Below are 72,089 nucleotides of genomic sequence, written 5' to 3' on the forward strand. Positions count from 1 at the left end.
AATCAAAAGTATGGTTTAACTCTGTTAGCTGAATGCTCAGATCAGAAAGAATTTTCACAGAATGCTACTGTGTAGTTTATATTTGAATATATTCCTTTTTCCACTATTACCCTCTTAGCGCTCCGAATGTCCACTTGCATTTTCTACAGAAAGAGTGTTCAGAACTGCGCAATCAAAAGTATGGTTTAACTCTGTTAGCTTAATGAACATATCAGAAATAAGTTTCACACAATGCTTCTGTGTAGTTTTTATTTGAAGATATTATTTTTCCCAATAGAGGCCTCTTAGCGCTCAGAATGTCCAGTTGCAGTTTCTACAGAAAGAGTGTTTCAGAAAGGCTCAATCAAAAGTAAGGTTCAACTCTGTTAGTTGAATGCACAGAACAGGAAGAAGTTTCATACAATGCTTCTGTGTAGTTTATATTTGAACATATTCTTTTTTCCACTATTACCCACTTAGCGCTACGAATGTCAAGTTGCATTTTCTACAGACAGAGTGTTTCAAAATTGCTCAATCAAAAGTATCGTTTAACTCTGTTAGCTGAATGCTCAGATCAGAAAGAAGTTTCACAGAATGCTTCTGTGTAGTTTATATTTGAATATATTCCTTTTTCCACTACTACGCTCTTAGCGCTCCAAATGTCCAGTTGCATTTTCTACAGAAAGAGTGTTCAGATCTGCTCAATCAAAAGTATGGTTTAACTCTGTTAGCTGAATGCACAGATCAGAGAGAAGTTTCACCGAATGATTCTGTGTAGTTTATATTTGAAGACATTCCTTTTTCCACTATTACCCTCTTAGCGCTCCGAATCTCCACTTGCATTTTCTACAAAAAGAGTGTTTCATAACTGCTCAATCAAAAACATGTTTTATCTCTGTTAACTGAATTTACAGATCAGAAATAAGTTTCACAGAATGCATCTGTGTAGTTTTTATTTGAAGATATTCTTTTTCCCAATGTAGGCCTCTTAGCGCTTAGCATGTCCAATTGCAGTTTCTACAGAAAGAGTGTTTCAGAACGGCTCAATCAAAAGTAAGGTTCAACTCTGTTAGTTGAATGCACAGAACAGAAAGAATTTTCACAGAATGCTACTGTGTAGTTTATATTTGAATATATTCCTTTTTCCACTATTACACTCTTAGCGCTCCGAATGTCCACTTGCATTTTCTACATAAAGAGTGTTCATAACTGCGCAATCAAAAGTATGGTTTAACTCTGTTAGATTAATGAACATATCAGAAATAAGTTTCACAAAATGCTTCTGAGTAGTTTTTATTTGAAGATATTATTTTTCCCAATAGAGGCCTCTTAGCGCTCAGAATGTCCAATTGCAGTTTCTACAGAAAGAGTGTTTCAGAAAGGCTCAATCAAAAGTAAGGTTGAACTCTGTTAGTTGAATGCACAGAACAGAAAGTAGTTTCATACAATGCTTCTGTGTAGTTTATATTTGAACATATTCTTTTTTCCACTATTACCCACTTAGCGCTACGAATGTCCAGTTGCATTTTCTACAGACAGAGTGTTTCAAAACTGCTCAATCAAAAGTATGGTTTAACTCTGTTAGCTGAATGCTCAGATCAGAAAGAAGTTTCACAGAATGCTTCTGTGTAGTTTATATTTGAATATATTCCTTTTTCCACTACTACTCTCTTAGCGCTCCAAATGTCCAGTTGCATTTTCTACAGAAAGAGTGTTCAGATCTGCTCAATCAAAAGTATGGTTTAACTCTGTTAGCTGAATGCACAGATCAGAAAGAAGTTTCACAGAATGATTCTGTGTAGTTTATATTTGGAGACATTCCTTTTTCCACTATTACCCTCTTAGCGCTCCGAATCTCCACTTGCATTTTCTACAGAAAGAGTGTTTCAGAACGGCTCAATCAAAACTAAGGTTCAACTCTTTTAGTTGAACAAACAGAACAGAAAGAAGTTTCACACAATTCTTCTGTGTAGTTTTTATTTATAGACATTCTTTTTCCCAATATAGGCCTCTTAGCGCTCAGAATGTCCAATTGCAGTTTCTACAGAAAGAGTTTTTCAGAACGGCTCAATCAAAAGTAAGGTTCAACTCTGTTAGTTGAATGCACAGAACAGAAAGAAGTTTCATACAATGCTTCTGTGTAGTTTATATTTGAACATATTCTTTTTTCCACTATTACCCACTTAGCGCTACGTATGTCCAGTTGCATTTTCTACAGACAGAGTGTTTCAAAACTGCTCAATCAAAAGTATGGTTTAACTCTGTTAGCTGAATGCTCAGATCAGAAAGAAGTTTCACAGAATGCTTCTGTGTAGTTTATATTTGAATATATTCCTTTTTCCACTACTACGCTCTTAGCGCTCCAAATGTCCAGTTGCATTTTCTACAGAAAGAGTGTTCAGATCTGCTCAATCAAAAGTATGGTTTAACTCTGTTAGCTGAATGCACAGATCAGAAAGAAGTTTCACCGAATGATTCTGTGTAGTTTATATTTGAAGACATTCCTTTTTCCACTATTACCCTCTTAGCGCTCAGAATCTCCACTTGTATTTTCTACAAAAAGAGTGTTTCATAACTGCTCAATCAAAAATATGTTTTATCTCTGTTAACTGAATTTACAGATCAGAAATAAGTTTCACAGAATGCATCTGTGTAGTTTTTATTTGAAGATATTCTTTTTCCCAAAGTAGGCCTCTTAGCGCTTAGCATGTCCAATTGCAGTTTCTACAGAAAGAGTGTTTCAGAACGGCTCAATCAAAAGTAAGGTTCAACTCTGTTAGTTGAATGCACAGAACAGAAAGAATTTTCACAGAATGCTACTGTGTAGTTTATATTTGAATATAGTCCTTTTTCCAGTATTACCCTCTTAGCGCTCCGAATGTCCACTTGCATTTTCTACAGAAAGAGGGTTCAGCACTGCGCAATCAAAAGTATGGTTTAACTCTGTTAGCTTAATGAACATATCAGAAATAAGTTTCACACAATGCTTCTGTGTAGTTTTTATTTGAAGATATTATTTTTCCCAATAGAGGCCTCTTAGCGCTCAGAATGTCCAATTGCAGTTTCTACAGAAAGAGTGTTTCAGAACGGCTCAATCAAAAGCAAGGTTCAACTCTGTTAGTTGAATGCACAGAACAGAAAGGAGTTTCATACAGTGCTTCTGTGTAGTTTATATTTGAACATATTCTTTTTTCCACTATTACCCACTTAGCGCTACGAATGTCCAGTTGCATTTTCTACAGACAGAGTGTTTCAAAACTGCTCAATCAAAAGTATGGTTTAACTCTGTTAGCTGAATGCTCAGATCAGAAAGAAGTTTCACAGAATGCTTCTGTGTAGTTTATATTTGAATATATTCCTTTTTCCACTACTACTCTCTTAGCGCTCCAAATGTCCAGTTGCATTTTCTACAGAAAGAGTGTTCAGATCTGCTCAATCAAAAGTATGGTTTAACTCTGTTAGCTGAATGCACAGATCAGAAACAAGTTTCACAGAATGATTCTGTGTAGTTTATATTTGGAGACATTCCTTTTTCCACTATTACCCTCTTAGCGCTCCGAATCTCCACTTGCATTTTCTACAGAAAGAGTGTTTCAGAACGGCTCAATCAAAAGTAAGGTTCAACTCTGTTAGTTGAATGCACAGAACAGAAAGAATTTTCACAGAATGCTACTGTGTAGTTTATATTTGAATATATTCCTTTTTCCACTATTACACTCTTAGCGCTCCGAATGTCCACTTGCATTTTCTACATAAAGAGTGTTCATAACTGCGCAATCAAAAGTATGGTTTAACTCTGTTAGATTAATGAACATATCAGAAATAAGTTTCACAAAATGCTTCTGAGTAGTTTTTATTTGAAGATATTATTTTTCCCAATAGAGGCCTCTTAGCGCTCAGAATGTCCAATTGCAGTTTCTACAGAAAGAGTGTTTCAGAAAGGCTCAATCAAAAGTAAGGTTGAACTCTGTTAGTTGAATGCACAGAACAGAAAGTAGTTTCATACAATGCTTCTGTGTAGTTTATATTTGAACATATTCTTTTTTCCACTATTACCCACTTAGCGCTACGAATGTCCAGTTGCATTTTCTACAGACAGAGTGTTTCAAAACTGCTCAATCAAAAGTATGGTTTAACTCTGTTAGCTGAATGCTCAGATCAGAAAGAAGTTTCACAGAATGCTTCTGTGTAGTTTATATTTGAATATATTCCTTTTTCCACTACTACTCTCTTAGCGCTCCAAATGTCCAGTTGCATTTTCTACAGAAAGAGTGTTCAGATCTGCTCAATCAAAAGTATGGTTTAACTCTGTTAGCTGAATGCACAGATCAGAAAGAAGTTTCACAGAATGATTCTGTGTAGTTTATATTTGGAGACATTCCTTTTTCCACTATTACCCTCTTAGCGCTCCGAATCTCCACTTGCATTTTCTACAGAAAGAGTGTTTCAGAACGGCTCAATCAAAACTAAGGTTCAACTCTTTTAGTTGAACAAACAGAACAGAAAGAAGTTTCACACAATTCTTCTGTGTAGTTTTTATTTATAGACATTCTTTTTCCCAATATAGGCCTCTTAGCGCTCAGAATGTCCAATTGCAGTTTCTACAGAAAGAGTTTTTCAGAACGGCTAAATCAAAAGTAAGGTTCAACTCTGTTAGTTGAATGCACAGAACAGAAAGAAGTTTCATACAATGCTTCTGTGTAGTTTATATTTGAACATATTCTTTTTTCCACTATTACCCACTTAGCGCTACGTATGTCCAGTTGCATTTTCTACAGACAGAGTGTTTCAAAACTGCTCAATCAAAAGTATGGTTTAACTCTGTTAGCTGAATGCTCAGATCAGAAAGAAGTTTCACAGAATGCTTCTGTGTAGTTTATATTTGAATATATTCCTTTTTCCACTACTACGCTCTTAGCGCTCCAAATGTCCAGTTGCATTTTCTACAGAAAGAGTGTTCAGATCTGCTCAATCAAAAGTATGGTTTAACTCTGTTAGCTGAATGCACAGATCAGAAAGAAGTTTCACCGAATGATTCTGTGTAGTTTATATTTGAAGACATTCCTTTTTCCACTATTACCCTCTTAGCGCTCAGAATCTCCACTTGTATTTTCTACAAAAAGAGTGTTTCATAACTGCTCAATCAAAAATATGTTTTATCTCTGTTAACTGAATTTACAGATCAGAAATAAGTTTCACAGAATGCATCTGTGTAGTTTTTATTTGAAGATATTCTTTTTCCCAAAGTAGGCCTCTTAGCGCTTAGCATGTCCAATTGCAGTTTCTACAGAAAGAGTGTTTCAGAACGGCTCAATCAAAAGTAAGGTTCAACTCTGTTAGTTGAATGCACAGAACAGAAAGAATTTTCACAGAATGCTACTGTGTAGTTTATATTTGAATATAGTCCTTTTTCCAGTATTACCCTCTTAGCGCTCCGAATGTCCACTTGCATTTTCTACAGAAAGAGGGTTCAGCACTGCGCAATCAAAAGTATGGTTTAACTCTGTTAGCTTAATGAACATATCAGAAATAAGTTTCACACAATGCTTCTGTGTAGTTTTTATTTGAAGATATTATTTTTCCCAATAGAGGCCTCTTAGCGCTCAGAATGTCCAATTGCAGTTTCTACAGAAAGAGTGTTTCAGAACGGCTCAATCAAAAGCAAGGTTCAACTCTGTTAGTTGAATGCACAGAACAGAAAGGAGTTTCATACAGTGCTTCTGTGTAGTTTATATTTGAACATATTCTTTTTTCCACTATTACCCACTTAGCGCTACGAATGTCCAGTTGCATTTTCTACAGACAGAGTGTTTCAAAACTGCTCAATCAAAAGTATGGTTTAACTCTGTTAGCTGAATGCTCAGATCAGAAAGAAGTTTCACAGAATGCTTCTGTGTAGTTTATATTTGAATATATTCCTTTTTCCACTACTACTCTCTTAGCGCTCCAAATGTCCAGTTGCATTTTCTACAGAAAGAGTGTTCAGATCTGCTCAATCAAAAGTATGGTTTAACTCTGTTAGCTGAATGCACAGATCAGAAACAAGTTTCACAGAATGATTCTGTGTAGTTTATATTTGGAGACATTCCTTTTTCCACTATTACCCTCTTAGCGCTCCGAATCTCCACTTGCATTTTCTACAGAAAGAGTGTTTCAGAACGGCTCAATCAAAACTAAAGTTCAACTCTTTTAGTTGAACAAACAGAACAGAAAGAAGTTTCACACAATTCTTCTGTGTAGTTTTTATTTGTAGACATTCTTTTTCCCAATATAGGCCTCTTAGCGCTCAGAATGTCCAATTGCAGTTTCTACAGAAGGAGTGTTTCAGAACGGCTCAATCAAAAGTAAGGTTCAACTCTGTTAGTTGAATGCACAGAACAGAAAGAAGTTTCATACAATGCTTCTGTGTAGTTTATATTTGAACATATTCTTTTTTCCACTATTACCCATTTAGCGCTACGAATGTCTAGTTGCATTTTCTACAGACAGAGTGTTTCAAAACTGCTCAATCAAATGTGTGGTTTAATTCTGTTAGCTGAATGCTCAGATCAGAAAGAAGTTTCACAGAATGCTTCTGTGTAGTTTATATTTGAATATATTCCTTTTTCCACTACTACGCTCTTAGCGCTCCAAATGTCCAGTTGCATTTTCTACAGAAAGAGTGGTCAGATCTGCTCAATCAAAAGTATGGTTTAACTCTGTTAGCTGAATGCACAGATCAGAAAGAAGTTTCACCGAATGATTCTGTGTAGTTTATATTTGGAGACATTCCTTTTTCCACTATTACCCTCTTAGCGCTCCGAATCTCCACTTGCATTTTCTACAAAAAGAGTGTTTCATAACTGCTCAATCAAAAATATATTTTATCTCTGTTAACTGAATTTACAGATCAGAAATAAGTTTCACAGAATGCATCTGTGTAGTTTTTATTTGAAGATATTCTTTTTCCCAATGTAGGCCTCTTAGCGCTTAGCATGTCCAATTGCAGTTTCTACAGAAAGAGTGTTTCAGAACGGCTCAATCAAAAGTAAGGTTCAACTCTGTTAGTTGAATGCACAGAACAGAAAGAACTTTCACAGAATGCTACTGTGTAGTTTATATTTGAATATATTCCTTTTTCCACTATTACCCTCTTAGCGCTCCGAATGTCCACTTGCATTTTCTACAGAAAGAGTGTTCAGAACTGCGCAATCAAAAGTATGGTTTAACTCTGTTAGCTTAATGAACATATCAGAAATAAGTTTCACACAATGCTTCTGTGTAGTTTTTATTTGAAGATATTATTTTTCCCAATAGAGGCCTCTTAGCGCTCAGAATGTCCAATTGCAGTTTCTACAGAAAGAGTGTTTCAGAAAGGCTCAATCAAAAGTAAGGTTCAACTCTTTTAGTTGAATGCACAGAACAGAAAGAAGTTTCATACAATGCTTCTGTGTAGTTTATATTTGAACATATTCTTTTTTCCACTATTACCCACTTAGCGCTACGAATGTCCAGTTGCATTTTCTACAGACAGAGTGTTTCAAAACTGCTCAATCAAAAGTATGGTTTAACTCTGTTAGCTGAATGCTCAGATCAGAAAGAAGTTTCACAGAATGCTTCTGTGTAGTTTATATTTGAATATATTCCTTTTTCCACTATTACCCTCTTAGCGCTCCGAAAGTCCACTTGCATTTTCTACAGAAAGAGGGTTCAGCACTGCGCAATCAAAAGTATGGTTTAACTCTGTTAGCTTAATGAACATATCAGAAATAAGTTTCACACAATGCTTCTGTGTAGTTTTTATTTGAAGATATTATTTTTCCCTATAGAGGCCTCTTAGTGCTCAGAATGTCCAATTGCAGTTTCTACAGAAAGAGTGTTTCAGAAAGGCTCAATCAAAAGTAAGGTTCAACTCTGTTAGTTGAATGCACAGAACAGAAAGAAGTTTCATACAATGCTTCTGTGTAGTTTATATTTGAACATATTCTTTTTTCCACTATTACCCACTTAGCCCTACGAATGTCCATTTGCATTTTCTACAGACAGAGTGTTTCAAAACTGCTCAATCAAAAGTATGGTTTAACTCTGTTAGCTCAATGCTCAGATCAGAAAGAAGTTTCACAGAATGCTTCTGTGTAGTTTATATTTGAATATATTACTTTTTCCACTACTACGCTCTTAGCGCTCCAAATGTCCAGTTGCATTTTCTACAGAAAGAGTGTTCAGATCTGCTCAATCAAAAGTATGGTTTAACTCTGTTAGCTGAATGCACAGATCAGAAAGAAGTTTCACCGAATCATTCTGTGTAGTTTATATTTGAAGACATTCCTTTTTCCACTATTACCCTCTTAGCGCTCCGAATCTCCACTTGCATTTTCTACAAAAAGAGTGTTTCATAACTGCTCAATCAAAAATATGTTTTATCTCTGTTAACTGAATTTACAGATCAGAAATAAGATTCACAGAATGCATCTGTGTAGTTTTTATTTGAAGATATTCTTTTTCCCAATGTAGGCCTCTTAGCGCTTAGCATGTCCAATTGCAGTTTCTACAGAAAGAGTGTTTCAGAACGGCTCAATCAAAAGTAAGGTTCAACTCTGTTAGTTGAATGCACAGAACAGAAAGAATTTTCACAGAATGCTACTGTGTAGTTTATATTTGAATATATTCCTTTTTCCACTATTACCCTCTTAGCGCTCCGAATGTCCACTTGCATTTTCTACAGAAAGAGTGTTCAGAACTGCGCAATCAAAAGTATGGTTTAACTCTGTTAGCTTAATGAACATATCAGAAATAAGTTTCACACAATGCTTCTGTGTAGTTTTTATTTGAAGATATTATTTTTCCCAATAGAGGCCTCTTAGCGCTCAGAATGTCCAATTGCAGTTTCTACAGAAAGAGTGTTTCAGAAAGGCTCAATCAAAAGTAAGGTTCAACTCTGTTAGTTGAATGCACAGAGCAGAAAGAAATTTCATACAATGCTTCTGTGTAGTTTATATTTGAACATATTCTTTTTTCCACTATTACCCACTTAGCGCTACGAATGTCCAGTTGCATTTTCTACAGACAGAGTGTTTCAAAACTGCTCAATCAAAAGTATGGTTTAACTCTGTTAGCTGAATGCTCAGATCAGAAAGAAGTTTCACAGAATGCTTCTGTGTAGTTTATATTTGAATATATTCCTTTTTCCACTACTACGCTCTTAGCGCTCCAAATGTCCAGTTGCATTTTCTACAGAAAGAGTGTTCAGATCTGCTCAATCAAAAGTATGGTTTAACTCTGTTAGCTGAATGCACAGATCAGAAAGAAGTTTCACCGAATGATTCTGTGTAGTTTATATTTGAAGACATTCCTTTTTCCACTATTACCCTCTTAGCGCTCGGAATCTCCACTTGCCTTTTCTACAAAAAGAGTGTTTCATAACTGCTCAATCAAAAATATGTTTTATCTCTGTTAACTGAATTTACAGATCAGAGATAAGTTTCACAGAATGCATCTGTGTAGTTTTTATTTGAAGAGATTCTTTTTCCCAATGTAGGCCTCTTAGCGCTTAGCATGTCCAATTGCAGTTTCTACAGAAAGAGTGTTTCAGAACGGCTCAATCAAAAGTAAGGTTCAACTCTGTTAGTTGAATGCACAGAACAGAAATAATTTTCACAGAATGCTACTGTGTAGTTTATATTTGAATATATTACTTTTTCCACTATTACCCTCTTAGCGCTCCGAATGTCCACTTGCATTTTCTACAGAAAGAGTGTTCAGAACTGCGCAATCAAAAGTATGGTTTAACTCTGTTAGCTTAATGAACATATCAGAAATAAATTTCACACAATGCTTCTGTGTAGTTTTATTTGAAGATATTATTTTTCCCAATAGAGGCCTCTTAGCGCTCAGAATGTCCAATTGCAGTTTCTACAGAAAGAGTGTTTCAGAAAGGCTCAATCAAAAGTAAGTTTCAACTCTGTTAGTTGAATGCACAGAACAGAAAGAAGTTTCATACAATGCTTCTGTGTAGTTTATATTTGAACATATTCTTTTTTCCACTATTACCCACTTAGCGCTACGAATGTCCAGTTGCATTTTCTACAGACAGAGTGTTTCAAAACTGCTCAATCAAAAGTATGGTTTAACTCTGTTAGCTGAATGCTCAGATCAGAAAGAAGTTTCACAGAATGCTTCTGTGTAGTTTATATTTGAATATATTCCTTTTTCCACTACTACGCTCTTAGCGCTCCAAATGTACAGTTGCATTTTCTACAGAAAGAGTGTTCAGATCTGCTCAATCAAAAGTATGGTTTAACTCTGTTAGCTGAATGCACAGATCAGAAAGAAGTTTCACCGAATGATTCTGTGTAGTTTATATTTGAAGACATTCCTTTTTCCACTATTACCCTCTTAGCGTGCGGAATCTCGACTTGCCTTTTCTACAACAAGAGTGTTTCATAACTGCTCAATCAAAAATATGTTTTATCTCTGTTAACTGAATTTACAGATCAGAGATAAGTTTCACAGAATGCATCTGTGTAGTTTTTATTTGAAGAGATTCTTTTTCCCAATGCAGGCCTCTTAGCGCTTAGCATGTCCAATTGCAGTTTCTACAGAAAGAGTGTTTCAGAACGGCTCAATCAAAAGTAAGGTTCAACTCTGTTAGTTGAATGCACAGAACAGAAAGAATTTTCACAGAATGCTACTGTGTAGTTTATATTTGAATATAGTCCTTTTTCCACTATTACCCTCTTAGCGCTCCGAATGTTCACTTGCATTTTCTACAGAAAGAGGGTTCTGCACTGCGCAATCAAAAGTATGGTTTAACTCTGTTAGCTTAATGAACATATCAGAAATAAGTTTCACACAATGCTTCTGTGTAGTTTTTATTTGAAGATATTATTTTTCCCTATAGAGGCCTCTTAGCGCTCAGAATGTCCAATTGCAGTTTCTACAGAAAGAGTGTTTCAGAAAGGCTCAATCAAAATTAAGGTTCAACTCTGTTAATTGAATGCACAGAACAGAAAGAAGTTTCATACAATGCTTCTGTGCAGTTTATATTTGAATATATTCTTTTTTCCACTATTACCCACTTAGCGCTACGAATGTCCAGTTGCATTTTCTACAGACAGAGTGTTTCAAAACTGCTCAATCAAAAGTATGGTTTAACTCTGTTAGCTCAATGCTCAGATCAGAAAGAAGTTTCACAGAATGCTTCTGTGTAGTTTATATTTGAATATATTCCTTTTTCCACTACTACTCTCTTAGCGCTCCAAATGTACAGTTGCATTTTCTACAGAAAGAGTGTTCAGATCTGCTCAATCAAAAGTATGGTTTAATTAGGTTAGCTGAATGCACAGATCGGAAAGAAGTTTCACAGAATGATTCTGTGTAGTTTATATTTGGAGACATTCCTTTTTCCACTATTACCCTCTTAGTGCTCCGAATCTCCACTTGCATTTTCTACAGAAAGAGTGTTTCAGAACGGCTCAATAAAAACTAAGGTTCAAATCTTTTAGTTGAACAAACAGAACAGAAAGAAGTTTCACACAATTCTTCTGTGTAGTTTTTATTTGTAGACATTCTTTTTCCCAATATAGGCCTCTTAGCGCTCAGAATGTCCAATTGCAGTTTCTACAGAAAGAGTGTTTCAGAACGGCTCAATCAAAAGTAAGGTTCAACTCTGTTAGTTGAATGCACAGAACAGAAAGAAGTTTTATACAATGCTTCTGTGTAGTTTATATTTGAATATATTCCTTTTTCCACTACTACGCGCTTAGCGCTCCAAATGTCCAGTTGCATTTTCTACAGAAAGAGTGTTCAGATCTGCTCAATCAAAAGTATGGTTTAACTCTGTTAGCTGAATGCACAGATCAGAAAGAAGTTTCACCGAATGATTCTGTGTAGTTTATATTTGAAGACATTCCTTTTTCCACTATTACCCTCTTAGCGCTCCGAATCTCCACTTGCATTTTCTACAAAAAGAGTGTTTCATAACTGCTCAATCAAAAATATGTTTTATCTCTCTTAACTGAATTTACAGATCAGAAATAAGTTTCACAGAATGCATCTGTGTAGTTTTTACTTGAAGATATTCTTTTTCCCAATGTAGGCCTCTTAGCGCTTAGCATGTACAATTGCAGTTTCTACAGAAAGAGTGTTTCAGAACGGCTCAATCAAAAGTAAGGTTCAACTCTGTTAGTTGAATGCACAGAACAGAAAGAATTTTCACAGAATGCTACTGTGTAGTTTATATTTGAATATAGTCCTTTTTCCAATCTTACCCTCTTAGCGCTCCGAATGTCCACTTGCATTTTCTACAGAAAGAGGGTTCAGCACTGCGCAATCAAAAGTATGGTTTAACTCTGTTAGCTTAATGAACATATCAGAAATAAGTTTCACACAATGCTTCTGTGTAGTTTTTATTTGAAGATATTATTTTTCCCAACAGAGGCCTCTTAGCGCTCAGAATTTCCAATTGCAGTTTCTACAGAAAGAGTGTTTCAGAAAGGCTCAATCAAAAGTAAGGTTCAACTCTGTTAGTTGAATGCACAGAACAGAAAGAAGTTTCATACAATGCTTCTGTGTAGTTTATATTTGAACATATTCTTTTTTCCACTATTACCCACTTAGCGCTACGAATGTCCAGTTGCATTTTCTACAGACAGAGTGTTTCAAAACTGCTCAATCAAAAGTATGGTTTAACTCTGTTAGCTGAATGCTCAGATCAGAAAGAAGTTTCACAGAATGCTTCTGTGTAGTTTATATTTGAATATATTCCTTTTTCCACTACTACTCTCTTAGCGCTCCAAATGTCCAGTTGCATTTTCTACAGAAAGAGTGTTCAGATCTGTTCAATCAAAAGTATGGTTTAACTCTGTTAGCTGAATGCACAGATCAGAAAGAAGTTTCACAGAATGTTTCTGTGTAGTTTATATTTGGAGACATTCCTTTTTCCACTATTACCCTCTTAGCGCTCCGAATCTCCACTTGCATTTTCTACAGAAAGAGTGTTTCAGAACGGCTCAATCAAAACTAAGGTTCAACTCTTTTAGTTGAACAAACAGAACAGAAAGAAGTTTCACACAATTCTTCTGTGTAGTTTTTATTTGTAGACATTCTTTTTCCCAATATAGGCCTCTTAGCGCTCAGAATGTCCAATTGCAGTTTCTACAGAAAGAGTGTTTCAGAACGGCTCAATCAAAAGTAAGGTTCAACTCTGTTAGTTGAATGCACAGAACAGAAAGAATTTTCACAGAATGCTACTGTGTAGTTTATATTTGAATATAGTCCTTTTTCCACTATTACCCTCTTAGCGCTCCGAATGTCCACTTGCATTTTCTACAGAAAGAGGGTTCAGAACTGCGCAATCAAAAGTATGGTTTAACTCTGTTAGCTTAATGAACATATCAGAAATAAGATTCACACAATGCTTCTGTGTAGTTTTTATTTGAAGATATTATTTTTCCCAATAGAGACCTCTTAGCGCTCAGAATTTCCAATTGCAGTTTCTACAGAAAGAGTGTTTCAGAAAGGCTCAATCAAAAGTAAGGTTCAACTCTGTTAGTTGAATGCACAGAACAGAAAGAAGTTTCATACAATGCTTCTGTGTAGTTTATATTTGAACATATTCTTTTTTCCACTATTACCCACTTAGCGCTACGAATGTCCAGTTGCATTTTCTACAGACAGAGTGTTTCAAAACTGCTCAATCAAAAGTATGGTTTAACTCTGTTAGCTGAATGCTCAGATCAGAAAGAAGTTTCACAGAATGTTTCTGTGTAGTTTATATTTGGAGACATTCCTTTTTCCACTATTACCCTCTTAGCGCTCCGAATCTCCACTTGCATTTTCTACAGAAAGAGTGTTTCAGAACGGCTCAATCAAAACTAAGGTTCAACTCTTTTAGTTGAACAAACAGAACAGAAAGAAGTTTCACACAATTCTTCTGTGTAGTTTTTATTTGTAGACATTCTTTTTCCCAATATAGGCCTCTTAGCGCTCAAAATGTCCAATTGCAGTTTCTACAGAAAGAGTGTTTCAGAACGGCTCAATCAAAAGTAAGGTTCAACTCTGTTAGTTGAATGCACAGAGGAGAAAGAAGTTTCATACAATGCTTCTGTGTAGTTTATATTTGAACATATTCTTTTTTCCACTATTACCCACTTAGCGCTACGAATGTCCAGTTGCATTTTCTACAGACAGAGTGTTTCAAAACTGCTCAATCAAAAGTATGGTTTAACTCTGTTAGCTGAATGCTCAGATCAGAAAGAAGTTTCACAGAATGCTTCTGTGTAGTTTATATTTGAATATATTCCTTTTTCCACTACTACGCTCTTAGCGCTCCAAATGTCCAGTTGCATTTTCTACAGAAAGAGTGTTCAGATCTGCTCAATCAAAAGTATGGTTTAACTCTGTTAGCTGAATGCACAGATCAGAAAGAAGTTTCACCGAATGATTCTGTGTAGTTTATATTTGAAGACATTCCTTTTTCCACTATTACCCTCTTAGCGCTCCGAATCTCCACTTCCATTTTCTACAAAAAGAGTGTTTCATAACTGCTCAATCAAAAATATGTTTTATCTCTGTTAACTGAATTTACAGATCAGAAATAAGTTTCACAGAATGCATCTGTGTAGTTTTTATTTGAAGATATTCTTTTTCCCAATGTAGGCCTCTTAGCGCTTAGCATGTCCAATTGCGGTTTCTACAGAAAGAGTGTTTCAGAACGGCTCAATCAAAAGTAAGGTTCAACTCTGTTAGTTGAATGCACAGAACAGAAAGAATTTTCACAGAATGCTACTGTGTAGTTTATATTTGAATATATTCCTTTTTCCACTATTACCCTCTTAGCGCTCCGAATGTCCACTTGCATTTTCTACAGAAAGTGTGTTCAGAACTGCGCAATCAAAAGTATGGTTTAACTCTGTTAGCTTAATGAACATATCAGAAATAAGTTTCACACAATGTTTCTCTGTAGTTTTTATTTGAAGATATTATTTTTCCCAATATAGGCCTCTTAGTGCTCAGAAGGTCCAATTGCAGTTTCTACAGAAGGAGTGTTTCAGAACGGCTCAATCAAAAGTTAGGTTCAACTCTGTTAGTTGAATGCACAGAACAGAAAGAAGTTTCATAGAATGCTTCTGTGTAGTTTATATTTGAACATATTCTTTTTTCCACTATTACCCACTTAGCGCTACGAATGTCCAGTTGCATTTTCTACAGACAGAGTGTTTCAAAACTGCTCAATCAAAAGTATGGTTTAACTCTGTTAGCTGAATGCTCAGATCAGAAAGAAGTTTCACAGAATGCTTCTGTGTAGTTTATATATGAATATATTACTTTTTCCACTACTACGCTCTTAGCGCTCCAAATGTCCAGTTGCATTTTCTACAGAAAGAGTGTTCAGATCTGCTCAATCAGAAGTATGGTTTAACTCTGTTAGCTGAATGCACAGATCACAAAGAAGTTTCACCGAATGATTCTGTGTAGTTTATATTTGAAGACATTCTTTCTCCACTATTACCCTCTTAGCGCTCCGAATCTCCACTTGCATTTTCTACAAAAAGAGTGTTTCATAACTGCTCAATCAAAAATATGTTTTATCTCTGTTAACTGAATTTACAGATCAGAAATAAGTTTCACAGAATGCATCTGTGTAGTTTTTATTTGAAGATATTCTTTTTCCCAATGTAGGCCTCTTAGCGCTTAGCATGTCCAATTGCAGTTTCTACAGAAAGAGTGTTTCAGAACGGCTCAATCAAAAGTAAGGCTCAACTCTGTTAGTTGAATGCACAGAACAGAAAGAATTTTCACAGAATGCTACTGTGTAGTTTATATTTGAATATATTCCTTTTTCCACTATTACCCTCTTAGCGCTCCGAATCTCCACTTGCATTTTCTACAGAAAGAGTGTTTCAGAACGGCTCAATCAAAACTAAGGTTCAACTCTTTTAGTTGAACAAACAGAACAGAAAGAAGTTTCACACAATTCTTCTGTGTAGTTTTTATTTGTAGACATTCTTTTTCCCAATATAGGCCTCTTAGCGCTCAGAATGTCCAATTTCAGTTTCTTCAGAAAGAGTGTTTCAGAACGGTTCAATCAAAAGTAAGGTTCAACTCTGTTAGTTGAATGCACAGAACAGAAAGAAATTTCATACAATGCTTCTGTGTAGTTTATATTTGAACATATTCTTTTTTCCACTATTACCCACTTAGCGTTACGAATGTCCGGTTGCATTTTCTACAGACAGAGTGTTTCAAAACTGCTCAATCAAAAGTATGGTTTAACTCTGTTAGCTGAATGCTCAGATCAGAAAGAAGTTTCACAGAATGCTTCTGTGTAGTTTATATTTGAATATATTACTTTTTCCACTAATACGCTCTTAGCGCTCCAAATGTCCAGTTGCATTTTCTACAGAAAGAGTGTTCAGAACTGCGCAATCAAAAGTATGGTTTAACTCTGTTAGCTTAATGAATATATCAGAAATAAGTTTCACACAATGCTTCTGTGTAGTTTTTATTTGAAGATATTATTTTTCCCAATATAGGCCTCTTAGTGCTCAGAATGTCCAATTGCAGTTTCTACAGAAAGAGTGTTTCAGAACGGCTCAATCAAAAGTAAGGTTCAACTCTGTTAGTTGAATGCACAGAACAGGAAGAAGTTTCATACAATGCTTCTGTGTAGTTTATATGTGAACATATTCTTTTTTCCACTATTACCCACTTAGCGCTACGAATGTCCAGTTCCATTTTCTACAGACAGAGTGTTTCAAAACTGCTCAATCAAAAGTATGGTTTAACTCTGTTAGCTGAATGCTCAGATCAGAAAGAAGTTTCACAGTATGCTTCTGTGTAGTTTATATTTGAATATATTCCTTTTTCCACTGCTACTCTCTTAGCGCTCCAAAAGTCCAGTTGCATTTTCTACAGAAAGAGTGTTCAGATCTGCTCAATCAAAAGTATGGTTTAACTCTTTTAGCTGAATGCACAGATCAGAAAGAAGTTTCACAAAATGATTCTGTGTAGTTTATATTTGGAGACATTCCTTTCTCCACTATTACCCTCTTAGCGCTCCGAATCTCCACTTGCATTTTCTACAGAAAGAGTGTTTCAGAACGGCTCAATCAAAACTAAGGTTCAACTCTTTTAGTTGAACAAACAGAACAGAAAGAAGTTTCACACAATTCTTCTGTGTAGTTTTTATTTGTAGACATTCTTTTTCCCAATATAGGCCTCTTAGCGCTCAGAATGTCCAATTGCAGTTTCTACAGAAAGAGTGTTTCAGAACGGCTCAATCAAAAGTAAGGTTCAACTCTGTTAGTTGAATGCACAGAACAGAAAGAAGTTTCATACAATGCTTCTGTGTAGTTTATATTTGAACATATTCTTTTTTCCACTATTACCCACTTAGCGCTACGAATGTCCAGTTGCATTTTCTACAGACAGAGTGTTTCAAAACTGCTCAATCAAAAGTATGGTTTAACTCTGTTAGCTGAATGCTCAGATCAGAAAGAAGTTTCACAGAATGCTTCTGTGTAGTTTATATTTGAATATATTCCTTTTTCCACTACTACGCTCTTAGCGCTCCAAATGTCCAGTTGCATTTTCTACAGAAAGAGTGTTCAGATCTGCTCAATCAAAAGTATGGTTTAACTCTGTTAGCTGAATGCACAGATCAGAAAGAAGTTTCACCGAATGATTCTGTGTAGTTTATATTTGAAGACATTCCTTTTTCCACTATTACCCTCTTAGCGCTCCGAATCTCCACTTGCATTTTCTACAAAAAGAGTGTTTCATAACTGCTCAATCAAAAATATGTTTTATCTCTGTTAACTGAATTTACAGATCAGAAATAAGTTTCACAGAATGCATCTGTGTAGTTTTTATTTGAAGATATTCTTTTTCCCAATGTAGGCCTCTTAGCGCTTAGCATGTCCAATTGCAGTTTCTACAGAAAGAGTGTTTCAGAACGGCTCAATCAAAAGTAAGGTTCAACTCTGTTAGTTGAATGCACAGAACAGAAAGAAGTTTCACAGAATGCTACTGTGTAGTTTATATTTGAATATATTCCTTTTTCCAATATTACCCTCTTAGCGCTCCGAATGTCCACTTGCATTTTCTGCAGAAAGAGTGTTCAGAACTGCGCAATCAAAAGTATGGTTTAACTCTGTTAGCTGAATGCTCAGATCAGAAAGAAGTTTCACAGAATGCTTCTGTGTAGTTTATATTTGAATATATTCCTTTTTCCACTACTACTCTCTTAGCGCTCCAAATGTCCAGTTGCATTTTCTACAGAAAGAGTGTTCAGATCTGCTCAATCAAAAGTATGGTTTAACTCTGTTAGCTGAATGCACAGATCAGAAAGAAGTTGCACAGAACGATTCTGTGTAGTTTATATTTGGAGACATTCCTTTTTCCACTATTACCCTCTTAGCGCCCTGAATCTCCACTTGCATTTTCTACAGAAAGAGTGTTTCAGAACGGCTCAATCAAAACTAAGGTTCAGCTCTTTTAGTTGAACAAACAGAACAGAAAGAAGTTTCACACAATTCTTCTGTGTAGTTTTTATTTGTAGACATTCTTTTTCCCAATATAGGCCTCTCAGCGCTCAGAATGTCCAATTGCAGTTTCTACAGAAAGAGTGTTTCAGAACGGCTCAATCAAAAGTAAGGTTCAACTCTGTTAGTTGAATGCACAGAACAGAAAGAAGTTTCATACAATGCTTCTGTGTAGTTTATATTTGAACATATTCTTTTTTCCACTATTACCCACTTAGCGCTACGAATGTCCAGTTGCATTTTCTACAGACAGAGTGTTTCAAAACTGCTCAATCAAAAGTATGGTTTAACTCTGTTAGCTGAATGCTCAGATCAGAAAGAAGTTTCACAGAATGCTTCTGTGTAGTTTATATTTGAATATATTCCTTTTTCCACTACTACGCTCTTAGCGCTCCAAATGTCCAGTTGCATTTTCTACAGAAAGAGTGTTCAGATCTGCTCAATCAAAAGTATGGTTTAACTCTGTTAGCTGAATGCACAGATCAGAAAGAAGTTTCACCGAATGATTCTGTGTAGTTTATATTTGAAGACATTCCTTTTTCCACTATTACCCTCTAGCGTTCCGAATCTCCACTTGCATTTTCTACAAAAAGAATGTTTCTTAACTGCTCAATCAAAAATATGTTTTATCTCTGTTAACTGAATTTACAGATCAGAAATAAGTTTCACAGAATGCATCTGTGTAGTTTTTATTTGAAGATATTCTTTTTCCCAATGTAGGCCTCTTAGCGCTTAGCATGTCCAATTGCAGTTTCTACTGAAAGAGTGTTTCAGTATGGCTCAATCAAAAGTAAGGTTCAAATCTGTTAGTTGAATGCACAGAACAGAAAGAATTTTCACAGAATGCTACTGTGTAGTTTATATTTGAATATATTCCTTTTTCCACTATTACCATCTTAGCGCTCCGAATGTCCACTTGCATTTTCTGCAGAAAGAGTGTTCAGAACTGCGCAATCAAAAGTATGGTTTAACTGTGTTAGCTTAATGAACATATCAGAAATAAGTTTCACACAATGCTTCTGTGTAGTTTTTATTTGAAGATATTGTTTTTCCCAATATAGGCCTCTTAGCGCTTAGAATGTCCAATTGCAGTTTCTACAGAAAGAGTGTTTCAGAAAGGCTCAATCAAAAGTAAGGTTCAACTCTGTTAGTTGAATGCACAGAACAGAAAGATGTTTCATACAATGCTTTTGTGTAGTTTATATTTGAACATATTCTTTTTTCCACTATTACCCACTTAGCGCTACGAATGTCCAGTTGCATTTTCTACAGACAGAGTGTTTCAAAACTGCTCAATCAAAAGTATGGTTTAACTCTGTTAGCTGAATGCTCAGATCAGAAAGAAGTTTCACCGAATGATTCTGTGTAGTTTATATTTGAAGACATTCCTTTTTCCACTATTACCCTCTAGCGTTCCGAATCTCCACTTGCATTTTCTACAAAAAGAATGTTTCATAACTGCTCAATCAAAAATATGTTTTATCTCTGTTAACTGAATTTACAGATCAGAAATAAGTTTCACAGAATGCATCTGTGTAGTTTTTATTTGAAGATATTCTTTTTCCCAATGTAGGCCTCTTAGCGCTTAGCATGTCCAATTGCAGTTTCTACTGAAAGAGTGTTTCAGTATGGCTCAATCAAAAGTAAGGTTCAAATCTGTTAGTTGAATGCACAGAACAGAAAGAATTTTCACAGAATGCTACTGTGTAGTTTATATTTGAATATATTCCTTTTTCCACTATTACCATCTTAGCGCTCCGAATGTCCACTTGCATTTTCTGCAGAAAGAGTGTTCAGAACTGCGCAATCAAAAGTATGGTTTAACTGTGTTAGCTTAATGAACATATCAGAAATAAGTTTCACACAATGCTTCTGTGTAGTTTTTATTTGAAGATATTGTTTTTCCCAATATAGGCCTCTTAGCGCTTAGAATGTCCAATTGCAGTTTCTACAGAAAGAGTGTTTCAGAAAGGCTCAATCAAAAGTAAGGTTCAACTCTGTTAGTTGAATGCACAGAACAGAAAGATGTTTCATACAATGCTTTTGTGTAGTTTATATTTGAACATATTCTTTTTTCCACTATTACCCACTTAGCGCTACGAATGTCCAGTTGCATTTTCTACAGACAGAGTGTTTCAAAACTGCTCAATCAAAAGTATGGTTTAACTCTGTTAGCTGAATGCTCAGATCAGAAAGAAGTTTCACAGAATGCTTCTGTGTAGTTTATATTTGAATATATACCTTTTTCCACTACTACTCTCTTAGCGCTCCAAAAGTCCAGTTGCATTTTCTACAGAAAGAGTGTTCAGATCTGCTCAATCAAAAGTATGGTTTAACTCTGTTAGCTGAATGCACAGATCAGAAAGAAGTTTCACAAAATGATTCTGTGTAGTTTATATTTGGAGACATTCCTTTCTCCACTATTACCCTCTTAGCGCTCCGAATCTCCACTTGCATTTTCTACAGAAAGAGTGTTTCAGAACGGCTCAATCAAAACTAAAGTTCAACTCTTTGAGTTGAACAAACAGAACAGAAAGGAGTTTCACACAATTCTTCTGTGTAGTTTTTATTTGTAGACATTCTTTTTCCCAATATAGGCCTCTTAGCGCTCAGAATTTCCAATTGCAGTTTCTACAGAAAGAGTGTTTCAGAACGGCTCAATCAAAAGTAAGGTTCAACTCTGTTAGTTGAATGCACAGAACAGAAAGAAGTTTCATACAATGCTTTTGTGTAGTTTATATTTGAACATATTCTTTTTTCCACTATTACCCACTTAGCGCTACGAATGTCCAGTTGCATTTTCTACAGACAGCGTGTTTCAAAACTGCTCAATCAAAAGTATGGTTTCACTCTGTTAGCTGAATGCTCAGATCAGAAAGAAGTTTCACAGAATGCTTCTGAGTAGTTTATATTAGAATATATTACTTTTTCCACTACTTCGCTCTTAGCGCTCCAAATGTCCAGTTGCATTTTCTACAGAAAGAGTGTTCAGATCTGCTCAATCAAAAGTATGGTTTAACTCTGTTAGCTGAATGCACAGATCAGAAAGAAGTTTCACCGAATGATTCTGTGTAGTTTATATTTGAAGACATTCCTTTTTCCACTATTACCCTCTAGCGCTCCGAATCTCCACTTGCATTTTCTACAAAAAGAGTGTTTCATAACTGCTCAATCAAAAATATGTTTTATCTCTGTTAACTGAATTTACAGATCAGAAATAAGTTTCACAGAATGCATCTGTGTAGTTTTTATTTGAAGATATTCTTTTTCCCAATGCAGGCCTCTTAGCGCTTAGCATGTCCAATTGCAGTTTCTACAGAAAGAGTGTTTCAGAACGGCTCAATCAAAAGTAAGGTTCAAATCTGTTAGTTGAATGCACAGAACAGAAAGAATTTTCACAGAATGTTACTGTGTAGTTTATATTTGAATATATTCCTTTTTCCACTATTACCATCTTAGCGCTCCGAATGTCCACTTGCATTCTCTGCAGAAAGAGTGTTCAGAACTGCGCAATCAAAAGTATGGTTTAACTCTGTTAGCTTAATGAACATATCAGAAATAAGTTTCACACAATGCTTCTGTGTAGTTTTTATTTGAAGATATTTTTTTTCCCAATATAGGCCTCTTAGCGCTCAGAATGTACAATTGCAGTTTCTACAGAAAGAGTGTTTCAGAAAGGCTCAATCAAAAGTAAGGTTCAACTCTGTTAGTTGAATGCACAGAACAGAAAGAAGTTTCATACAATGCTTCTGTGTAGTTTATATTTGAACATATTCTTTTTTCCACTATTACCCATTTAGCGCTACGAATGTCCAGTTGCATTTTCTACAGACAGAGTGTTTCAAAACTGCTCAATCAAAAGTATGGTTTAACTCTGTTAGCTGAATGCTCAGATCAGAAAGAAGTTTCACAGAATGCTTCTGTGTAGTTTATATTTGAATATATTCCTTTTTCCACTACTACTCTCTTAGCGCTCCAAATGTCCAGTTGCATTATCTACAGAAAGAGTGTTCAGATCTGCTCAATCAAAAGTATGTTTTAACTCTGTTAGCTGAATGCACAGATCAGAAAGAAGTTTCACAGAATGATTCTGTGTAGTTTATATTTGGAGACATTCCTTTTTCCACTATTACCCTCTTAGCGCTCCAAACCTTCACTTGCATTTTCTACAGAAAGAGTGTTTCAGAACGGCTCAATCAAAACTAAGGTTCAACACTTTTAGTTGAACAAACAGAACAGAAAGAAGTTTCACACAATTCTTCTGTGTAGTTTTTATTTGTAGACATTCTTTTTCCCAATATAGGCCTCTTAGCGCTCAGAATGTCCAATTGCAGTTTCTACAGAAAGAGTGTTTCAGAACGGCTCAATCAAAAGTAAGGTTCAACTCTGTTAGTTGAATGCACAGAACAGAAAGAAATTTCATACAATGCTTCTGTGTAGTTTATATTTGAACATATTCTTTTTTCCACTATTACCCACTTAGCGCTACTAATGTCCAGTTGCATTTTCTACAGACGGAGTGTTTCAAAACTGCTCAATCAAAAGTATGGTTTAACTCTGTTAGCTGAATGCTCAGATCAGAAAGAAGTTTCACAGAATGCTTCTGTGTAGTTTATATTTGAATATATTCCTTTTTCCACTACTACGCTCTTAGCGCTCCAAATGTCCAGTTGCATTTTCTACAGAAAGAGTGTTCAGATCTGCTCAATCAAAAGTATGGTTTAACTCTGTTAGCTGAATGCACAGATCAGAAAGAAGTTTCACCGCATGATTCTGTGTAGTTTATATTTGAAGACATTCCTTTTTCCACTATTACCCTCTTAGCGCTCCGAATCTACACTTCCATTTTCTACAAAAAGAGTGTTTCATAACTGCTCAATCAAAAATATGTTTTATCTCTGTTAACTGAATTTACAGATCAGAAATAAGTTTCACAGAATGCATCTGTGTAGTTTTTAATTGAAGATATTCTTTTTCCCAGTGTAGGCCTCTTAGCGCTTAGCATGTCCAATTGCAGTTTCTACAGAAAGAGTGTTTCAGAACGGCTCAATCAAAAGTAAGGTTCAACTCTGTTAGTTGAATGCACAGAACAGAAAGAATTTTCACAGAATGCTACTGTGTAGTTTATATTTGAATATATTCCTTTTTCCACTATTACCCTCTTAGCGCTCCGAATGTCCACTTGCATTTTCTACAGAAAGAGTGTTCAGAACTGCGCAATCAAAAGTATGGTTTAACTCTGTTAGCTTAATGAACATATCAGAAATAAGTTTCACACAATGTTTCTCTGTAGTTTTTATTTTAAGATATTATTTTTCCCAATATAGGCCTCTTAGTGCTCAGAAGGTCCAATTGCAGTTTCTACAGAAAGAGTGTTTCAGAACGGCTCAATCAAAAGTAAGGTTCAACTCTGTTAGTTGAATGCACAGAACAGAAAGAAGTTTCATAGAATGCTTCTGTGTAGTTTATATTTGAACATATTCTTTTTTCCACTATTACCCACTTAGCGCTACGAATGTCCAGTTGCATTTTCTACAGACAGAGTGTTTCAAAACTGCTCAATCAAAAGTATGGTTTAACTCTGTTAGCTGAATGCTCAGATCAGAAAGAAGTTTCACAGAATGCTTCTGTGTAGTTTATATTTGAATATATTACTTTTTCCACTAATACGCTCTTAGCGCTCCAAATGTCCAGTTGCATTTTCTACAGAAAGAGTGTTCAGATCTGCTCAATCAAAAGTATGGTTTAACTCTGTTAGCTGAATGCACAGATCAGAAAGAAGTTTCACCGAATGATTCTGTGTAGTTTATATTTGAAGACATTCCTTTTTCCACTATTACCCTCTTAGCGCTCCGAATCTCCACTTGCATTTTCTACAAAAAGAGTGTTTCATAACTGCTCTATCAAAAATAGATTTTATCTCTGTTAACTGAATTTACAGATCAGAAATAAGTTTCACAGAATGCATCTGTGTAGTTTTTATTTGAAGATATTCTTTTTCCCAATGTAGGCCTCTTAGCGCTTAGCATGTCCAATTGCAGTTTCTACAGAAAGAGTGTTTCAGAACGGCTCAATCAAAAGTAAGGTTCAACTCTGTTAGTTGAATGCACAGAACAGAAAGAATTTTCACAGAATGCTACTGTGTAGTTTATATTTGAATATATTCCTTTTTCCACTATTACCCTCTTAGCGCTCCGAATGTCCACTTGCATTTTCTACAGAAAGAGTGTTCAGAACTGCGCAATCAAAAGTATGGTTTAACTCTGTTAGCTTAATGAATATATCAGAAATAAGTTTCACACAATGCTTCTGTGTAGTTTTTATTTGAAGATATTATTTTTCCCAATATAGGCCTCTTTGTGCTCAGAATGTCCAATTGCAGTTTCTACAGATAGAGTGTTTCAGAACGGCTCAATCAAAAGTAAGGTTCAACTCTGTTAGTTGAATGCACAGAACAGAAAGAAGTTTCATACAATGCTTCTGTGTAGTTTATATGTGAACATATTCTTTTTTCCACTATTACCCACTTAGCGCTACGAATGTCCAGTTGCATTTTCTACAGACAGAGTGTTTCAAAACTGCTCAATCAAAGGTATGGTTTAATTCTGTTAGCTGAATGCTCAGATCAGAAAGAAGTTTCACAGAATGCTTCTGTGTAGTTTATATTTGAATATATTCCTTTTTCCACTACTACTCTCTTAGCGCTCCAAAAGTCCAGTTGCATTTTCTACAGAAAGAGTGTTCAGATCTGCTCAATCAAAAGTATGGTTTAACTCTGTTAGCTGAATGCACAGATCAGAAAGAAGTTTCACAAAATGATTCTGTGTAGTTTATATTTGGAGACATTCCTTTCTCCACTATTACCCTCTTAGCGCTCCGAATCTCCACTTGCATTTTCTACAGAAAGAGTGTTTCAGAACGGCTCAATCAAAACTAAGGTTCAACTCTTTTAGTTGAACAAACAGAACAGAAGTTTCACACAATTCTTCTGTGTAGTTTTTATTTGTAGACATTCTTTTTCCCAATATAGGCCTCTTAGCGCTCAGAATGTCCAATTGCAGTTTCTACAGAAAGAGTGTTTCAGAACGGCTCAATCAAAAGTAAGGTTCAACTCTGTTAGTTGAATGCACAGAACAGAAAGAAGTTTCATACAATGCTTCTGTGTAGTTTATATTTGAACATATTCTTTTTTCCACTATTACCCACTTAGCGGTACGAATGTCCAGTTGCATTTTCTACAGACAGAGTGTTTCAAAACTGCTCAATCAAAAGTATGGTTTAACTCTGTTAGCTGAATGCTCAGATCAGAAAGAAGTTTCACAGAATGCTTCTGTGTAGTTTATATTTGAATATATTCCTTTTTCCACTACTACGCTCTTAGCGCTCCAAATGTCCAGTTGCATTTTCTACAGAAAGAGTGTTCAGATCTGCTCAATCAAAAGTATGGTTTAACTCTGTTAGCTGAATGCACAGATCAGAAAGAAGTTTCACCGAATGATTCTGTGTAGTTTATATTTGAAGACATTCCTTTTTCCACTATTACCCTCTAGCGCTCCGAATCTCCACTTGCATTTTCTACAAAAAGAGTGTTTCATAACTGCTCAATCAAAAATATGTTTTATCTCTGTTAACTGAATTTACAGATCAGAAATAAGTTTCACAGAATGCATCTGTGTAGTTTTTATTTGAAGATATTCTTTTTCCCAATGTAGGCCTCTTAGCGCTTAGCATGTCCAATTGCAGTTTCTACAGAAAGAGTGTTTCAGAACGGCTCAATCAAAAGTAAGGTTCAAATCTGTTAGTTGAATGCACAGAACAGAAAGAATTTTCACAGAATGCTACTGTGTAGTTTATATTTGAATATATTCCTTTTTCCACTATTACCATCTTAGCACTCCGAATGTCCACTTGCATTTTCTGCAGAAAGAGTGTTCAGAACTGCGCAATCAAAAGTATGGTTTAACTCTGTTAGCTTAATGAACATATCAGAAATAAGTTTCACACAATGCTTCTGTGTAGTTTTTATTTGAAGATATTTTTTTTCCCAATATAGGCCTCTTAGCGCTCAGAATGTACAATTGCAGTTTCTACAGAAAGAGTGTTTCAGAAAGGCTCAATCAAAAGTAAGGTTCAACTCTGTTAGTTGAATGCACAGAACAGAAAGAAGTTTCATACAATGCTTCTGTGTAGTTTATATTTGAACATATTCTTTTTTCCACTATTACCCACTTAGCGCTACGAATGTCCAGTTGCATTTTCTACAGACAGTTTCAAAACTGCTCAATCAAAAGTATGGTTTAACTCTGTTAGCTGAATGCTCAGATCAGAAAGAAGTTTCACAGAATGCTTCTGTGTAGTTTATATTTGAATATATTCCTTTTTCCACTACTACTCTCTTAGCGCTCCAAATGTCCAGTTGCATTACCTACAGAAAGAGTGTTCAGATCTGCTCAATCAAAAGTATGTTTTAACTCTGTTAGCTGAATGCACAGATCAGAAAGAAGTTTCACAGAATGATTCTGTGTAGTTTATATTTGGAGACATTCCTTTTTCCACTATTACCCTCTTAGCGCTCCAAACCTTCACTTGCATTTTCTACAGAAAGAGTGTTTCAGAACGGCTCAATCAAAACTAAGGTTCAACACTTTTAGTTGAACAAACAGAACAGAAAGAAGTTTCACACAATTCTTCTGTGTAGTTTTTATTTGTAGACATTCTTTTTCCCAATATAGGCCTCTTAGCGCTCAGAATGTCCAATTGCAGTTTCTACAGAAAGAGTGTTTCAGAACGGCTCAATCAAAAGTAAGGTTCAACTCTGTTAGTTGAATGCACAGAACAGAAAGAAATTTCATACAATGCTTCTGTGTAGTTTATATTTGAACATATTCTTTTTTCCACTATTACCCACTTAGCGCTACGAATGTCCAGTTGCATTTTCTACAGACGGAGTGTTTCAAAACTGCTCAATCAAAAGTATGGTTTAACTCTGTTAGCTGAATGCTCAGATCAGAAAGAAGTTTCACAGAATGCTTCTGTGTAGTTTATATTTGAATATATTCCTTTTTCCACTACTACGCTCTTAGCGCTCCAAATGTCCAGTTGCATTTTCTACAGAAAGAGTGTTCAGATCTGCTCAATCAAAAGTATGGTTTAACTCTGTTAGCTGAATGCACAGATCAGAAAGAAGTTTCACCGAATGATTCTGTGTAGTTTATATTTGAAGACATTCCTTTTTCCACTATTACCCTCTTAGCGCTCCGAATCTACACTTCCATTTTCTACAAAAAGAGTGTTTCATAACTGCTCAATCAAAAATATGTTTTATCTCTGTTAACTGAATTTACAGATCAGAAATAAGTTTCACAGAATGCATCTGTGTAGTTTTTATTTGAAGATATTCTTTTTCCCAGTGTAGGCCTCTTAGCGCTTAGCATGTCCAATTGCAGTTTCTACAGAAAGAGTGTTTCAGAACGGCTCAATCAAAAGTAAGGTTCAACTCTGTTAGTTGAATGCACAGAACAGAAAGAATTTTCACAGAATGCTACTGTGTAGTTTATATTTGAATATATTCCTTTTTCCACTATTACCCTCTTAACGCTCCGAATGTCCACTTGCATTTTCTACAGAAAGAGTGTTCAGAACTGCGCAATCAAAAGTATGGTTTAACTCTGTTAGCTTAATGAACATATCAGAAATAAGTTTCACACAATGTTTCTCTGTAGTTTTTATTTGAAGATATTATTTTTCCCAATATAGGCCTCTTAGTGCTCAGAAGGTCCAATTGCAGTTTCTACAGAAAGAGTGTTTCAGAACGGCTCAATCAAAAGTAAGGTTCAACTCTGTTAGTTGAATGCACAGAACAGAAAGAAGTTTCATAGAATGCTTCTGTGTAGTTTATATTTGAACATATTCTTTTTTCCACTATTACCCACTTAGCGCTACGAATGTCCAGTTGCATTTTCTACAGACAGAGTGTTTCAAAACTGCTCAATCAAAAGTATGGTTTAACTCTGTTAGCTGAATGCTCAGATCAGAAAGAAGTTTCACAGAATGCTTCTGTGTAGTTTATATATGAATATATTACTTTTTCCACTACTACGCTCTTAGCGCTCCAAATGTCCAGTTGCATTTTCTACAGAAAGAGTGTTCAGATCTGCTCAATCAGAAGTATGGTTTAACTCTGTTAGCTGAATGCACAGATCAGAAAGAAGTTTCACCGAATGATTCTGTGTAGTTTATATTTGAAGACATTCCTTTCTCCACTATTACCCTCTTAGCGCTCCGAATCTCCACTTGCATTTTCTACAAAAAGAGTGTTTCATAACTGCTCAATCAAAAATATGTTTTATCTCTGTTAACTGAATTTACAGATCAGAAATAAGTTTCACAGAATGCATCTGTGTAGTTTTTATTTGAAGATATTCTTTTTCCCAATGTAGGCCTCTTAGCGCTTAGCATGTCCAATTGCAGTTTCTACAGAAAGAGTGTTTCAGAACGGCTCAATCAAAAGTAAGGCTCAACTCTGTTAGTTGAATGCACAGAACAGAAAGAATTTTCACAGAATGCTACTGTGTAGTTTATATTTGAATATATTCCTTTTTCCACTATTACCCTCTTAGCACTCCGAAACTCCACTTGCATTTTCTACAGAAAGAGTGTTTCAGAACGGCTCAATCAAAACTAAAGTTCAACTCTTTTAGTTGAACAAACAGAACAGAAAGGAGTTTCACACAATTCTTCTGTGTAGTTTTTATTTGTAGACATTCTTTTTCCCAATATAGGCCTCTTAGCGCTCAGAATTTCCAATTGCAGTTTCTACAGAAAGAGTGTTTCAGAACGGCTCAATCAAAAGTAAGGTTCAACTCTGTTAGTTGAATGCACAGAACAGAAAGAAGTTTCATACAATGCTTTTGTGTAGTTTATATTTGAACATATTCTTTTTTCCACTATTACCCACTTAGCGCTACGAATGTCCAGTTGCATTTTCTACAGACAGAGTGTTTCAAAACTGCTCAATCAAAAGTATGGTTTAACTCTGTTAGCTGAATGCTCAGATCAGAATGAAGTTTCACAGAATGCTTCTGTGTAGTTTATATTAGAATATATTACTTTTTCCACTACTTCGCTCTTAGCGCTCCAAATGTCCAGTTGCATTTTCTACAGAAAGAGTGTTCAGATCTGCTCAATCAAAAGTATGGTTTAACTCTGTTAGCTGAATGCACAGATCAGAAAGAAGTTTCACCGAATGATTCTGTGTAGTTTATATTTGAAGACATTCCTTTTTCCACTATTACCCTCTAGCGCTCCGAATCTCCACTTGCATTTTCTACAAAAAGAGTGTTTCATAACTGCTCAATCAAAAATATGTTTTATCTCTGTTAACTGAATTTACAGATCAGAAATAAGTTTCACAGAATGCATCTGTGTAGTTTTTATTTGAAGATATTCTTTTTCCCAATGTAGGCCTCTTAGCGCTTAGCATGTCCAATTGCAGTTTCTACAGAAAGAGTGTTTCAGAACGGCTCAATCAAATGTAAGGTTCAAATCTGTTAGTTGAATGCACAGAACAGAAAGAATTTTCACAGAATGCTACTGTGTAGTTTATATTTGAATATATTCCTTTTTCCACTATTACCATCTTAGCGCTCCGAATGTTCACTTGCATTTTCTGCAGAAAGAGTGTTCAGAACTGCGCAATCAAAAGTATGGTTTAACTCTGTTAGCTTAATGAACATATCAGAAATAAGTTTCACACAATGCTTCTGTGTAGTTTTTATTTGAAGATATTATTTTTCCCAATATAGGCCTCTTAGCGCTCAGAATGTCCAATTGCAGTTTCTACAGAAAGAGTGTTTCAGAAAGGCTCAATCAAAAGTAAGGTTCAACCCTGTTAGTTGAATGCACAGAACAGAAAGAAGTTTCATACAATGCTTCTGTGTAGTTTATATTTGAACATATTCTTTTTTCCACTATTACCCACTTAGCGCTACGAATGTCCAGTTGCATTTTCTACAGACAGAGTGTTTCAAAACTGCTCAATCAAAAGTATGGTTTAACTCTGTTAGCTGAATGCTCAGATCAGAAAGAAGTTTCACAGAATGCTTCTGTGTAGTTTATATTTGAATATATTCCTTTTTCCACTACTACTCTCTTAGCGCTCCAAATGTCCAGTTGCATTATCTACAGAAAGAGTGTTCAGATCTGCTCAATCAAAAGTATGGTTTAACTCTGTTAGCTGAATGCACAGATCAGAAAGAAGTTTCACAGAATGATTCTGTGTAGTTTATATTTGGAGACATTCCTTTTTCCACTATTACCCTCTTAGCGCTCCAAACCTTCACTTGCATTTTCTACAGAAAGAGTGTTTCAGAACGGCTCAATCAAAACTAAGGTTCAACTCTTTTAGTTGAACAAACAGAACAGAAAGAAGTTTCACACAATTCTTCTGTGTAGTTTTATTTGTAGACATTCTTTTTCCCAATATAGGCCTCTTAGCGCTCAGAATGTCCAATTGCAGTTTCTACAGAAAGAGTGTTTCAGAAAGGCTCAATCAAAAGTAAGGTTCAACTCTGTTAGTTGAATGCACAGAACAGAAAGAAGTTTCATACAATGCTTCTGTGTAGTTTATATTTGAATATATTCTTTTTTCCACTATTACCCACTTAGCGCTACGAATGTCCAGTTGCATTTTCTACAGACAGAGTGTTTCAAAACTGCTCAATCAAAAGTATGGTTTAACTCTGTTAGCTGAATGCTCAGATCAGAAAGAAATTTCACAGAATGCTTCTGTGTAGTTTATATTTGAATATATTCCTTTTTCCACTACTACTCTCTTAGCGCTCCGAATGTCCAGTTGCATTTTCTACAGAAAGAGTGTTCAGATCTGCTCAATCAAAAGTATGGTTTAACTCTGTTAGCTGAATGCACAGATCAGAAAGAAGTTTCACAGAATGATTCTGTGTAGTTTATATTTGGAGACATTCCTTTTTCCACTATTACCCTCTTAGCGCCCTGAATCTCCACTTGCATTTTCTACAGAAAGAGTGTTTCAGAACGGCTCAATCAAAACTAAGGTTCAACTCTTTTAGTTGAACAAACAGAACAGAAAGAAGTTTCACACAATTCTTCTGTGTAGTTTTTATTTGTAGACATTCTTTTTCCCAATATAGGCCTCTTAGCGCTCAGAATGTCCAATTGCAGTTTCTACAGAAAGAGTGTTTCAGAACGGCTCAATCAAAAGTAAGGTTCAACTCTGTTAGTTGAATGCACAGAACAGAAAGAAGTTTCATACAATGCTTCTGTGTAGTTTATATTTGAACATATTCTTTTTTCCACTATTACCCACTTAGCGCTACGAATGTCCAGTTGCATTTTCTACAGACAGAGTGCTTCAAAACTGCTCAATCAAAAGTATGGTTTAACTCTGTTAGCTGAATGCTCAGATCAGAAAGAAGTTTCACAGAATGCTTCTGTGTAGTTTATATATGAATATATTACTTTTTCCACTACTACGCTCTTAGCGCTCCAAATGTCCAGTTGCATTTTCTACAGAAAGAGTGTTCAGATCTGCTCAATCAGAAGTATGGTTTAACTCTGTTAGCTGAATGCACAGATTAGAAAGAAGTTTCACCGAATGATTCTGTGTAGTTTATATTTGAAGACATTCCTTTTTCCACTATTACCCTCTAGCGCTCCGAATCTCCACTTGCATTTTCTACAAAAAGAGTGTTTCATAACTGCTCAATCAAAAATATGTTTTATCTCTGTTAACTGAATTTACAGATCAGAAATAAGTTTCACAGAATGCATCTGTGTAGTTTTTATTTGAAGATATTCTTTTTCCCAATGTAGGCCTCTTAGCGCTTAGCATATCCAATTGCAGTTTCTACAGAAAGAGTGTTTCAGAACGGCTCAATCAAAAGTAAGGTTCAAATCTGTTAGTTGAATGCACAGAACAGAAAGAATTTTCACAGAATGCTACTGTGTAGTTTATATTTGAATATATTCCTTTTTCCACTATTACCATCTTAGCGCTCCGAATGTCCACTTGCATTTTCTGCAGAAAGAGTGTTCAGAACTGCGCAATCAAAAGTATGGTTTAACTCTGTTAGCTTAATGAACATATCAGAAATAAGTTTCACACAATGCTTCTGTGTAGTTTTTATTTGAAGATATTTTTTTTCCCAATATAGGCCTCTTAGCGCTCAGAATGTCCAATTGCAGTTTCTACAGAAAGAGTGTTTCAGAAAGGCTCAATCAAAAGTAAGGTTCAACTCTGTTAGTTGAATGCACAGAACAGAAAGAAGTTTCATACAATGCTTCTGTGTAGTTTTTATTTGAAGATATTATTTTTCCCAATATAGGCCTCTTAGCGCTCAGAATGTCCAATTGCAGTTTCTACAGAAAGAGTGTTTCAGAAACGCTCAATCAAAAGTAAGGTTCAACTCTGTTAGTTGAATGCACAGAACAGAAAAAGTTTCATACAATGCTTCTGTGTAGTTTATATTTGAACATATTCTTTTTTCCACTATTACCCACTTAGCGCTACGAATGTCCAGTTGCATTTTCTACAGACAGACTGTTTCAAAACTGCTCAATCAAAAGTATGGTTTAACTCTGTTAGCTGAATGCTGAGATCAGAAAGAAGTTTCACAGAATGCTTCTGTGTAGTTTATATTTGAATATATTCCTTTTTCCACTACTACTCTCTTAGCGCTCCAAATGTCCAGTTGCATTATCTACAGAAAGAGTGTTCAGATCTGCTCAATCAAAAGTATGTTTTAACTCTGTTAGCTGAATGCACAGATCAGAAAGAAGTTTCACAGAATGATTCTGTGTAGTTTATATTTGGAGACATTCCTTTTTCCACTCTTACCCTCTTAGCGCTCCAAACCTTCACTTGCATTTTCTACAGAAAGAGTGTTTCAGAACGGCTCAATCAAAACTAAGGTTCAACACTTTTAGTTGAACAAACAGAACAGAAAGAAGTTTCACACAATTCTTCTGTGTAGTTTTTATTTGTAGACATTCTTTTTCCCAATATAGGCCTCTTAGCGCTCAGAATGTCCAATTGCAGTTTCTACAGAAAGAGTGTTTCAGAACGGCTCAATCAAAAGTAAGGTTCAACTCTGTTAGTTGAATGCACAGAACAGAAAGAAATTTCATACAATGCTTCTGTGTAGTTTATATTTGAACATATTCTTTTTTCCACTATTACCCACTTAGCGCTACGAATGTCCAGTTGCATTTTCTACAGACGGAGTGTTTCAAAACTGCTCAATCAAAAGTATGGTTTAACTCTGTTAGCTGAATGCTCAGATCAGAAAGAAGTTTCACAGAATGCTTCTGTGTAGTTTATATTTGAATATATTACTTTTTCCACTACTACGCTCTTAGCGCTCCAAATGTCCAGTTGCATTTTCTACAGAAAGAGTGTTCAGATCTGCTCAATCAAAAGTATGGTTTAACTCTGTTAGCTGAATGCACAGATCAGAAAGAAGTTTCACCGAATGATTCTGTGTAGTTTATATTTGAAGACATTCCTTTTTCCACTATTACCCTCTTAGCGCTCCGAATCTACACTTCCATTTTTTACAAAAAGAGTGTTTCATAACTGCTCAATCAAAAATATGTTTTATCTCTGTTAACTGAATTTACAGATCAGAAATAAGTTTCACAGAATGCATCTGTGTAGTTTTTATTTGAAGATATTCTTTTTCCCAGTGTAGGCCTCTTAGCGCTTAGCATGTCCAATTGCAGTTTCTACAGAAAGAGTGTTTCAGAACGGCTCAATCAAAAGTAAGGTTCAACTCTGTTAGTTGAATGCACAGAACAGAAAGAATTTTCACAGAATGCTACTGTGTAGTTTATATTTGAATATATTCCTTTTTCCACTATTACCCTCTTAGCGCTCCGAATGTCCACTTGCATTTTCTACAGAAAGAGTGTTCAGAACTGCGCAATCAAAAGTATGGTTTAACTCTGTTAGCTTAATGAACATATCAGAAATAAGTTTCACACAATGTTTCTCTGTAGTTTTTATTTGAAGATATTATTTTTCCCAATATAGGCCTCTTAGTGCTCAGAAGGTCCAATTGCAGTTTCTACAGAAAGAGTGTTTCAGAACGGCTCAATCAAAAGTAAGGTTCAACTCTGTTAGTTGAATGCACAGAACAGAAAGAAGTTTCATACAATGCTTCTGTGTAGTTTATATTTGAACATATTCTTTTTTCCACTATTACCCACTTAGCGCTACGAATGTCCAGTTGCATTTTCTACAGACAGAGTGTTTCAAAACTGCTCAATCAAAAGTATGGTTTAACTCTGTTAGCTGAATGCTCAGATCAGAAAGAAGTTTCACAGAATGCTTCTGTGTAGTTTATATTTGAATATAATCCTTTTTCCACTACTACTCTCTTAGCGCTCCAAATGTCCAGTTGCATTTTCTACAGAAAGAGTGTTCAGATCTGCTCAATCAAAAGTATGGTTTAACTCTGTTAGCTGAATGCACAGATCAGAAAGAAGTTTCACAGAATGATTCTGTGTAGTTTATATTTGGAGACATTCCTTTTTCCACTATTACCCTCTTAGCGCCCTGAATCTCCACTTGCATTTTCTACAGAAAGAGTGTTTCAGAACGGCTCAATCAAAATTAAGGTTCAGCTCTTTTAGTTGAACAAACAGAACAGAAAGAAGTTTCACACAATTCTTCTGTGTAGTTTTTATTTGTAGACATTCTTTTTCCCAATATAGGCCTCTCAGCGCTCAGAATGTCCAATTGCAGTTTCTACAGAAAGAGTGTTTCAGAACGGCTCAATCAAAAGTAAGGTTCAACTCTGTTAGTTGAATGCACAGAACAGAAAGAAGTTTCATACAATGCTTCTGTGTAGTTTATATTTGAACATATTCTTTTTTCCACTATTACCCACTTAGCGCTACGAATGTCCAGTTGCATTTTCTACAGACAGAGTGTTTCAAAACTGCTCAATCAAAAGTATGGTTTAACTCTGTTAGCTGAATGCTCAGATCAGAAAGAAGTTTCACAGAATGCTTCTGTGTAGTTTATATTTGAATATATTACTTTTTCCACTAATACGCTCTTAGCGCTCCAAATGTCCAGTTGCATTTTCTACAGAAAGAGTGTTCAGATCTGCTCAATCAAAAGTATGGTTTAACTCTGTTAGCTGAATGCACAGATCAGAAAGAAGTTTCACCGAATGATTCTGTGTAGTTTATATTTGAAGACATTCCTTTTTCCACTATTACCCTCTTTGCGCTCCGAATCTCCACTTGCATTTTCTACAAAAAGAGTGTTTCATAACTGCTCTATCAAAAATATGTTTTATCTCTGTTAACTGAATTTACAGATCAGAAATAAGTTTCACAGAATGAATCTGTGTAGTTTTTATTTGAAGATATTCTTTTTCCCAATGTAGGCCTCTTAGCGCTTAGCATGTCCAATTGCAGTTTCTACAGAAAGAGTGTTTCAGAACGGCTCAATCAAAAGTAAGGTTCAACTCTGTTAGTTGAATGCACAGAACAGAAAGAATTTTCACAGAATGCTACTGTGTAGTTTATATTTGAATATATTCCTTTTTCCACTATTACCCTCTTAGCGCTCCGAATGTCCACTTGCATTTTCTACAGAAAGAGTGTTCAGAACTGCGCAATCAAAAGTATGGTTTAACTCTGTTAGCTTAATGAATATATCAGAAATAAGTTTCACACAATGCTTCTGTGTAGTTTTTATTTGAAGATATTATTTTTCCCAATATAGGCCTCTTAGTGCTCAGAATGTCCAATTGCAGTTTCTACAGAAAGAGTGTTTCAGAACGGCTCAATCAAAAGTAAGGTTCAACTCTGTTAGTTGAATGCACAGAACAGAAAGAAGTTTCATACAATGCTTCTGTGTAGTTTATATGTGAACATATTCTTTTTTCCACTATTACCCACTTAGCGCTACGAATGTCCAGTTGCATTTTCTACAGACAGAGTGTTTCAAAACTGCTCAATCAAAAGTATGGTTTAACTCTGTTAGCTGAATGCTCAGATCAGAAAGAAGTTTCACAGAATGCTTCTGTGTAGTTTATATTTGAATATATTCCTTTTTCCACTACTACTCTCTTAGCGCTCCAAAAGTCCAGTTGCATTTTCTACAGAAAGAGTGTTCAGATCTGCTCAATCAAAAGTATGGTTTAACTCTGTTAGCTGAATGCACAGATCAGAAAGAAGTTTCACAAAATGATTCTGTGTAGTTTATATTTGGAGACATTCCTTTCTCCACTATTACCCTCTTAGCGCTCCGAATCTCCACTTGCATTTTCTACAGAAAGAGTGTTTCAGAACGGCTCAATCAAAACTAAGGTTCAACTCTTTTAGTTGAACAAACAGAACAGAAAGAAGTTTCACACAATTCTTCTGTGTAGTTTTTATTTGTAGACATTCTTTTTCCCAATATAGGCCTCTTAGCGCTCAGAATGTCCAATTGCAGTTTCTACAGAAAGAGTGTTTCAGAACGGCTCAATCAAAAGTAAGGTTCAACTCTGTTAGTTGAATGCACAGAACAGAAAGAAGTTTCATAAAATGCTTCTGTGTAGTTTATATTTGAACATATTCTTTTTTCCACTATTACCCACTTAGCGCTACGAATGTCCAGTTGCATTTTCTACAGACAGAGTGTTTCAAAACTGCTCAATCAAAAGTATGGTTTAACTCTGTTAGCTGAATGCTCAGATCAGAAAGAAGTTTCACAGAATGCTTCTGTGTAGTTTATATTTGAATATATTCCTTTTTCCACTACTACGCTCTTAGCGCTCCAAATGTCCAGTTGCATTTTCTACAGAAAGAGTGTTCAGATCTGCTCAATCAAAAGTATGGTTTAACTCTGTTAGCTGAATGCACAGATCAGAAAGAAGTTTCACCGAATGATTCTGTGTAGTTTATATTTGAAGACATTCCTTTTTCCAGTATTACCCTCTTAGCGCTCCGAATCTCCACTTGCATTTTCTACAAAAAGAGTGTTTCATAACTGCTCAATCAAAAATATGTTTTATCTCTGTTAACTGAATTTACAGATCAGAAATAAGTTTCACAGAATGCATCTGTGTAGTTTTTATTTGAAGATATTCTTTTTCCCAATGTAGGCCTCTTAGCGCTTAGCATGTCCAATTGCAGTTTCTACAGAAAGAGTGTTTCAGAACGGCTCAATCAAAAGTAAGGTTCAACTCTGTTAGTTGAATGCACAGAACAGAAAGAAGTTTCACAGAATGCTAATGTGTAGTTTATATTTGAATATATTCCTTTTTCCACTATTACCCTCTTAGCGCTCCGAATGTCCACTTGCATTTTCTACAGAAAGTGTTTTCAGAACTGCGCAATCAAAAGTATGGTTTAACTCTGTTAGCTTAATGAACATATCAGAAATAAGTTTCACACAATGTTTCTCTGTAGTTTTTATTTGAAGATATTATTTTTCCCAATATAGGCCTCTTAGTGCTCAGAAGGTCCAATTGCAGTTTCTACAGAAAGAGTGTTTCAGAACGGCTCAATCAAAAGTAAGGTTCAACTCTGTTAGTTGAATGCACAGAACAGAAAGAAGTTTCATAGAATGCTTCTGTGTAGTTTATATTTGAACATATTCTTTTTTCCACTATTACCCACTTAGCGCTACGAATGTCCAGTTGCATTTTCAACAGACAGAATGTTTCAAAACTGCTCAATCAAAAGTATGGTTTAACTCTGTTAGCTGAATGCTCAGATCAGAAAGAAGTTTCACAGAATGCTTCTGTGTAGTTTATATATGAATATATTACTTTTTCCACTACTACGCTCTTAGCGCTCCAAATGTCCAGTTGCATTTTCTACAGAAAGAGTGTTCAGATCTGCTCAATCAAAAGTATGGTTTAACTCTGTTAGCTGAATGCACAGATCAGAAAGAAGTTTCACCGAATGATTCTGTGTAGTTTATATTTGAAGACATTCCTTTTTCCACTATTACCCTCTAGCGCTCCGAATCTCCACTTGCATTTTCTACAAAAGGAGTGTTTCATAACTGCTCAATCAAAAATATGTTTTATCTCTGTTAACTGAATTTACAGATCAGAAATAAGTTTCACAGAATGCATCTGTGTAGTTTTTATTTGAAGATATTCTTTTTCCCAATGTAGGCCTCTTAGCGCTTAGCATGTCCAATTGCAGTTTCTACAGAAAGAGTGTTTCAGAACGGCTCAATCAAAAGTAAGGTTCAAATCTGTTAGTTGAATGCACAGAACAGAAAGAATTTTCACAGAATGCTACTGTGTAGTTTATATTTGAATATATTCCTTTTTCCACTATTACCATCTTAGCGCTCCGAATGTCCACTTGCATTTTCTGCAGAAAGAGTGTTCAGAACTGCGCAATCAAAAGTATGGTTTAACTCTGTTAGCTTAATGAACATATCAGAAATAAGTTTCACACAATGCTTCTGTGTAGTTTTTATTTGAAGATATTTTTTTTCCCAATATAGGCCTCTTAGCGCTCAGAATGTACAATTGCAGTTTCTACAGAAAGAGTGTTTCAGAAAGGCTCAATCAAAAGTAAGGTTCAACTCTGTTAGTTGAATGCACAGAACAGAAAGAAGTTTCATACAATGCTTCTGTGTAATTTATATTTGAACATATTCTTTTTTCCACTATTACCCACTTAGCGCTACGAATGTCCAGTTGCATTTTCTACAGACAGAGTGTTTCAAAACTGCTCAATCAAAAGTATGGTTTATCTCTGTTAGCTGAATGCTCAGATCAGAAAGAAGTTTCACAGAATGCTTCTGTGTAGTTTATATTTGAATATATTCCTTTTTCCACTACTACTCTCTTAGCGCTCCAAATGTCCAGTTGCATTATCTACAGAAAGAGTGTTCAGATCTGCTCAATCAAAAGTATGTTTTAACTCTGTTAGCTGAATGCACAGATCAGAAAGAAGTTTCACAGAATGATTCTGTGTAGTTTATATTTGGAGACATTCCTTTATCCACTATTACCCTCTTAGCGCTCCAAACCTTCACTTGCATTTTCTACAGAAAGAGTGTTTCAGAACGGCTCAATCAAAACTAAGGTTCAACACTTTTAGTTGAACAAACAGAACAGAAAGAAGTTTCACACAATTCTTCTGTGTAGTTTTTATTTGTAGACATTCTTTTTCCCAATATAGGCCTCTTAGCGCTCAGAATGTCCAATTGCAGTTTCTACAGAAAGAGTGTTTCAGAACGGCTCAATCAAAAGTAAGGTTCAACTCTGTTAGTTGAATGCACAGAACAGAAAGAAATTTCATACAATGCTTCTGTGTAGTTTATATTTGAACATATTCTTTTTTCCACTATTACCCACTTAGCGCTACGAATGTCCAGTTGCATTTTCTACAGACGGAATGTTTCAAAACTGCTCAATCAAAAGTATGGTTTAACTCTGTTAGCTGAATGCTCAGATCAGAAAGAAGTTTCACAGAATGCTTCTGTGTAGTTTATATTTGAATATATTACTTTTTCCACTACTACGCTCTTAGCGCTCCAAATGTCCAGTTGCATTTTCTACAGAAAGAGTGTTCAGATCTGCTCAATCAAAAGTATGGTTTAACCCTGTTAGCTGAATGCACAGATCAGAAAGAAGTTTCACCGAATGATTCTGTGTAGTTTATATTTGAAGACATTCCTTTTTCCACTATTACCCTCTTAGCGCTCCGAATCTACACTTCCATTTTCTACAAAAAGAGTGTTTCATAACTGCTCAATCAAAAATATGTTTTATCTCTGTTAACTGAATTTACAGATCAGAAATAAGTTTCACAGAATGCATCTGTGTAGTTTTTATTTGAAGATATTCTTTTTCCCAATGTAGGCCTCTTAGCGCTTAGCATGTCCAATTGCAGTTTCTACAGAAAGAGTGTTTCAGAACGGCTCAATCAAAAGTAAGGTTCAACTCTGTTAGTTGAATGCACAGAACAGAAAGAATTTTCACAGATTGCTACTGTGTAGTTTATATTTGAATATATTCCTTTTTCCACTATTACCCTCTTAGCGCTCCGAATGTCCACTTGCATTTTCTACAGAAAGAGTGTTCAGAACTGCGCAATCAAAAGTATGGTTTAACTCTGTTAGCTTAATCAACATATCAGAAATAAGTTTCACACAATGTTTCTCTGTAGTTTTTATTTGAAGATATTATTTTTCCCAATATAGGCCTCTTAGTGCTCAGAAGGTCCAATTGCAGTTTCTACAGAAAGAGTGTTTCAGAACGGCTCAATCAAAAGTAAGGTTCAACTCTGTTAGTTGAATGCACAGAACAGAAAGAAGTTTCATAGAATGCTTCTGTGTAGTTTATATTTGAACATATTCTTTTTTCCACTATTACCCACTTAGCGCTACGAATGTCCAGTTGCATTTTCTACAGACAGAGTGTTTCAAAACTGCTCAATCAAAAGTATGGTTTAACTCTGTTAGCTGAATGCTCAGATCAGAAAGAAGTTTCACAGAATGCTTCTGTGTAGTTTATATATGAATATATTACTTTTTCCACTACTACGCTCTTAGCGCTCCAAATGTCCAGTTGCATTTTCTACAGAAAGAGTGTTCAGATCTGCTCAATCAGAAGTATGGTTTAACTCTGTTAGCTGAATGCACAGATCAGAAAGAAGTTTCACCGAATGATTCTGTGTAGTTTATATTTGAAGACATTCCTTTCTCCACTATTACCCTCTTAGCGCTCCGAATCTCCACTTGCATTTTCTACAAAAAGAGTGTTTCATAACTGCTCAATCAAAAATATGTTTTATCTCTGTTAACTGAATTTACAGATCAGAAATAAGTTTCACAGAATGCATCTGTGTAGTTTTTATTTGAAGATATTCTTTTTCCCAATGTAGGCCTCTTAGCGCTTAGCATGTCCAATTGCAGTTTCTACAGAAAGAGTGTTTCAGAACGGCTCAATCAAAAGTAAGGCTCAACTCTGTTAGTTGAATGCACAGAACAGAAAGAATTTTCACAGAATGCTACTGTGTAATTTATATTTGAATATATTCCTTTTTCCACTATTACCCTCTTAGCACTCCGAAACTCCACTTGCATTTTCTACAGAAAGAGTGTTTCAGAACGGCTCAATCAAAACTAAAGTTCAACTCTTTTAGTTGAACAAACAGAACAGAAAGGAGTTTCACACAATTCTTCTGTGTAGTTTTTATTTGTAGACATTCTTTTTCCCAATATAGGCCTCTTAGCGCTCAGAATTTCCAATTGCAGTTTCTACAGAAAGAGTGTTTCAGAACGGCTCAATCAAAAGTAAGGTTCAACTCTGTTAGTTGAATGCACAGAACAGAAAGAAGTTTCATACAATGCTTTTGTGTAGTTTATATTTGAACATATTCTTTTTTCCACTATTACCCACTTAGCGCTACGAATGTCCAGTTGCATTTTCTACAGACAGAGTGTTTCAAAACTGCTCAATCAAAAGTATGGTTTAACTCTGTTAGCTGAATGCTCAGATCAGAAAGAAGTTTCACAGAATGCTTCTGTGTAGTTTATATTAGAATATATTACTTTTTCCACTACTTCGCTCTTAGCGCTCCAAATGTCCAGTTGCATTTTCTACAGAAAGAGTGTTCAGATCTGCTCAATCAAAAGTATGGTTTAACTCTGTTAGCTGAATGCACAGATCAGAAAGAAGTTTCACCGAATGATTCTGTGTAGTTTATATTTGAAGACATTCCTTTTTCCACTATTACCCTCTAGCGCTCCGAATCTCCACTTGCATTTTCTACAAAAAGAGTGTTTCATAACTGCGCAATCAAAAATATGTTTTATCTCTGTTAACTGAATTTACAGATCAGAAATAAGTTTCACAGAATGCATCTGTGTAGTTTTTATTTGAAGATATTCTTTTTCCCAATGTAGGCCTCTTAGCGCTTAGCATGTCCAATTGCAGTTTCTACAGAAAGAGTGTTTCAGAACGGCTCAATCAAAAGTAAGGTTCAAATCTGTTAGTTGAATGCACAGAACAGAAAGAATTTTCACAGAATGCTACTGTGTAGTTTATATTTGAATATATTCCTTTTTCCACTATTACCATCTTAGCGCTCCGAATGTCCACTTGCATTTTCTGCAGAAAGAGTGTTCAGAACTGCGCAATCAAAAGTATGGTTTAACTCTGTTAGCTTAATGAACATATCAGAAATAAGTTTCACACAATGCTTCTGTGTAGTTTTTATTTGAAGATATTTTTTTTCCCAATATAGGCCTCTTAGCGCTCAGAATGTCCAATTGCAGTTTCTACAGAAAGAGTGTTTCAGAAAGGCTCAATCAAAAGTAAGGTTCAACTCTGTTAGTTGAATGCACAGAACAGAAAGAAGTTTCATACAATGCTTCTGTGTAGTTTATATTTGAACATATTCTTTTTTCCACTATTACCCACTTAGCGCTACGAATGTCCAGTTGCATTTTCTACAGACAGAGTGTTTCAAAACTGCTCAATCAAAAGTATGGTTTAACTCTGTTAGCTGAATGCTCAGATCAGAAAGAAGTTTCACAGAATGCTTCTGTGTAGTTTATATATGAATATATTACTTTTTCCACTACTACGCTCTTAGCGCTCCAAATGTCCAGTTGCATTTTCTACAGAAAGAGTGTTCAGATCTGCTCAATCAGAAGTATGGTTTAACTCTGTTAGCTGAATGCACAGATCAGAAAGAAGTTTCACCGAATGATTCTGTGTAGTTTATATTTGAAGACATTCCTTTCTCCACTATTACCCTCTTAGCGCTCCGAATCTCCACTTGCATTTTCTACAAAAAGAGTGTTTCATAACTGCTCAATCAAAAATACGTTTTATCTCTGTTAACTGAATTTACAGATCAGAAATAAGTTTCACAGAATGCATCTGTGTAGTTTTTATTTGAAGATATTCTTTTTCCCAATGTAGGCCTCTTAGCGCTTAGCATGTCCAATTGCAGTTTCTACAGAAAGAGTGTTTCAGAACGGCTCAATCAAAAGTAAGGCTCAACTCTGTTAGTTGAATGCACAGAACAGAAAGAATTTTCACAGAATGCTACTGTGTAATTTATATTTGAATATATTCCTTTTTCCACTATTACCCTCTTAGCACTCCGAAACTCCACTTGCATTTTCTACAGAAAGAGTGTTTCAGAACGGCTCAATCAAAACTAAAGTTCAACTCTTTTAGTTGAACAAACAGAACAGAAAGGAGTTTCACACAATTCTTCTGTGTAGTTTTTATTTGTAGACATTCTTTTTCCCAATATAGGCCTCTTAGCGCTCAGAATTTCCAATTGCAGTTTCTACAGAAAGAGTGTTTCAGAACGGCTCAATCAAAAGTAAGGTTCAACTCTGTTAGTTGAATGCACAGAACAGAAAGAAGTTTCATACAATGCTTTTGTGTAGTTTATATTTGAACATATTCTTTTTTCCACTATTACCCACTTAGCGCTACGAATGTCCAGTTGCATTTTCTACAGACAGAGTGTTTCAAAACTGCTCAATCAAAAGTATGGTTTAACTCTGTTAGCTGAATGCTCAGATCAGAAAGAAGTTTCACAGAATGCTTCTGTGTAGTTTATATTAGAATATATTACTTTTTCCACTACTTCGCTCTTAGCGCTCCAAATGTCCAGTTGCATTTTCTACAGAAAGAGTGTTCAGATCTGCTCAATCAAAAGTATGGTTTAACTCTGTTAGCTGAATGCACAGATCAGAAAGAAGTTTCACCGAATGATTCTGTGTAGTTTATATTTGAAGACATTCCTTTTTCCACTATTACCCTCTAGCGCTCCGAATCTCCACTTGCATTTTCTACAAAAAGAGTGTTTCATAACTGCGCAATCAAAAATATGTTTTATCTCTGTTAACTGAATTTACAGATCAGAAATAAGTTTCACAGAATGCATCTGTGTAGTTTTTATTTGAAGATATTCTTTTTCCCAATGTAGGCCTCTTAGCGCTTAGCATGTCCAATTGCAGTTTCTACAGAAAGAGTGTTTCAGAACGGCTCAATCAAAAGTAAGGTTCAAATCTGTTAGTTGAATGCACAGAACAGAAAGAATTTTCACAGAATGCTACTGTGTAGTTTATATTTGAATATATTCCTTTTTCCACTATTACCATCTTAGCGCTCCGAATGTCCACTTGCATTTTCTGCAGAAAGAGTGTTCAGAACTGCGCAATCAAAAGTATGGTTTAACTCTGTTAGCTTAATGAACATATCAGAAATAAGTTTCACACAATGCTTCTGTGTAGTTTTTATTTGAAGATATTTTTTTTCCCAATATAGGCCTCTTAGCGCTCAGAATGTCCAATTGCAGTTTCTACAGAAAGAGTGTTTCAGAAAGGCTCAATCAAAAGTAAGGTTCAACTCTGTTAGTTGAATGCACAGAACAGAAAGAAGTTTCATACAATGCTTCTGTGTAGTTTATATTTGAACATATTCTTTTTTCCACTATTACCCACTTAGCGCTACGAATGTCCAGTTGCATTTTCTACAGACAGAGTGTTTCAAAACTGCTCAATCAAAAGTATGGTTTAACTCTGTTAGCTGAATGCTCAGATCAGAAAGAAGTTTCACAGAATGCTTCTGTGTAGTTTATATTTGAATATATTCCTTTTTCCACTACTACTCTCTTAGCGCTCCAAATGTCCAGTTGCATTATCTACAGAAAGAGTGTTCAGATCTGCTCAATCAAAAGTATGGTTTAACTCTGTTAGCTGAATGCACAGATCAGAAAGAAGTTTCACAGAATGATTCTGTGTAGTTTATATTTGGAGACATTCCTTTTTCCACTATTACCCTCTTAGCGCTCCAAACCTTCACTTGCATTTTCTACAGAAAGAGTGTTTCAGAACGGCTCAATCAAAACTAAGGTTCAACTCTTTTAGTTGAACAAACAGAACAGAAAGAAGTTTCACACAATTCTTCTGTGTAGTTTTATTTGTAGACATTCTTTTTCCCAATATAGGCCTCTTAGCGCTCAGAATGTCCAATTGCAGTTTCTACAGAAAGAGTGTTTCAGAAAGGCTCAATCAAAAGTAAGGTTCAACTCTGTTAGTTGAATGCACAGAACAGAAAGAAGTTTCATACAATGCTTCTGTGTAGTTTATATTTGAACATATTCTTTTTTCCACTATTACCCACTTAGCGCTACGAATGTCCAGTTGCATTATCTACAGACAGAGTGTTTCAAAACTGCTCAATCAAAAGTATGGTTTAACTCTGTTAGCTGAATGCTCAGATCAGAATGCAGTTTCACAGAATGCTTCTGTGTAGTTTATATTTGAATATATTCCTTTTTCCACTACTACGCTCTTAGCGCTCCAAATGTCCAGTTGCATTTTCTACAGAAAGAGTGTTCAGATCTGCTCAATCAAAAGTATGGTTTAACTCTGTTAGCTGAATGCACAGATCAGAAAGAAGTATCACCGAATGATTCTGTGTAGTTTATATTTGAAGACATTCCTTTTTCCACTATTACCCTCTTAGCGCTCCGAATCTCCACTTGCATTTTCTACAAAAAGAGTGTTTCATAACTGCTCAATCAAAAATATGTTTTATCTCTGTTAACTGAATTTACAGATCAGAAATAAGTTTCACAGAATGCATCTGTGTAGTTTTTATTTGAAGATATTCTTTTTCCCAATGTAGGCCTCTTAGCGCTTAGCATGTCCAATTGCAGTTTCTACAGAAAGAGTGTTTCAGAACGGCTCAATCAAAAGTAAGGTTCAACTCTGTTAGTTGAATGCACAGAACAGAAAGAATTTTCACAGAATGCTACTGTGTAGTTTATATTTGAATATATTCCTTTTTCCACTATTACCATCTTAGCGCTCCGAATGTCCACTTGCATTTTCTGCAGAAAGAGTGTTCAGAACTGCGCAATCAAAAGTATGGTTTAACTCTGTTAGCTTAAAGAACATATCAGAAATAAGTTTCACACAATGCTTCTGTGTAGTTTTTATTTGAAGATATTGTTTTTCCCAATATAGGCCTCTTAGCGCTCAGAATGTCCAATTGCAGTTTCTACAGAAAGAGTGTTTCAGAAAGGCTCAATCAAAAGTAAGGTTCAACTCTGTTAGTTGAATGCACAGAACAGAAAGAAGTTTCATACAATGCTTTTGTGTAGTTTATATTTGAACATATTCTTTTTTCCACTATTACCCACTTAGCGCTATGAATGTCCAGTTGCATTTTCTACAGACAGAGTGTTTCAAAACTGCTCAATCAAAAGTATGGTTTAACTCTGTTAGCTGAATGCTCAGATCAGAAGGAAGTTTCACAGAATGCTTCTGTGTAGTTTATATTTGAATATATTCCTTTTTCCACTACTACTCTCTTAGCGCTCCAAATGTCCAGTTGCATTTTCTACAGAAAGAGTGTTCAGATCTGCTCAATCAAAAGTATGGTTTAACACTGTTAGCTGAATGCACAGATCAGAAAAAAGTTTCACAGAATGATTCTGTGTAGTTTATATTTGGAGACATTCCTTTTTCCACTATTACCCTCTTAGCGCTCCGAATCTCCACTTGCATTTTCTACAGAAAGAGTGTTTCATAACTGCTGAATCAAAAATATGTTTTATCTCTGTTAAATGAATTTACAGATCAGAAATAAGTTTCACAGAATGCATCTGTGTAGTTTTTATTTGAAGATATTCTTTTTCCCAATGTAGGCCTCTTAGCGCTTAGCATGTCCAATTGCAGTTTCTACAGAAAGAGTGTTTCAGAACGGCTCAATCAAAAGTAAGGTTCAAATCTGTTAGTTGAATGCACAGAACAGAAAGAATTTTCACAGAATGCTACTGTGTAGTTTATATTTGAATATATTCCTTTTTCCACTATTACCATCTTAGCACTCCGAATGTCCACTTGCATTTTCTACAGAAAGAGTGTTCAGAAATGCGCAATCAAAAGTGTGGTTTAACTCTGTTAGCTTAATGAACATATCAGAAATAAGTTTCACACAATGCTTCTGTGTAGTTTTTATTTGAAGATATTGTTTTTCCCAATATAGGCCTCTTAGCGCTCAGAATGTCCAATTGCAGTTTCTACAGAAAGAGTGTTTCAGAAAGGCTCAATCAAAAGTAAGGTTCAACTCTGTTAGTTGAATGCACAGAACAGAAAGAAGTTTCATACAATGCTTTTGTGTAGTTTATATTTGAACATATTCTTTTTTCCACTATTACCCACTTAGCGCTACGAATGTCCAGTTGCATTTTCTACAGACAGAGTGTTTCAAAACTGCTCAATCAAAAGTATGGTTTAACTCTGTTAGCTGAATGCTCAGATCAGAAAGAAGTTTCACAGAATGCTTCTGTGTAGTTTATATTTGAATATATTCCTTTTTCCACTACTATTCTCTTAGCGCTCCAAATGTCCAGTTGCATTTTCTACAGAAAGAGTGTTCAGATCTGCTCAATCAAAAGTATGTTTTAACTCTGTTAGCTGAATGCACAGATCAGAAAGAAGTTTCACAGAATGATTCTGTGTAGTTTATATTTGGAGACATTCCTTTTTCCACTATTACCCTCTTAGCGCTCCAAATCTTCACTTGCATTTTCTACAGAAATAGTGTTTCAGAACGGCACAATCAAAACTAAGGTTCAACTCTTTTAGCTGAACAAACAGAACAGAAAGAAGTTTCACACAATTCTTCCGTGTAGTTTTTATTTGTAGACATTCTTTTTCCCAATATAGGCCTCTTAGAGCTCAGAATGTCCAATTGCAGTTTCTACAGAAAGAGTGTTTCAGAACGGCTCAATCAAAAGTAAGGTTCAACTCTGTTAGTTGAATGCACAGAACAGAAAGAAGTTTCATACAATGCTTCTGTGTAGTTTATATTTGAACATATTCTTTTTTCCACTATTACCCACTTAGCGCTACGAATGTCCAGTTGCATTTTCTACAGACAGAGTGTTTCAAAACTGCTCAATCAAAAGTATGGTTTAACTCTGTTAGCTGAATGCTCAGATCAGAAAGAAGTTTCACAGAATGCTTCTGTGTAGTTTATATTTGAATATATTCCTTTTTCCACTACTACGCTCTTAGCGCTCCAAATGTCCAGTTGCATTTTCTACAGAAAGAGTGTTCAGATCTGCTCAATCAAAAGTATGGTTTAACTCTGTTAGCTGAATGCACAGATCAGAAAGAAGTTTCACCGAATGATTCTGTGTAGTTTATATTTGAAGACATTCCTTTTTCCACTATTACCCTCTTAGCGCTCCGAATCTCCACTTGCATTTTCTACAAAAAGAGTGTTTCATAACTGCTCAATCAAAAATATGTTTTATCTCTGTTAACTGAATTTACAGATCAGAAATAAGTTTCACAGAATGCATCTGTGTAGTTTTTATTTGAAGATATTCTTTTTCCCAATGTAGGCCTCTTAGCGCTTAGCATGTCCAATTGCAGTTTCTACAGAAAGAGTGTTTCAGAACGGCTCAATCAAAATTAAGGTTCAACTCTGTTAGTTGAATGCACAGAAAAGAAAGAATTTTCACAGAATGCTACTGTGTAGTTTATATTTGAATATATTCCTTTTTCCACTATTACCATCTTAGCGCTCCGAATGTCCACTTGCATTTTCTGCAGAAAGAGTGTTCAGAACTGCGCAATCAAAAGTATGGTTTAACTCTGTTAGCTTAATGAACATATCAGAAATAAGTTTCACACAATGCTTCTGTGTAGTTTTTATTTGAAGATATTTTTTTTCCCAATATAGGCCTCTTAGCGCTCAGAATGTCCAATTGCAGTTTCTACAGAAAGAGTGTTTCAGAAAGGCTCAATCAAAAGTAAGGTTCAACTCTGTTAGTTGAATGCACAGAACAGAAAGAAGTTTCATACAATACTTTTGTGTAGTTTATATTTGAACATATTCTTTTTTCCACTATTACCCACTTATCGCTACGAATGTCCAGTTGCATTTTCTACAGACAGAGTGTTTCAAAACTGCTCAATCAAAAGTATGGTTTAACTCTGTTAGCTGAATGCTCAGATCAGAAAGAAGTTTCACAGAATGCTTCTGTGTAGTTTATATTTGAATATATTCCTTTTTCCACTACTACTCTCTTAGCGCTCCAAATGTCTAGTTGCATTTTCTACAGAAAGAGTGTTCAGATCTGCTCAATCAAAAGTATGGTTTACCACTGTTAGCTGAATGCACAGATCAGAAAGAAGTTTCACAGAATGATTCTGTGTAGTTTATATTTGGAGACATTCCTTTTTCCACTATTACCCTCTTAGCGCTCCGAATCTCCACTTGCATTTTCTACAGAAAGAGTGTTTCATAACTGCTCAATCAAAAATATGTTTTATCTCTGTTAACTGAATTTACAGATCAGAAATAAGTTTCACAGAATGCATCTGTGTAGTTTTTATTTGAAGATATTCTTTTTCCCAATGTAGGCCTCTTAGCGCTTAGCATGTCCAATTGCAGTTTCTACAGAAAGAGTGTTTCAGAACGGCTCAATCAAAAGTAAGGTTCAAATCTGTTAGTTGAATGCACAGAACAGAAAGAATTTTCACAGAATGCTACTGTGTAGTTTATATTTGAATATATTCCTTTTTCCACTATTACCATCTTAGCACTCCGAATGTCCACTTGCATTTTCTACAGAAGAGTGTTCAGAAATGCGCAATCAAAAGTATGGTTTAACTCTGTTAGCTTAATGAACATATCAGAAATAAGTTTCACACAATGCTTCTGTGTAGTTTTTATTACAAGATATTGTTTTTCCCAATATAGGCCTCTTAGCGCTCAGAATGTCCAATTGCAGTTTCTACAGAAAGAGTGTTTCAGAAAGGCTCAATCAAAAGTAAGGTTCAACTCTGTTAGTTGAATGCACAGAACAGAAAGAAGTTTCATACAATGCTTTTGTGTAGTTTATATTTGAACATATTCTTTTTTCCACTATTACCCTCTTAGCGCTACGAATGTCCAGTTGCATTTTCTACAGACAGAGTGTTTCAAAACTGCTCAATCAAAAGTATGGTTTAACTCTGTTAGCTGAATGCTCAGATCAGAAAGAAGTTTCACAGAATGCTTCTGTGTAGTTTATATTTGAATATATTCCTTTTTCCACTACTACTCTCTTAGCGCTCCAAATGTCCAGTTGCATTTTCTACAGAAAGAGTGTTCAGATCTGCTCAATCAAAAGTATGTTTTAACTCTGTTAGCTGAATGCACAGATCAGAAAGATGTTTCACAGAATGATTCTGTGTAGTTTATATTTGGAGACATTCCTTTTTCCACTATTACCCTCTTAGCGCTCCAAACCTTCACTTGCATTTTCTACAGAAAGAGTGTTTCAGAACGGCTCAATCAAAACTAAGGTTCAACTCTTTTAGCTGAACAAACAGAACAGAAAGAAGTTTCACACAATTCTTCCGTGTAGTTTTTATTTGTAGACATTCTTTTTCCCAATATAGGCCTCTTAGAGCTCAGAATGTCCAATTGCAGTTTCTACAGAAAGAGTGTTTCAGAACGGCTCAATCAAAAGTAAGGTTCAACTCTGTTAGTTGAATGCACAGAACAGAAAGAAGTTTCATACAATGCTTCTGTGTAGTTTATATTTGAACATATTCTTTTTTCCACTATTACCCACTTAGCGCTATGAATGTCCAGTTGCATTTTCTACAGACAGAGTGTTTCAAAACTGCTCAATCAAAAGTATGGTTTAACTCTGTTAGCTGAATGCTCAGATCAGAAAGAAGTTTCACAGAATGCTTCTGTGTAGTTTATATTTGAATATATTCCTTTTTCCACTACTACGCTCTTAGCGCTCCAAATGTCCAGTTGCATTTTCTACAGAAAGAGTGTTCAGATCTGCTCAATCAAAAGTATGTTTTAACTCTGTTAGCTGAATGCACAGATCAGAAAGAAGTTTCACCGAATGATTCTGTGTAGTTTATATTTGAAGACATTCCTTTTTCCACTATTACCCTCTTAGCGCTCCGAATCTCCACTTGCATTTTCTACAAAAAGAGTGTTTCATAACTGCTCAATCAAAAATATGTTTTATCTCTGTTAACTGAATTTACAGATCAGAAATAAGTTTCACAGAATGCATCTGTGTAGTTTTTATTTGAAGATATTCTTTTTCCCAATGTAGGCCTCTTAGCGCTTAGCATGTCCAATTGCAGTTTCTACAGAAAGAGTGTTTCAGAACGGCTCAATCAAAAGCAAGGTTCAACTCTGTTAGTTGAATGCACAGAACAGAAAGAATTTTCACAGAATGCTACTGTGTAGTTTATATTTGAATATATTCCTTTTTCCACTATTACCCTCTTAGCGCTCCGAATGTCCACTTGCATTTTCTACAGAAAGAGTGTTCAGAACTGCGCAATCAAAAGTATGGTTTAACTCTGTTAGCTTAATGAACATATCAGAAATAAGTTTCACACAATGCTTCTGTGTACTTTTTATTTGAAAATATTATTTTTCCCAATATAGGCCTCTTAGCGCTCAGAATGTCCAATTGCAGTTTCTACAGAAAGAGTGTTTCAGAAAGGCTCAATCAAAAGTAAGGTTCAACTCTGTTAGTTGAATGCACAGAACAGAAAGAAGTTTCATACAATGCATCTGTGTAGTTTATATTTGAACATATTCTTTTTTCCACTATTACCCACTTAGCGCTACGAATGTCCAGTTGCATTTTCTACAGACAGAGTGTTTCAAAACTGCTCAATCAAAAGTATGGTTTAACTCTGTTAGCTGAATGCTCAGATCAGAAAGAAGTTTCACAGAATGCTTCTGTGTAGTTTATATTTGAATATATTCCTTTTTCCACTACTACTCTCTTAGCGCTCCAAATGTCCAGTTTCATTTTCTACAGAAAGAGTGTTCAGATCTGCTCAATCAAAAGTATGGTTTAACTCTGTTAGCTGAATGCACAGATCAGAAAGAAGTTTCACAGAATGATTCTGTGTAGTTTATATTTGGAGACATTCCTTTTTCCACTATTACCCTCTTAGCGCTCCAAACCTTCACTTGCATTTTCTACAGAAAGAGTGTTTCAGAACGGCTCAATCAAAACTAAGGTTCAACTATTTTAGTTGAACAAACAGAACAGAAAGAAGTTTCACACAATTCTTCTGTGTAGTTTTTATTTGTAGACATTCTTTTTCCCAATATAGGCCTCTTAGCGCTCAGAATGTCCAATTGCAGTTTCTACAGAAAGAGTGTTTCAGAAAGGCTCTATCAAAAGTAAGGTTCAACTCTGTTAGTTGAATGCACAGAACAGAAAGAATTTTCATACAATGCTTCTGTGTAGTTTATATTTGAACATATTCTTTTTTCCACTATTACCCACTTAGCGCTAGGAATGTCCAGTTGCATTTTCTACAGACAGAGTGTTTCAAAACTGCTCAATCAAAAGTATGGTTTAACTCTGTTAGCTGAATGCTCAGATCAGAAAGCAGTTTCACAGAATGCTTCTGTGTAGTTTATATTTGAATATATTCCTTTTTCCACTACTACGCTCTTAGCGCTCCAAATGTCCAGTTGCATTTTCTACAGAAAGAGTGTTCAGATCTGCTCAATCAAAAGTATGGTTTAACTCTGTTAGCTGAATGCACAGATCAGAAAGAAGTATCACCGAATGATTCTGTGTAGTTTATATTTGAAGACATTCCTTTTTCCACTATTACCCTCTTAGCGCTCCGAATCTCCACTTGCATTTTCTACAAAAAGAGTGTTTCATAACTGCTCAATCAAAAATATGTTTTATCTCTGTTAACTGAATTTACAGATCAGAAATAAGTTTCACAGAATGCATCTGTGTAGTTTTTATTTGAAGATATTCTTTTTCCCAATGTAGGCCTCTTAGCGCTTAGCATGTCCAATTGCAGTTTCTACAGAAAGAGTGTTTCAGAACGGCTCAATCAAAATTAAGGTTCAACTCTGTTAGTTGAATGCACAGAAAAGAAAGAATTTTCACAGAATGCTACTGTGTAGTTTATATTTGAATATATTCCTTTTTCCACTATTACCATCTTAGCGCTCCGAATGTCCACTTGCATTTTCTGCAGAAAGAGTGTTCAGAACTGCGCAATCAAAAGTATGGTTTAACTCTGTTAGCTTAATGAACATATCAGAAATAAGTTTCACACAATGCTTCTGTGTAGTTTTTATTTGAAGATATTGTTTTTCCCAATATAGGCCTCTTAGCGCTCAGAATGTCCAATTGCAGTTTCTACAGAAAGAGTGTTTCAGAAAGGCTCAATCAAAAGTAAGGTTCAACTCTGTTAGTTGAATGCACAGAACAGAAAGAAGTTTCATACAATGCTTTTGTGTAGTTTATATTTGAACATATTCTTTTTTCCACTATTACCCACTTAGCGCTACGAATGTCCAGTTGCATTTTCTACAGACAGAGTGTTTCAAAACTGCTCAATCAAAAGTATGGTTTAACTCTGTTAGCTGAATGCTCAGATCAGAAAGAAGTTTCACAGAATGCTTCTGTGTAGTTTATATTTGAATATATTCCTTTTTCCACTACTACTCTCTTAGCGCTCCAAATGTCTAGTTGCATTTTCTACAGAAAGAGTGTTCAGATCTGCTCAATCAAAAGTATGGTTTACCACTATTAGCTGAATGCACAGATCAGAAAGAAGTTTCACAGAATGATTATGTGTAGTTTATATTTGGAGACATTCCTTTTTCCACTATTACCCACTTAGCGCTCCGAATCTCCACTTGCATTTTCTACAGAAAGAGTGTTTCATAACTGCTCAATCAAAAATATGTTTTATCTCTGTTAACTGAATTTACAGATCAGAAATAAGTTTCACAGAATGCATCTGTGTAGTTTTTATTTGAAGATATTCTTTTTCCCAATGTAGGCCTCTTAGCGCTTAGCATGTCCAATTGCAGTTTCTACAGAAAGAGTGTTTCAGAACGGCTCAATCAAAAGTAAGGTTCAAATCTGTTAGTTGAATGCACAGAACAGAAAGAATTTTCACAGAATGCTACTGTGTAGTTTATATTTGAATATATTCCTTTTTCCACTATTACCATCTTAGCACTCCGAATGTCCACTTGCATTTTCTACAGAAGAGTGTTCAGAAATGCGCAATCAAAAGTATGGTTTAACTCTGTTAGCTTAATGAACATATCAGAAATAAGTTTCACACAATGCTTCTGTGTAGTTTTTATTACAAGATATTTTTTTTCCAATATAGGCCTCTTAGCGCTCAGAATGTCCAATTGCAGTTTCTACAGAAAGAGTGTTTCAGAAAGGCTCAATCAAAAGTAAGGTTCAACTCTGTTAGTTGAATGCACAGAACAGAAAGAAGTTTCATACAATGCTTTTGTGTAGTTTATATTTGAACATATTCTTTTTTCCACTATTACCCTCTTAGCGCTACGAATGTCCAGTTGCATTTTCTACAGACAGAGTGTTTCAAAACTGCTCAATCAAAAGTATGGTTTAACTCTGTTAGCTGAATGCTCAGATCAGAAAGAAGTTTCACAGAATGCTTCTGTGTAGTTTATATTTGAATATATTCCTTTTTCCACTACTACTCTCTTAGCGCTCCAAATGTCCAGTTGCATTTTCTACAGAAAGAGTGTTCAGATCTGCTCAATCAAAAGTATGTTTTAACTCTGTTAGCTGAATGCACAGATCAGAAAGATGTTTCACAGAATGATTCTGTGTAGTTTATATTTGGAGACATTCCTTTTTCCACTATTACCCTCTTAGCGCTCCAAACCTTCACTTGCATTTTCTACAGAAAGAGTGTTTCAGAATGGCTCAATCAAAACTAAGGTTCAACTCTTTTAGCTGAACAAACAGAACAGAAAGAAGTTTCACACAATTCTTCCGTGTAGTTATTATTTGTAGACATTCTTTTTCCCAATATAGGCCTCTTAGAGCTCAGAATGTCCAATTGCAGTTTCTACAGAAAGAGTGTTTCAGAACGGCTCAATCAAAAGTAAGGTTCAACTCTGTTAGTTGAATGCACAGAACAGAAAGAAGTTTCATACAATGCTTCTGTGTAGTTTATATTTGAACATATTCTTTTTTCCACTATTACCCACTTAGCGCTATGAATGTCCAGTTGCATTTTCTACAGACAGAGTGTTTCAAAACTGCTCAATCAAAAGTATGGTTTAACTCTGTTAGCTGAATGCTCAGATCAGAAAGAAGTTTCACAGAATGCTTCTGTGTAGTTTATATTTGAATATATTCCTTTTTCCACTACTACGCTCTTAGCGCTCCAAATGTCCAGTTGCATTTTCTACAGAAAGAGTGTTCAGATCTGCTCAATCAGAAGTATGTTTTAACTCTGTTAGCTGAATGCACAGATCAGAAAGAAGTTTCACAGAATGATTCTGTGTAGTTTATATTTGAAGACATTCCTTTTTCCACTATTACCCTCTTAGCGCTCCGAATCTCCACTTGCATTTTCTACAAAAAGAGTGTTTCATAACTGCTCAATCAAAAATATGTTTTATCTCTGTTAACTGAATTTACAGATCAGAAATAAGTTTCACAGAATGCATCTGTGTAGTTTTTATTTGAAGATATTCTTTTTCCCAATGTAGGCCTCTTAGCGCTTAGCATGTCCAATTGCAGTTTCTACAGAAAGAGTGTTTCAGAACGGCTCAATCAAAATTAAGGTTCAACTCTGTTAGTTGAATGCACAGAAAAGAAAGAATTTTCACAGAATGCTACTGTGTAGTTTATATTTGAATATATTCCTTTTTCCACTATTACCATCTTAGCGCTCCGAATGTCCACTTGCATTTTCTGCAGAAAGAGTGTTCAGAACTGCGCAATCAAAAGTATGGTTTAACTCTGTTAGCTTAATGAACATATCAGAAATAAGTTTCACACAATGCTTCTGTGTAGTTTTTATTTGAAGATATTGTTTTTCCCAATATAGGCCTCTTAGCGCTCAGAATGTCCAATTGCAGTTTCTACAGAAAGAGTGTTTCAGAAAGGCTCAATCAAAAGTAAGGTTCAACTCTGTTAGTTGAATGCACAGAACAGAAAGAAGTTTCATACAATGCTTTTGTGTAGTTTATATTTGAACATATTCTTTTTTCCACTATTACCCACTTAGCGCTACGAATGTCCAGTTGCATTTTCTACAGACAGAGTGTTTCAAAACTGCTCAATCAAAAGTATGGTTTAACTCTGTTAGCTGAATGCTCAGATCAGAAAGAAGTTTCACAGAATGCTTCTGTGTAGTTTATATTTGAATATATTCCTTTTTCCACTACTACTCTCTTAGCGCTCCAAATGTCTAGTTGCATTTTCTACAGAAAGAGTGTTCAGATCTGCTCAATCAAAAGTATGGTTTACCACTGTTAGCTGAATGCACAGATCAGAAAGAAGTTTCACAGAATGATTATGTGTAGTTTATATTTGGAGACATTCCTTTTTCCACTATTACCCACTTAGCGCTCCGAATCTCCACTTGCATTTTCTACAGAAAGAGTGTTTCATAACTGCTCAATCAAAAATATGTTTTATCTCTGTTAACTGAATTTACAGATCAGAAATAAGTTTCACAGAATGCATCTGTGTAGTTTTTATTTGAAGATATTCTTTTTCCCAATGTAGGCCTCTTAGCGCTTAGCATGTCCAATTGCAGTTTCTACAGAAAGAGTGTTTCAGAACGGCTCAATCAAAAGTAAGGTTCAAATCTGTTAGTTGAATGCACAGAACAGAAAGAATTTTCACAGAATGCTACTGTGTAGTTTATATTTGAATATATTCCTTTTTCCACTATTACCATCTTAGCACTCCGAATGTCCACTTGCATTTTCTACAGAAGAGTGTTCAGAAATGCGCAATCAAAAGTATGGTTTAACTCTGTTAGCTTAATGAACATATCAGAAATAAGTTTCACACAATGCTTCTGTGTAGTTTTTATTACAAGATATTTTTTTTCCCAATATAGGCCTCTTAGCGCTCAGAATGTCCAATTGCAGTTTCTACAGAAAGAGTGTTTCAGAAAGGCTCAATCAAAAGTAAGGTTCAACTCTGTTAGTTGAATGCACAGAACAGAAAGAAGTTTCATACAATGCTTTTGTGTAGTTTATATATGAACATATTCTTTTTTCCACTATTACCCTCTTAGCGCTACGAATGTCCAGTTGCATTTTCTACAGACAGAGTGTTTCAAAACTGCTCAATCAAAAGTATGGTTTAACTCTGTTAGCTGAATGCTCAGATCAGAAAGAAGTTTCACAGAATGCTTCTGTGTAGTTTATATTTGAATATATTCCTTTTTCCACTACTACTCTCTTAGCGCTCCAAATGTCCAGTTGCATTTTCTACAGAAAGAGTGTTCAGATCTGCTCAATCAAAAGTATGTTTTAACTCTGTTAGCTGAATGCACAGATCAGAAAGATGTTTCACAGAATGATTCTGTGTAGTTTATATTTGGAGACATTCCTTTTTCCACTATTACCCTCTTAGCGCTCCAAACCTTCACTTGCATTTTCTACAGAAAGAGTGTTTCAGAACGGCTCAATCAAAACTAAGGTTCAACTCTTTTAGCTGAACAAACAGAACAGAAAGAAGTTTCACACAATTCTTCCGTGTAGTTATTATTTGTAGACATTCTTTTTCCCAATATAGGCCTCTTAGAGCTCAGAATGTCCAATTGCAGTTTCTACAGAAAGAGTGTTTCAGAACGGCTCAATCAAAAGTAAGGTTCAACTCTGTTAGTTGAATGCACAGAACAGAAAGAAGTTTCATACAATGCTTCTGTGTAGTTTATATTTGAACATATTCTTTTTTCCACTATTACCCACTTAGCGCTATGAATGTCCAGTTGCATTTTCTACAGACAGAGTGTTTCAAAACTGCTCAATCAAAAGTATGGTTTAACTCTGTTAGCTGAATGCTCAGATCAGAAAGAAGTTTCACAGAATGCTTCTGTGTAGTTTATATTTGAATATATTCCTTTTTCCACTACTACGCTCTTAGCGCTCCAAATGTCCAGTTGCATTTTCTACAGAAAGAGTGTTCAGATCTGCTCAATCAGAAGTATGTTTTAACTCTGTTAGCTGAATGCACAGATCAGAAAGAAGTTTCACAGAATGATTCTGTGTAGTTTATATTTGAAGACATTCCTTTTTCCACTATTACCCTCTTAGCACTCCGAATCTCCACTTGCATTTTCTACAAAAAGAGTGTTTCATAACTGCTCAATCAAAAATATGTTTTATCTCTGTTAACTGAATTTACAGATCAGAAATAAGTTTCACAGAATGCATCTGTGTAGTTTTTATTTGAAGATATTCTTTTTCCCAATGTAGGCCTCTTAGCGCTTAGCATGTCCAATTGCAGTTTCTACAGAAAGAGTGTTTCAGAACGGCTCAATCAAAAGTAAGGTTCAACTCTGTTAGTTGAATGCACAGAACAGAAAGAATTTTCACAGAATGCTACTGTGTAGTTTATATTTGAATATATTCCTTTTTCCACTATTACCCTCTTAGCGCTCCGAATGTCCACTTGCATTTTCTACAGAAAGAGTGTTCAGAACTGCGCAATCAAAAGTATGGTTTAACTCTGTTAGCTTAATGAACATATCAGAAATAAGTTTCACACAATGCTTCTGTGTACTTTTTATTTGAAAATATTATTTTTCCCAATATAGGCCTCTTAGCGCTCAGAATGTCCAATTGCAGTTTCTACAGAAAGAGTGTTTCAGAAAGGCTCAATCAAAAGTAAGGTTCAACTCTGTTAGTTGAATGCACAGAACAGAAAGAAGTTTCATACAATGCTTCTGTGTAGTTTATATTTGAACATATTCTTTTTTCCACTATTACCCACTTAGCGCTACGAATGTCCAGTTGCATTTCCTACAGACAGAGTGTTTCAAAACTGCTCAATCAAAAGTATGGTTTAACTCTGTTAGCTGAATGCTCAGATCAGAAAGAAGTTTCACAGAATGCTTCTGTGTAGTTTATATTTGAATATATTCCTTTTTCCACTACTACTCTCTTAGCGCTCCAAATGTCCAGTTGCATTTTCTACAGAAAGAGTGTTCAGATCTGCTCAATCAAAAGTATGGTTTAACTCTGTTAGCTGAATGCACAGATCAGAAAGGAGTTTCACAGAATGATTCTGTGTAGTTTATATTTGGAGACATTCCTTTTTCCACTATTACCCTCTTAGCGCTCCAAACCTTCACTTGCATTTTCTACAGAAAGAGTGTTTCAGAACGGCTCAATCAAAACTAAGGTTCAACTCTTTTAGTTGAACAAACAGAACAGAAAGAAGTTTCACACAATTCTTCTGTGTAGTTTTTATTTGTAGACATTCTTTTTCCCAATATAGGCCTCTTAGCGCTCAGAATGTCCAATTGCAGTTTCTACAGAAAGAGTGTTTCAGAAAGGCTCTATCAAAAGTAAGGTTCAACTCTGTTAGTTGAATGCACAGAACAGAAAGAAGTTTCATACAATGCTTCTGTGTAGTTTATATTTGAACATATTCTTTTTTCCACTATTACCCACTTAGCGCTACGAATGTCCAGTTGCATTTTCTACAGACAGAGTGTTTCAAAACTGCTCAATCAAAAGTATGGTTTAACTCTGTTAGCTGAATGCTCAGATCAGAAAGAAGTTTCACAGAATGCTTCTGTGTAGTTTATATTTGAATATATTCCTTTTTCCACTACTACGCTCTTAGCGCTCCAAATGTCCAGTTGCATTTTCTACAGAAAGAGTGTTCAGATCTGCTCAATCAAAAGTATGGTTTAACTCTGTTAGCTGAATGCACAGATCAGAAAGAAGTATCACCGAATGATTCTGTGTAGTTTATATTTGAAGACATTCCTTTTTCCACTATTACCCTCTTAGCGCTCCGAATCTCCACTTGCATTTTCTACAAAAAGAGTGTTTCATAACTGCTCAATCAAAAATATGTTTTATCTCTGTTAACTGAATTTACAGATCAGAAATAAGTTTCACAGAATGCATCTGTGTAGTTTTTATTTGAAGATATTCTTTTTCCCAATGTAGGCCTCTTAGCGCTTAGCATGTCCAATTGCAGTTTCTACAGAAAGAGTGTTTCAGAACGGCTCAATCAAAATTAAGGTTCAACTCTGTTAGTTGAATGCACAGAAAAGAAAGAATTTTCACAGAATGCTACTGTGTAGTTTATATTTGAATATATTCCTTTTTCCACTATTACCATCTTAGCGCTCCGAATGTCCACTTGCATTTTCTGCAGAAAGAGTGTTCAGAACTGCGCAATCAAAAGTATGGTTTAACTCTGTTAGCTTAATGAACATATCAGAAATAAGTTTCACACAATGCTTCTGTGTAGTTTTTATTTGAAGATATTGTTTTTCCCAATATAGGCCTCTTAGCGCTCAGAATGTCCAATTGCAGTTTCTACAGAAAGAGTGTTTCAGAAAGGCTCAATCAAAAGTAAGGTTCAACTCTGTTAGTTGAATGCACAGAACAGAAAGAAGTTTCATACAATGCTTTTGTGTAGTTTATATTTGAACATATTCTTTTTTCCACTATTACCCACTTAGCGCTACGAATGTCCAGTTGCATTTTCTACAGACAGAGTGTTTCAAAACTGCTCAATCAAAAGTATGGTTTAACTCTGTTAGCTGAATGCTCAGATCAGAAAGAAGTTTCACAGAATGCTTCTGTGTAGTTTATATTTGAATATATTCCTTTTTCCACTACTACTCTCTTAGCGCTCCAAATGTCCAGTTGCATTTTCTACAGAAAGAGTGTTCAGATCTGCTCAATCAAAAGTATGGTTTAACACTGTTAGCTGAATGCACAGATCAGAAAGAAGTTTCACAGAATGATTCTGTGTAGTTTATATTTGGAGACATTCCTTTTTCCACTATTACCCTCTTAGCGCTCCGAATCTCCACTTGCATTTTCTACAGAAAGAGTGTTTCATAACTGCTCAATCAAAAATATGTTTTATCTCTGTTAACTGAATTTACAGATCAGAAATAAGTTTCACAGAATGCATCTGTGTAGTTTTTATTTGAAGATATTCTTTTTCCCAATGTAGGCCTCTTAGCGCTTAGCATGTCCAATTGCAGTTTCTACAGAAAGAGTGTTTCAGAACGGCTCAATCAAAAGTAAGGTTCAAATCTGTTAGTTGAATGCACAGAACAGAAAGAATTTTCACAGAATGCTACTGTGTAGTTTATATTTGAATATATTCCTTTTTCCACTATTACCATCTTAGCACTCCGAATGTCCACTTGCATTTTCTATAGAAGAGTGTTCAGAAATGCGCAATCAAAAGTATGGTTTAACTCTGTTAGCTTAATGAACATATCAGAAATAAGTTTCACACAATGCTTCTGTGTAGTTTTTATTACAAGATATTGTTTTTCCCAATATAGGCCTCTTAGCGCTCAGAATGTCCAATTGCAGTTTCTACAGAAAGAGTGTTTCAGAAAGGCTCAATCAAAAGTAAGGTTCAACTCTGTTAGTTGAATGCACAGAACAGAAAGAAGTTTCATACAATGCTTTTGTGTAGTTTATATTTGAACATATTCTTTTTTCCACTATTACCCTCTTAGCGCTACGAATGTCCAGTTGCATTTTCTACAGACAGAGTGTTTCAAAACTGCTCAATCAAAAGTATGGTTTAACTCTGTTAGCTGAATGCTCAGATCAGAAAGAAGTTTCACAGAATGCTTCTGTGTAGTTTATATTTGAATATATTCCTTTTTCCACTACTACTCTCTTAGCGCTCCAAATGTCCAGTTGCATTTTCTACAGAAAGAGTGTTCAGATCTGCTCAATCAAAAGTATGTTTTAACTCTGTTAGCTGAATGCACAGATCAGAAAGATGTTTCACAGAATGATTCTGTGTAGTTTATATTTGGAGACATTCCTTTTTCCACTATAACCCTCTTAGCGCTCCAAACCTTCACTTGCATTTTCTACAGAAAGAGTGTTTCAGAACGGCTCAATCAAAACTAAGGTTCAACTCTTTTAGCTGAACAAACAGAACAGAAAGATGTTTCACACAATTCTTCCGTGTAGTTTTTATTTGTAGACATTCTTTTTCCCAATATAGGCCTCTTAGAGCTCAGAATGTCCAATTGCAGTTTCTACAGAAAGAGTGTTTCAGAACGGCTCAATCAAAAGTAAGGTTCAACTCTGTTAGTTGAATGCACAGAACAGAAAGAAGTTTCATACAATGCTTCTGTGTAGTTTATATTTGAACATATTCTTTTTTCCACTATTACCCACTTAGCGCTATGAATGTCCAGTTGCATTTTCTACAGACAGAGTGTTTCAAAACTGCTCAATCAAAAGTATGGTTTAACTCTGTTAGCTGAATGCTCAGATCAGAAAGAAGTTTCACAGAATGATTCTGTGTAGTTTATATTTGAAGACATTCCTTTTTCCACTATTACCCTCTTAGCGCTCCGAATCTCCACTTGCATTTTCTACAAAAAGAGTGTTTCATAACTGCTCAATCAAAAATATGTTTTATCTCTGTTAACTGAATTTACAGATCAGAAATAAGTTTCACAGAATGCATCTGTGTAGTTTTTATTTGAAGATATTCTTTTTCCCAATGTAGGCCTCTTAGCGCTTAGCATGTCCAATTGCAGTTTCTACAGAAAGAGTGTTTCAGAACGGCTCAATCAAAAGTAAGGTTCAACTCTGTTAGTTGAATGCACAGAACAGAAAGAATTTTCACAGAATGCTACTGTGTAGTTTATATTTGAATATATTCCTTTTTCCACTATTACCCTCTTAGCGCTCCGAATGTCCACTTGCATTTTCTACAGAAAGAGTGTTCAGAACTGCGCAATCAAAAGTATGGTTTAACTCTGTTAGCTTAATGAACATATCAGAAATAAGTTTCACACAATGCTTCTGTGTACTTTTTATTTGAAAATATTATTTTTCCCAATATAGGCCTCTTAGCGCTCAGAATGTCCAATTGCAGTTTCTACAGAAAGAGTGTTTCAGAAAGGCTCAATCAAAAGTAAGGTTCAACTCTGTTAGTTGAATGCACAGAACAGAAAGAAGTTTCATACAATGCTTCTGTGTAGTTTATATTTGAACATATTCTTTTTTCCACTATTACCCACTTAGCGCTACGAATGTCCAGTTGCATTTCCTACAGACAGAGTGTTTCAAAACTGCTCAATCAAAAGTATGGTTTAACTCTGTTAGCTGAATGCTCAGATCAGAAAGAAGTTTCACAGAATGCTTCTGTGTAGTTTATATTTGAATATATTCCTTTTTCCACTACTACTCTCTTAGCGCTCCAAATGTCCAGTTGCATTTTCTACAGAAAGAGTGTTCAGATCTGCTCAATCAAAAGTATGGTTTAACTCTGTTAGCTGAATGCACAGATCAGAAAGGAGTTTCACAGAATGATTCTGTGTAGTTTATATTTGGAGACATTCCTTTTTCCACTATTACCCTCTTAGCGCTCCAAACCTTCACTTGCATTTTCTACAGAAAGAGTGTTTCAGAACGGCTCAATCAAAACTAAGGTTCAACTCTTTTAGTTGAACAAACAGAACAGAAAGAAGTTTCACACAATTCTTCTGTGTAGTTTTTATTTGTAGACATTCTTTTTCCCAATATAGGCCTCTTAGCGCTCAGAATGTCCAATTGCAGTTTCTACAGAAAGAGTGTTTCAGAAAGGCTCTATCAAAAGTAAGGTTCAACTCTGTTAGTTGAATGCACAGAACAGAAAGAAGTTTCATACAATGCTTCTGTGTAGTTTATATTTGAACATATTCTTTTTTCCACTATTACCCACTTAGCGCTACGAATGTCCAGTTGCATTTTCTACAGACAGAGTGTTTCAAAACTGCTCAATCAAAAGTATGGTTTAACTCTGTTAGCTGAATGCTCAGATCAGAAAGAAGTTTCACAGAATGCTTCTGTGTAGTTTATATTTGAATATATTCCTTTTTCCACTACTACGCTCTTAGCGCTCCAAATGTCCAGTTGCATTTTCTACAGAAAGAGTGTTCAGATCTGCTCAATCAAAAGTATGGTTTAACTCTGTTAGCTGAATGCACAGATCAGAAAGAAGTATCACCGAATGATTCTGTGTAGTTTATATTTGAAGACATTCCTTTTTCCACTATTACCCTCTTAGCGCTCCGAATCTCCACTTGCATTTTCTACAAAAAGAGTGTTTCATAACTGCTCAATCAAAAATATGTTTTATCTCTGTTAACTGAATTTACAGATCAGAAATAAGTTTCACAGAATGCATCTGTGTAGTTTTTATTTGAAGATATTCTTTTTCCCAATGTAGGCCTCTTAGCGCTTAGCATGTCCAATTGCAGTTTCTACAGAAAGAGTGTTTCAGAACGGCTCAATCAAAATTAAGGTTCAACTCTGTTAGTTGAATGCACAGAAAAGAAAGAATTTTCACAGAATGCTACTGTGTAGTTTATATTTGAATATATTCCTTTTTCCACTATTACCATCTTAGCGCTCCGAATGTCCACTTGCATTTTCTGCAGAAAGAGTGTTCAGAACTGCGCAATCAAAAGTATGGTTTAACTCTGTTAGCTTAATGAACATATCAGAAATAAGTTTCACACAATGCTTCTGTGTAGTTTTTATTTGAAGATATTGTTTTTCCCAATATAGGCCTCTTAGCGCTCAGAATGTCCAATTGCAGTTTCTACAGAAAGAGTGTTTCAGAAAGGCTCAATCAAAAGTAAGGTTCAACTCTGTTAGTTGAATGCACAGAACAGAAAGTAGTTTCATACAATGCTTTTGTGTAGTTTATATTTGAACATATTCTTTTTTCCACTATTACCCACTTAGCGCTACGAATGTCCAGTTGCATTTTCTACAGACAGAGTGTTTCAAAACTGCTCAATCAAAAGTATGGTTTAACTCTGTTAGCTGAATGCTCAGATCAGAAAGAAGTTTCACAGAATGCTTCTGTGTAGTTTATATTTGAATATATTCCTTTTTCCACTACTACTCTCTTAGCGCTCCAAATGTCCAGTTGCATTTTCTACAGAAAGAGTGTTCAGATCTGCTCAATCAAAAGTATGGTTTAACACTGTTAGCTGAATGCACAGATCAGAAAGAAGTTTCACAGAATGATTCTGTGTAGTTTATATTTGGAGACATTCCTTTTTCCACTATTACCCTCTTAGCGCTCCGAATCTCCACTTGCATTTTCTACAGAAAGAGTGTTTCATAACTGCTCAATCAAAAATATGTTTTATCTCTGTTAACTGAATTTACAGATCAGAAATAAGTTTCACAGAATGCATCTGTGTAGTTTTTATTTGAAGATATTCTTTTTCCCAATGTAGGCCTCTTAGCGCTTAGCATGTCCAATTGCAGTTTCTACAGAAAGAGTGTTTCAGAACGGCTCAATCAAAAGTAAGGTTCAAATCTGTTAGTTGAATGCACAGAACAGAAAGAATTTTCACAGAATGCTACTGTGTAGTTTATATTTGAATATATTCCTTTTTCCACTATTACCATCTTAGCACTCCGAATGTCCACTTGCATTTTCTATAGAAGAGTGTTCAGAAATGCGCAATCAAAAGTATGGTTTAACTCTGTTAGCTTAATGAACATATCAGAAATAAGTTTCACACAATGCTTCTGTGTAGTTTTTATTACAAGATATTGTTTTTCCCAATATAGGCCTCTTAGCGCTCAGAATGTCCAATTGCAGTTTCTACAGAAAGAGTGTTTCAGAAAGGCTCAATCAAAAGTAAGGTTCAACTCTGTTAGTTGAATGCACAGAACAGAAAGAAGTTTCATACAATGCTTTTGTGTAGTTTATATTTGAACATATTCTTTTTTCCACTATTACCCTCTTAGCGCTACGAATGTCCAGTTGCATTTTCTACAGACAGAGTGTTTCAAAACTGCTCAATCAAAAGTATGGTTTAACTCTGTTAGCTGAATGCTCAGATCAGAAAGAAGTTTCACAGAATGCTTCTGTGTAGTTTATATTTGAATATATTCCTTTTTCCACTACTACTCTCTTAGCGCTCCAAATGTCCAGTTGCATTTTCTACAGAAAGAGTGTTCAGATCTGCTCAATCAAAAGTATGTTTTAACTCTGTTAGCTGAATGCACAGATCAGAAAGATGTTTCACAGAATGATTCTGTGTAGTTTATATTTGGAGACATTCCTTTTTCCACTATAACCCTCTTAGCGCTCCAAACCTTCACTTGCATTTTCTACAGAAAGAGTGTTTCAGAACGGCTCAATCAAAACTAAGGTTCAACTCTTTTAGCTGAACAAACAGAACAGAAAGATGTTTCACACAATTCTTCCGTGTAGTTTTTATTTGTAGACATTCTTTTTCCCAATATAGGCCTCTTAGAGCTCAGAATGTCCAATTGCAGTTTCTACAGAAAGAGTGTTTCAGAACGGCTCAATCAAAAGTAAGGTTCAACTCTGTTAGTTGAATGCACAGAACAGAAAGAAGTTTCATACAATGCTTCTGTGTAGTTTATATTTGAACATATTCTTTTTTCCACTATTACCCACTTAGCGCTATGAATGTCCAGTTGCATTTTCTACAGACAGAGTGTTTCAAAACTGCTCAATCAAAAGTATGGTTTAACTCTGTTAGCTGAATGCTCAGATCAGAAAGAAGTTTCACAGAATGATTCTGTGTAGTTTATATTTGAAGACATTCCTTTTTCCACTATTACCCTCTTAGCGCTCCGAATCTCCACTTGCATTTTCTACAAAAAGAGTGTTTCATAACTGCTCAATCAAAAATATGTTTTATCTCTGTTAACTGAATTTACAGATCAGAAATAAGTTTCACAGAATGCATCTGTGTAGTTTTTATTTGAAGATATTCTTTTTCCCAATGTAGGCCTCTTAGCGCTTAGCATGTCCAATTGCAGTTTCTACAGAAAGAGTGTTTCAGAACGGCTCAATCAAAAGTAAGGTTCAACTCTGTTAGTTGAATGCACAGAACAGAAAGAATTTTCACAGAATGCTACTGTGTAGTTTATATTTGAATATATTCCTTTTTCCACTATTACCCTCTTAGCGCTCCGAATGTCCACTTGCATTTTCTACAGAAAGAGTGTTCAGAACTGCGCAATCAAAAGTATGGTTTAACTCTGTTAGCTTAATGAACATATCAGAAATAAGTTTCACACAATGCTTCTGTGTACTTTTTATTTGAAAATATTATTTTTCCCAATATAGGCCTCTTAGCGCTCAGAATGTCCAATTGCAGTTTCTACAGAAAGAGTGTTTCAGAAAGGCTCAATCAAAAGTAAGGTTCAACTCTGTTAGTTGAATGCACAGAACAGAAAGAAGTTTCATACAATGCTTCTGTGTAGTTTATATTTGAACATATTCTTTTTTCCACTATTACCCACTTAGCGCTACGAATGTCCAGTTGCATTTCCTACAGACAGAGTGTTTCAAAACTGCTCAATCAAAAGTATGGTTTAACTCTGTTAGCTGAATGCTCAGATCAGAAAGAAGTTTCACAGAATGCTTCTGTGTAGTTTATATTTGAATATATTCCTTTTTCCACTACTACTCTCTTAGCGCTCCAAATGTCCAGTTGCATTTTCTACAGAAAGAGTGTTCAGATCTGCTCAATCAAAAGTATGGTTTAACTCTGTTAGCTGAATGCACAGATCAGAAAGGAGTTTCACAGAATGATTCTGTGTAGTTTATATTTGGAGACATTCATTTTTCCACTATTACCCTCTTAGCGCTCCAAACCTTCACTTGCATTTTCTACAGAAAGAGTGTTTCAGAACGGCTCAATCAAAACTAAGGTTCAACTCTTTTAGTTGAACAAACAGAACAGAAAGAAGTTTCACACAATTCTTCTGTGTAGTTTTTATTTGTAGACATTCTTTTTCCCAATATAGGCCTCTTAGCGCTCAGAATGTCCAATTGCAGTTTCTACAGAAAGAGTGTTTCAGAAAGGCTCTATCAAAAGTAAGGTTCAACTCTGTTAGTTGAATGCACAGAACAGAAAGAAGTTTCATACAATGCTTCTGTGTAGTTTATATTTGAACATATTCTTTTTTCCACTATTACCCACTTAGCGCTACGAATGTCCAGTTGCATTTTCTACAGACAGAGTGTTTCAAAACTGCTCAATCAAAAGTATGGTTTAACTCTGTTAGCTGAATGCTCAGATCAGAAAGAAGTTTCACAGAATGCTTCTGTGTAGTTTATATTTGAATATATTCTTTTTCCACTACTACGCTCTTAGCGCTCCAAATGTCCAGTTGCATTTTCTACAGAAAGAGTGTTCAGATCTGCTCAATCAAAAGTATGGTTTAACTCTGTTAGCTGAATGCACAGATCAGAAAGAAGTATCACCGAATGATTCTGTGTAGTTTATATTTGAAGACATTCCTTTTTCCACTATTACCCTCTTAGCGCTCCGAATCTCCACTTGCATTTTCTACAAAAAGAGTGTTTCATAACTGCTCAATCAAAAATATGTTTTATCTCTGTTAACTGAATTTACAGATCAGAAATAAGTTTCACAGAATGCATCTGTGTAGTTTTTATTTGAAGATATTCTTTTTCCCAATGTAGGCCTCTTAGCGCTTAGCATGTCCAATTGCAGTTTCTACAGAAAGAGTGTTTCAGAACGGCTCAATCAAAATTAAGGTTCAACTCTGTTAGTTGAATGCACAGAAAAGAAAGAATTTTCACAGAATGCTACTGTGTAGTTTATATTTGAATATATTCCTTTTTCCACTATTACCATCTTAGCGCTCCGAATGTCCACTTGCATTTTCTGCAGAAAGAGTGTTCAGAACTGCGCAATCAAAAGTATGGTTTAACTCTGTTAGCTTAATGAACATATCAGAAATAAGTTTCACACAATGCTTCTGTGTAGTTTTTATTTGAAGATATTGTTTTTCCCAATATAGGCCTCTTAGCGCTCAGAATGTCCAATTGCAGTTTCTACAGAAAGAGTGTTTCAGAAAGGCTCAATCAAAAGTAAGGTTCAACTCTGTTAGTTGAATGCACAGAACAGAAAGAAGTTTCATACAATGCTTTTGTGTAGTTTATATTTGAACATATTCTTTTTTCCACTATTACCCACTTAGCGCTACGAATGTCCAGTTGCATTTTCTACAGACAGAGTGTTTCAAAACTGCTCAATCAAAAGTATGGTTTAACTCTGTTAGCTGAATGCTCAGATCAGAAAGAAGTTTCACAGAATGCTTCTGTGTAGTTTATATTTGAATATATTCCTTTTTCCACTACTACTCTCTTAGCGCTCCAAATGTCCAGTTGCATTTTCTACAGAAAGAGTGTTCAGATCTGCTCAATCAAAAGTATGGTTTAACACTGTTAGCTGAATGCACAGATCAGAAAGAAGTTTCACAGAATGATTCTGTGTAGTTTATATTTGGAGACATTCCTTTTTCCACTATTACCCTCTTAGCGCTCCGAATCTCCACTTGCATTTTCTACAGAAAGAGTGTTTCATAACTGCTCAATCAAAAATATGTTTTATCTCTGTTAACTGAATTTACAGATCAGAAATAAGTTTCACAGAATGCATCTGTGTAGTTTTTATTTGAAGATATTCTTTTTCCCAATGTAGGCCTCTTAGCGCTTAGCATGTCCAATTGCAGTTTCTACAGAAAGAGTGTTTCAGAACGGCTCAATCAAAAGTAAGGTTCAAATCTGTTAGTTGAATGCACAGAACAGAAAGAATTTTCACAGAATGCTACTGTGTAGTTTATATTTGAATATATTCCTTTTTCCACTATTACCATCTTAGCACTCCGAATGTCCACTTGCATTTTCTATAGAAGAGTGTTCAGAAATGCGCAATCAAAAGTATGGTTTAACTCTGTTAGCTTAATGAACATATCAGAAATAAGTTTCACACAATGCTTCTGTGTAGTTTTTATTACAAGATATTGTTTTTCCCAATATAGGCCTCTTAGCGCTCAGAATGTCCAATTGCAGTTTCTACAGAAAGAGTGTTTCAGAAAGGCTCAATCAAAAGTAAGGTTCAACTCTGTTAGTTGAATGCACAGAACAGAAAGAAGTTTCATACAATGCTTTTGTGTAGTTTATATTTGAACATATTCTTTTTTCCACTATTACCCTCTTAGCGCTACGAATGTCCAGTTGCATTTTCTACAGACAGAGTGTTTCAAAACTGCTCAATCAAAAGTATGGTTTAACTCTGTTAGCTGAATGCTCAGATCAGAAAGAAGTTTCACAGAATGCTTCTGTGTAGTTTATATTTGAATATATTCCTTTTTCCACTACTACTCTCTTAGCGCTCCAAATGTCCAGTTGCATTTTCTACAGAAAGAGTGTTCAGATCTGCTCAATCAAAAGTATGTTTTAACTCTGTTAGCTGAATGCACAGATCAGAAAGATGTTTCACAGAATGATTCTGTGTAGTTTATATTTGGAGACATTCCTTTTTCCACTATAACCCTCTTAGCGCTCCAAACCTTCACTTGCATTTTCTACAGAAAGAGTGTTTCAGAACGGCTCAATCAAAACTAAGGTTCAACTCTTTTAGCTGAACAAACAGAACAGAAAGATGTTTCACACAATTCTTCCGTGTAGTTTTTATTTGTAGACATTCTTTTTCCCAATATAGGCCTCTTAGAGCTCAGAATGTCCAATTGCAGTTTCTACAGAAAGAGTGTTTCAGAACGGCTCAATCAAAAGTAAGGTTCAACTCTGTTAGTTGAATGCACAGAACAGAAAGAAGTTTCATACAATGCTTCTGTGTAGTTTATATTTGAACATATTCTTTTTTCCACTATTACCCACTTAGCGCTATGAATGTCCAGTTGCATTTTCTACAGACAGAGTGTTTCAAAACTGCTCAATCAAAAGTATGGTTTAACTCTGTTAGCTGAATGCTCAGATCAGAAAGAAGTTTCACAGAATGATTCTGTGTAGTTTATATTTGAAGACATTCCTTTTTCCACTATTACCCTCTTAGCGCTCCGAATCTCCACTTGCATTTTCTACAAAAAGAGTGTTTCATAACTGCTCAATCAAAAATATGTTTTATCTCTGTTAACTGAATTTACAGATCAGAAATAAGTTTCACAGAATGCATCTGTGTAGTTTTTATTTGAAGATATTCTTTTTCCCAATGTAGGCCTCTTAGCGCTTAGCATGTCCAATTGCAGTTTCTACAGAAAGAGTGTTTCAGAACGGCTCAATCAAAAGTAAGGTTCAACTCTGTTAGTTGAATGCACAGAACAGAAAGAATTTTCACAGAATGCTACTGTGTAGTTTATATTTGAATATATTCCTTTTTCCACTATTACCCTCTTAGCGCTCCGAATGTCCACTTGCATTTTCTACAGAAAGAGTGTTCAGAACTGCGCAATCAAAAGTATGGTTTAACTCTGTTAGCTTAATGAACATATCAGAAATAAGTTTCACACAATGCTTCTGTGTACTTTTTATTTGAAAATATTATTTTTCCCAATATAGGCCTCTTAGCGCTCAGAATGTCCAATTGCAGTTTCTACAGAAAGAGTGTTTCAGAAAGGCTCAATCAAAAGTAAGGTTCAACTCTGTTAGTTGAATGCACAGAACAGAAAGAAGTTTCATACAATGCTTCTGTGTAGTTTATAT

The sequence above is a fragment of the Symphalangus syndactylus genome, chromosome 3, assembly GCF_028878055.3.
Source record: "Symphalangus syndactylus isolate Jambi chromosome 3, NHGRI_mSymSyn1-v2.1_pri, whole genome shotgun sequence".
NCBI lineage: Eukaryota > Metazoa > Chordata > Mammalia > Primates > Hylobatidae > Symphalangus > Symphalangus syndactylus.